At 40.6% G+C, this 60,948-nt stretch overlaps 3 protein-coding genes and 1 non-coding gene across 9 annotated transcripts; 2 read left to right on the plus strand and 2 right to left on the minus strand.

Moving 5' to 3' along the window:
• On the minus strand, positions 3,427–3,500 carry TRNAN-GUU. The gene has a single exon. It is a non-coding gene; the product is annotated as a tRNA-Asn (tRNA).
• On the plus strand, positions 23,157–25,718 carry LOC8082659 (bidirectional sugar transporter SWEET12). Its single transcript, XM_002465235.2, has 5 exons — positions 23,157–23,202; positions 23,521–23,557; positions 23,725–24,094; positions 24,362–24,481; positions 25,112–25,718. The coding sequence occupies exons 1-5, from the start codon at positions 23,157–23,159 to the stop codon at positions 25,478–25,480; spliced, it is 942 nt and encodes a 313-aa protein (XP_002465280.1). The 3' UTR covers positions 25,481–25,718.
• On the plus strand, positions 27,633–38,807 carry LOC8082661. Of its 6 annotated transcripts, none has more exons than XM_021445668.1 (14): positions 27,634–28,126; positions 29,302–29,374; positions 29,456–29,586; positions 29,680–30,030; positions 30,126–30,712; positions 31,156–31,586; positions 31,716–33,307; positions 33,407–33,567; positions 33,947–34,104; positions 35,158–35,318; positions 36,324–36,960; positions 37,053–37,129; positions 37,814–37,925; positions 38,004–38,807. In XM_021445668.1, exons 1-11 carry the CDS (start codon positions 27,947–27,949, stop codon positions 36,516–36,518), a joined length of 4,020 nt encoding a protein of 1,339 aa, XP_021301343.1. In that variant the 5' UTR covers positions 27,634–27,946; the 3' UTR covers positions 36,519–36,960; positions 37,053–37,129; positions 37,814–37,925; positions 38,004–38,807. The 6 variants fall into 6 exon arrangements, with proteins under 6 accessions (XP_021301353.1, XP_021301343.1, XP_021301339.1 ...); XM_021445664.1 differs by having other exon boundaries at positions 36,324–36,778; XM_021445674.1 differs by having other exon boundaries at positions 36,324–36,666; positions 36,774–37,129.
• Positions 39,754–56,585, minus strand: LOC8082662 (nuclear cap-binding protein subunit 1). Its single transcript, XM_002467819.2, is given in 20 exon segments — positions 39,754–40,100; positions 40,102–40,176; positions 40,469–40,580; positions 41,359–41,540; positions 41,699–41,998; positions 42,255–42,755; positions 42,903–43,041; positions 43,314–43,432; positions 44,095–44,163; positions 45,523–45,607; positions 46,698–46,768; positions 47,794–47,990; positions 48,255–48,321; positions 48,529–48,654; positions 49,203–49,379; positions 52,714–52,776; positions 52,859–52,930; positions 54,153–54,209; positions 55,245–55,304; positions 56,386–56,585. Coding segments are annotated over 20 exon segments (2,634 nt in total). The 5' UTR covers positions 56,473–56,585; the 3' UTR covers positions 39,754–40,025.

The raw sequence follows: 60,948 nt of genomic DNA on the forward strand, positions 1-60,948 counted from the left end.
GGAAGTTCCCGACAAAGATCTTGACTAGGTCAGCCCAGTCGTGGATCATGCGTTCAGGGAGGTGCTCGAGCCATGCCCTGGCCGTATCGGCCAGGTGGAGTGGAAGGTTGCGGATGATGAGCAGGTCGTCATCCGCGCCGCCTAGCTGGCATGCCAGGCGGTAGTCCGCCAGCCAGAGCTTAGGGTTAGTTTCCCCTGAGTACTTGGTGAGGTTGGCGGGCTGTCGGAATCGCGCCGGGAACTTGGCCCTGCGTATGGCCTCGCTGAAGACGCGGGGACCCGGAGGCTGTGGTGACGTGCTTCGGTCGTGATCGGGGTCGTACCTCCCGCCTCGGCGCGGTCGGTAACATCGGGACTCGGCCTCGTCCCTGTCACGTCGCCTGGCCTCGAGGGTGGCCCGTACGTCCGCGTCGGCTCCGACGCGCTCGTGAACTGACGGGGCCCTGTTGCCCCCTTGTGGGTTAGGGGGTGGCAGACCCTGTACTGTTGGTGCCTTGTTAGGAGGGGGGCGTTCCCCACGACGTCTCGTGCTATGGGATTGTGAAGCAGAACTTTCCGCGTTCTGCACCACAGCCTGCTCCAGGAGGCCACGTAGCCCCTGGCGCACTCTCCTTCCCTCAGGAGTCGAAGGCTCGGGCATCGCCCTGAGGAGGAGCGCGGCGGCCATCACATTCTGGCTGGCCGTGCTGAAGACTGGGGCGTCTTCCCCTTGGTCCGCAACAATGCGACGGTTGACGTCACGGGCACGACGTCTGGCTTCACCCCCGTTTCCGCGGCCGGACGGATCTCGGACCAGGGCCTCGCGGAGTTGGCGGAGGCGTGTGCGCTCTTCTTCGAGCCTGGCCTCCAGCTCATCGAGCTGTGCGAGGTCAGGGTGGTGTCCCCCAGCGGGGGCAGATGCTACCCCACGGGCTCCGGGATTGGTTTCGGGAGTTGGATTGGGAGGTGGAGTTGCGTCCTCTTGCCTAGAGGGCCCTGCGTCTCCCTGGGCGCTATGCGGCGTGCCTCCGACTTCTATGTTGAAGCATTCTCGTGACGGGTCGTAGTTTCCGTCGTCGGAGTCGGAGTAGCCGAGACAATAGTTGCTGGCCTCCAAGAAACGCATGAAGGTCTCCGGGTCGCCACACCCGGAAAAGTCAGCGCCCGCCCACTCGTCGTCGCCTGAGGTAGGATCCTCAGGGTATGGCGAAACGGGTGGCGTAGAGATGAGGTCCAGAGTAGACCTCAATTGGTGCCCTGGAAGTTCCGCGTACGCACTTAGTGAAGTGCTCACGGAAGAGGCGTAGGTGGCGGCGGCATTCCTGAGCCCAAAAGGTAACTCAGGAGGTGCCGCTGCTGCTCCTTCGTGCGTAGGCGGAGGAGGACGGGACGTTGAGGCTCCTTTGTCCCCCTTGCGGGGGACGGGCGCGGGCCGTGCCTTCCCCTTTGACCGGGGTGGAACGGGAGACCGCGATGATCCTCTGTTGGTCCTGGGACCGGGGTTTGATGCCCCGCGAGCCCTTCCTCTAGCGCCTGTCGGGCCGGACGGGTCCTAGCCTCAGAGGTAGGGTCGGAGATCCTGGATCTGTGACGCCCCCTCCGTGAGCCCCCCGCATGGTGTCCCGAACGTCTCCCACGCACTGACTGTGGTGGGATCGGCTCGGGGCTAGGCTCGGCGTCGTTGCGTGGCGGGAGGAGGACCATGTCGTAACCGGAACCGAGGGACATGAACTCCAAACTCCCAAACATCATGATGGTGCCGCGATGGAGCGGGTGAAATCCGTCTGCCATCCAAACCTCCCCAGTAGGGACTGGCAAGCGTCACGCAGAAGGCCCCTACCTGGCGCGCCAACTGTCGGCGTCTAGATTCGTGGTCTAGGCACTAACAAGTATAAGTCTGCGTGACCGACCGAGCTTGGATGGTGATGCAAGTGAGACACAGGGGGTTTATACTGGTTCAGGCCAAGAATGCCCTACGTCCAGTGCGATCGAGGGTCCTGTATAACCTTGCACCCAAGGGTGCTTGTAGTAGGGGGTACAAGCAGATTGAGAGAGAGGGGTAAGCCCCAGGTCTCGGCTTGGTGATGGACAGAGTGTGGATTGCTGCTCTATGAAAGAGTGTTGTGCGTGTGAGTGTATGTGTGTGTGTGTGTGTTCTGTACCTGTGCGTCTCATCCAGTTGTGAACCCTGGCTCCCCTTTTATAGTCTCAAGGGGAAGACAGGTTTTTATAAGAGTAGATTTCTTCTGGTGAATGGTGAAACCACAGTCCCGACCCTGTTGAGGCTAGTCCATCTCGTCCTTGAGGGATGGTTGACGGCATGGCTATTTCTGTATAGGGTTACCGAGCCCTGTAGGGGTCGCGGGGGTCGGATCGCCAGCACTGCTGCACATCCCGTCAAATAGTGGGAAAAGACCTCAAACAGTGGTGCTGATTTTACCTCTCCCATCCCCTTTTTACTGTGCGACAGTATGCTACAGCGAAAGAGGTATGGATGTACAGTGACAGAGGTAAGGCCACAGTGACCGGGGTGGTTGGAACAGTTATCGCCTTGCACTGCTGCGGTATGGAAGCCGTCGCGTCTGTCATGTCGTGGGTACGGGCGCCGGGCGGTGGAAGTCTTGCTGCCCAGGCAGAGTGGGGTCCGGCGCCCGAGCCTGGACGGGGTCGGGCGAGCCGGAAACTGCGTTCGAGGCCCTGAGGGGTCGGGCGAGTCGGAACTTACGTTCGAGGCCCTGAGGGGTCGGGCGAGTCGGAACTTACGTTCGAGGCCCTGAGGGGTCGGGCGAGCCGGAACTTACGTCCGAGGCCCTGAGGGGTCGGGCGAGTCGGAACTGGCGTCCGAGGCCCTGATGATTGTGGTTAGTACGTTCCTTTGCGTTTTTTATTGCTCTGATTTGGGTATCCCTTATTATGGTACCCAACAATGTGCCTTAAAAAGTTTTTGAATTTTGATGTGAACTAAACAAGACCGTAGTAGGTAACTTGAAAAGTTCTTCTTGAGCCGAAACTGTTCCATAAAGTAGAAACTTCAAAAATTCTTTCCGAGACGAAATTGTTGATCAAAGTAGAAAAAAAAGTTATAGTAGGAAACTTTTTTGAGATGAAATTGTTCAGCAAAGTAGAAAAAATTATTGAAATAGTGAGAAGGAAATACAAATAATAGTAGAAAAAAATAATAGTAGGAAACTTTCTTGAGGCGAAATTGTTCAGCAAAGTAGAAAAAATTATTGAAAAGAAATACGGATAACTTTCTTGAGGCGAAATTGATCAGCAAAGTAAAAAAAGTTATTGCAAAAGTATTGATCAGCAAAGTACAAAAAAATATTAAAAATAAATAGAAAATTATATATTCTTGAGGCGAAATCTATCAGCAAAGTAAAAAAAGTTATTGCAAAAGTACTGATCAGCAAAGTACAAAAAATTATTAATAAATAGAAAAATTATCGCTAGAGGAAGGGCTTGAACCTTCGACCTTGTGGTTAACAGCCACACGCTCTAACCAACTGAGCTACTCCAGCCGTGTTAATTAATTCTTAAATAAAGCTTGTATACTTTCAAGGCATCCTACAAAGCTAAACCCCACTAGATATTTCAGTCAACATACAAGATATTAACATCAACGATCCACTAGAACAGGCAACTATAGCCAACTAACACATGTAATTATACTAGTATCTCTTCATCCACTAACATGCATTTAGCTATCCACATCGATATGTCAAACCATTCATTAAAATTAATTTAAGATAGTGTTATGCATATAACTATAAATATAAATAGTGCAAGTGTCCAGTTGGCATGGGTCTGGTTTCGGTTCATCAACTCGAACAGTCAATGTTGGCCTGATACCAACATCGTTATATGTCACAAGTTAGGGTGGTTGAACATGAAAAACAATAAGACAAGCGGAAAATACTGTTCATTGATTTATTATGAGAGAAAAATATTACTAGCTAGTAGAAAAAGTAGAACTTATAAGGCAAGCGGAATAGCGGATAGAGCCTGCAGGCGATAGGAAAAAACTAATTTCTTTTTAATTATCTAAAATCCCCGTAAGAACGCATAGTGTATTCGGCCTGCTAACGAGGACAAACACAAGTCAATTTGACGCAGGTTTGAATTGCCATCCGGCCCGAGGACAAACACAAGTCAATTTATCAGACGCAGACGCAGGTAGGAATTGCCATCCGGCCCGTAACGAGGTTTATGGCCCCTACAACTACAAGCCAACAAGACCCACCGGACCTTGCAATCCACGAGTTCCGGGATCTTTATTTCCGAGGTAGGCGTACGTCCCACTCCCACTCCTGTCGCGTACAAGTGCAACTGCAAACATACTATCTAAAAAATATAATTTTAATTAAACTTCTAAAAATAGCAAAAATTATGACTCCAAATAGCTATTACAAAAATATAGTTAATAACAAACATAATTACATTAGCATCATAAATATTAATAACTTTTTGTATAACCTTGAATAAACTTTAGATTTTTGAATTCATACTATAGGACCGAGAAACTACTGTTAAAAAAAAGAAACTAGAATAAGCACCAGAAATATGTACATCAAAGCAATCACCAAGAACAACCGGCACCCTTACAACGCTAGATCGTGTCCATGCAGGCTATCCAAAACATTACCGTATCCAAAATGATCTAATGCCGTACGTCTAGGTTCGTCGTGCAGGTGCTCTTCTACGAGAACGCATGTGTGACGAGTGACAACAGTACCTGGCCCACTCACACCTTGCATTTACACTATAGGATTCTGAGACTTTGTCGAATACTCGGACACTCGACAAAGGCCCCTCTCGCACTTGGCAAAGTCTTTGCCGAGCGCCCACTCGACAAAAACCACTCGGCATAGAATTAATCTGCAAAGAGATTCTTTGCCGAGTGTCACGTGTTAGGTAGGTACTCAACAAAGCCTTTGCCGAGTGCCACATCAGCACTTGGCAAAGACAAAAATGAAAAAAATCCCCAAAGAATAGGAAAAAAAAATTAGGGGGAGGGCTGCCATCAGCTAGCACATCCCACTTTAAACCTAGAACCTCTCTCACGAGCACATTACTCCTTATCCACTGCACTACACCATCACTTGTGTCTATATTCCGTTTTGGTTTCTCATATATTATATCAAATCACATGTAAATTGATTATTTGAGCCTCTAAATGATTTCAAATCAAAAAGCCGTCAATTACAAAGTTTGATAACTTTATGAGATCTATAATTTTCATTTAAGGAGTTTCTCCATCTGAGGTCTTTTATAAAATTTGAATTTCAAATTTGAGAAATTTAAACGTAGTTTTTGCATGACAAGATGATTTCAAATCAAAAAGTTATCAACTACAAAGTTTCATAACTTTTCAAGACCTACAAAGTTTATTTAAGCAGTTTTTTTATCTGAGGTAATTTCATAAAATCAAAATTAAAAATTTTCAAATAAAGACGCAGTTTGGAATGACAAGATAAACTCAAATAAAAAAGTTGTCAACTATAAAATTTCATAACTTGACAAGATCTTCAAAGTTTATTTTTGTTATTTGGTCATTTGCTCATCTGACATGGTAATTCTAAAATTTTTCACAAATCTTACTATAAGAGAGATGTAAAAATTGCGAATAAATTTATTTTCATTTTTTAAAATAAAGAAATGACCAAAATAAATATTATAGATCTTGAGAAGTTATACAACTTTGTAGTTCAAAACCTTTTGATTTGAGTTTGTTTAGGGCTTCAAAGTTTGATTTGAATTTTTCTTTGTCGAGTGTTTTTTTTGCACTCGCCAAAGAAAGTCTTTGTCAAGTATAAAAAAACACTCAGCAAAGAAGAACTTAGCAAATAAGATCTTTGCCGAGTGTCTGACGTGGCATATCCCCTGGCACTCGGCAAAGGGCGAGTTTCCTGTAGCATGGAAAGTGGTGTCAAGACGTTGCTCTTGCTAAGCGAAGATGGAAAGCAGACAATAAGGAGGTCAAGACCGAGCAATGACTCCGAAGGCATTTCTTCATCGAGTTGGATGATAATGAATGGAGCATGGAGAGAGGTAGATTCAGACTGGATTCGAGTATCTCAATAGGTTAGGGATCTAGATTTGCGATTTTATACTTTGGGAGATAAATATGAGAATCACATAATATAGGCCTTGTTTGGTTCCCCTTGTTAAATTTTAGTTAGCTAAACGTTAGTTACTTTAGTAGCTAAAGTTCCAAACACATTGACTAAAAGAAGCTAAAATAGTTTAGTTTAATTAGTCATCCAAAAGTAACTAAAATAATTTTAGTTAGCTAAAATTTAGCAAGGGGAACCAAACATACCCATAGTTTAGGACCCGATCAACCATATGTAATTTGTAATTTGTATCCAGTAGCTAGGCGCGTACTCTTTGGGAAACTTGATGGCTCCTCGCTGTTGAGCTTGTGCCATGCTTGTGTTTGTTGTTTAAACTCTCTCTGAATGGCCAGATCGCGAAAAAACATATCGATCAGTTCCACACGTTGAACCGTTACATCAGCTAATTTTTGCTAGGATGTAGCTGCTTTGGACCAAGACTGGGTTTCTAGAATTTTTGTCAAACTTATAGGATGCTTTAACTTTTCAAAATTATTAGAATTAAGATAGAGGGAGTACGTATTCGCGAGTACGCGAATAGGCAGGCAACTAGAAGCCTAGCACGTACGCAGAGCACCTCAAAGTAACCATATGGTGGTAGGGTACGGCTCGGCCGCCGGCCGCCGCAGTCAAACCGTATGATAGAGAGATATATAGGTGGGTGTGCAAAATCTCACTTCACATCGCGGAAAAGCAACCGCGCGCGCAGCAGTTTGACCATATATATGCACCGCGTGAGTATGTTCGCGCATCACATTCACATCATCAACGATATGATTCAGCGCTGTGGCTGGACACACACACACGGACACGGTATAGCCCGCAGCAACACCGCACCAGCCATATATGCACGCACCAGGCAAAAGCAACAAAAAGCACGTAAGTTTGGGGTGAATCAGTCCGGCCGGTCACCGGCCGTCGCGAGCGTCGACAGCTAACACCTCTCTCTCTCGCTCTCTCTTGCGAGGAGCGTCGACAGCTAACAATGGAAAAGACGATCAGCTAGCACTGGTGGTCCGCAAGAAAAGGTATAGCAAAAGATGGACGCACGCAGAACGTTCCAGGCAGAACTAGAGGCGATGAGATGGCCACCTCGACGAGCGATCGATCGCTTATATTCCTACTAGTAACAAATAGGAGTAGAGTATACACAATGAGTAGTAGTAGTTCGGTACACGGAAAGCTGAGCACACAGCACTACACATGCAGCAGGCACCAAACGATGTGTGTAGTAGCTAGCTAAGCTTCCTCTTCCTCCTGGCCACAGAATAATGGGTACAACTCTACTATCTTCGGTATTATCTGCTCCGCGACTCAGCTAGGCTTTTGCAAAAGGTTTGCATCCATCATGCCGTTTCGGTCGCACACGGTGGTGTTCAGATGTTGATTGGAGTACGTAGTCTCAAAGTCTCACAACACGCGTACTACGTGTGAGTGTTTTTTTGGTTTGAGACAGTGGCGGAGCCGGACAAGCAAGACAATAGGTGTTGTATTAATTAGAAATAATTAAAGGGGTGCTGGATTGAATGGGAAATATATAGGTAGGATTTTAAGTTTTGAGGTTTATTTTTCTCTTATGATTAATTTATAGGCTTATATTTCTCTTTGAGATTCTACCAGACCGGTCCGTCCTTCGCCGGTCCTTCCTTCGCCCATGGTTTGAGGGTGAGACACGGATATAGTAGGGTATCCTAGTTTCATACTAGTGTTCATTTGGTTAGAGATATTCTCTAAAGATAGCACCCTTGTTGTCCCTCAAAGTTTGAGTGTACCATGCTGTCCTCTCCCGATGCCGTTGCATCTCCTTGAGATGTTTGCCAAAGACGCCTCCGCGTCAAGCTTCCCTGCAAGCCATCAGTCTGGCCCTAGTTGGTTGTGTCACCGGGGAGCGGTGCCAAGGATATGGACGTGCCCCTAGAAATGCTTGTCGATCATGTCCTTCCTCTTCACCTCATTGATAGTCATTTTTAACTCAATTATTTTCACCACTAAAATGATGACTTCCATAACATGCACAAATAGATCTAATGTCTTCCACTAGTTATGGTGTTTATTTGGATGTAGGAGCATGGTTGGATGATATTGGACCAAAGTGACCTAAGAGAGGTCGGGGTCGGTCGATCCCTCTCTAGGTCAGTGGACCATGTCCTGCTCAATCTCCCAACCCACAACAGTCGTATACAAGATAACACATTTAGAACTATTTGGGACATGATATGAGTGTCGACTAAATCCAAGGTACAAGATGGAGCTCACTTGGATTGGATAGCCCACGCCATGTAACACTCAATGGCCCACCAATTGACCTTGGGAATGCATCTACCATGTACAGAAGCAGTGATAGTTGGATGGATGGTACATGGCTCATGGGAAGGTCGATCGATCCCCCAACCTCTTCACGCTTTCTAGCTAGTGCTCATCTTGGATAGACAGTTACGAACTATTGGTATTTCTTGTGCCCTAGAGAAATAATTCTGCAGGCACACATATATTATTATATTGTAGTATATTACCCAAGAGTATTCTTGAGTACCGTACTTTTATCCTCGTGAAAGCTAATGGTTAACATAATTGATAAATATATTTTTTAAATGCATCTCAACTACTTCCTCTGTCCTAAAATAAGTATCGTTATGTGATACATGCTGGTCAAACTTTTTAACTTTGACCAAGTTAATTAGAAAATATCAACAACGTTTATATCTCTAAATAAACTTTTTATAAAAAATATATTCAGTAACACATCCAATAATACTAATAGGGGTTAGCAATATAAGGGTGACAAGGGGGTTTGGGGTTAGGATAGGGCTGGCCACGGTCTACAGTCCTACAAAATCACCAATCTAAATATGGTGGGATACTGTCACACCCATATTTTAAGAACAAAATAGGATGCATAAAAGACTCATATGTGCCCCAGAAACAGTCGCACACATAAGTAGACAAATCTCAAATGTACCATTGCAGTGTTTATTACATAGCGGAACATAATATATCACATAGTCTCATACAAGAATGATGGCAATAAGTAAACAACGCTCTCGACGGAAGCTCCACACAGGGACACTGTTGACTGGTTGACCCCAAACCTAGTACTCATTACGGTAATCCTCATTCCAGTCATCTTCAATATCATATCCTGAGGTGTTGGGAAATTGCAAGAGTGAGCACATATCGTACTCAACAAGTATAACCAGGGATTCATGAGGTTCAAATAGCTGACACTGGTTTGACTGCATTTAGCTTTTAATGGTGGATAGCATGTTCATAATTAATGAGCAATTGTCAAGGAAGCATAAATAATCCATTAATCCCATGATCATGTGTAAGCATAATTAATCCATTGCATAAACGATAATCAAATGAACATAACAACTTAATAAGCTCATTGTCGGCGCAGCAAGAACCCCCAAGGCCGCTCATAACCGTGAGCACGGCTAGTATACCAGTTTTACACTCTGCAGAGGTTGTACATCTTTACCCATGAGTCATGATTTACCCTTTCGCCCGAGGTAGCTAATCTCTTAACCCCCTTCCTAGGGAGGTCGGCAGGGATCACTATGAAGCCTTTCAAAAGTTCGTCTAACAAGTTAGGGCCGCAAGGTTTCCTTTGCGCGCAGATATAGAGCCCCCCTTCCGATGGCACAATGACTCGCAGCCTATACTCATACAGACAGAGGCCACACTATACCCAAAACGGTTCAGCCCCTCCGCTCTTTCGAGTAACCTCTAACAAGCTAGAAAAGTGCTTCATACTGAGCTAAAGCCAGAGCCATTATAGCCCTCATGGTTGCTCTGTTGTCCCGGTGATCACTTACAGACAAGATCTCATATAGTTATTTGTCATTCTTTTATGTTCATTGCATAGCTATTAATCATCTTACAAGATCATGGATTATATCAAGCACTAGCACATCTATACCAAATGCATATCAAGTAGGTAGCAAGGAATACAGGTAACAATCATCTATGATTTTGCTAAGGTCGACAAGGTGATAGCATGCATATGATATATATATGTAGTTATAAGTGAATAGGTAACAAGGATGGTCCCAAGTTATACTTGCCTTGCTCAAAGCTCTCCTGAGCCTGCTGGTCTTCAAAAGCTTGGTCTTGAGCACCAACGTACAGCTCACCGTCTAATCTCAATCATCAATCAACAACACGCAATCCAATGTAGACAGTCATACACGAGCAAACAAGGTATAATTAGAACAATACACCAAACAGTGGTAAAACAAAGATAATACTTTATCAAAATATTCTACGCAGCGCTACGATCACATAAACGTAAAGTTCGCGAAAATCGGAATTAAAACGCGGGAGATATGAATTTTCTAAGATTTCCTATAGAGAATTAATTAATTAAATGCTACTGCAGAATTAAAAAGTTTCAAAACAGTAAACTAATACTTCTAACATGTAGAGATCGTAAATACGAATCCAACGGAATTTGAATGGACAAAAACGGAATTAAAATGAATATTTTATGATCAATTCAATTCCAATGGCAAAACTGTAAATATCGGATTACGCCTTTTCACTTGAACCGACAAAATACGTTTTCAAATGGGAAAAGCGTAAACTGCCAAAGCGCCTTGGACTGCGGGTTTGATAAGCGAAAACTTCAGGGGCTCTTAAAGAAAACAGCCGGCGAAAGGGTATCTTCTATTATCAGCCGTCGATCTCCGATCGGACGGCTCCCGATTCATCCAACTGCCACACCGGCCGGCCGGCCACCGGAGAGAGGTCCGGCGCGGTGGTGCGCCATGAGCGCCGCCGTGCGCCTCACCGGCGTCCTCCCAACTTGCGATTCTGAGCACCAAACACGAAATCAAGAGCGCCGAAAGGTAGAGGAGCTTCACGCGAACGCACCTAGGGGATCGTTTCGGCCTGTGAGTGGGCAGAGAGCTCGCGCCACGGTGGCGTCTCGACTCGTGGTTCGGCGAGATCCAAACGTGCACCGATTTGAGCGTCTAGGGCTCGGTTCGGCAGCCGCGCAGCAAGGGAAAACCGCGGGGTTGGAAAGGGACTTTATAGCGCTCGGTTGTGCGCGTAGGGCAAGAAAATCCCGAAGAATCCGGGTGGGATTGGCGGCCGGCCGAGTTCTGCTCGGCGACGACGTGGGGAAGATGAACAGGACGCTGCCCCGCGGGTCCCACGCGTCAGTGGAAGGAAGGATGGGGCCCGGCTGCCAGTTAGAGAGAGGGAAGGGGGCGCTGCGGCCTGGCTGATGCGCTCTGCGCGCTGGGCCGGAAAAGAGTGGGCCGGGGAGGGAAAAGGGAAGGGGAAAGGGGTACTGGGCTGCGGGGTGTCGGGCTGGAGCCCTTTTCTTTTTTTTTTTCCTTCCTTTTCCATTTTATTTTATTTTCTGTTTTCTTTTCCTAAAACCTTTTCCAAATAAAATTGTGAATGCAAATAAATTCAAGCCAGAGGCACACAATACAAATAAAATATTCTTCGGCATGAATGCATAAACAAGTTTCTAAGCTTATAAAGAATTTTAATTTCAATAAAATTTATTTCTTTACTAATTTAAATGCTCACAAAATATTCAAATAAATCAAATTAAATCCTATTAATTCCAAATCAATTTTCGGGTGTTACAGATACATTGGCGGGACAATCGCCACCTGCCGGCTACCACAGCTATCCGTGGGGTTGGTTGTAATCCCAAGTAACCAATAGTTAGACACCATGTCTAAATTATCAATTACTACACTAATCCAACACTTACGATCATAGCACTTGATGTGAGTGGAGAACCTATGCTAGAGATATAGATTCAAATAAAAAAGGGCTAAGCCACAACTATACTACTTTGGTATGGACTAAGAATAATGCAACTAGAATAAAGGAGATTGCATAATGTAATTTCTAAAAGTAATTATTGCATATGTAATTTCTCAAAGTAAGTAATTAAATAGAGAATATAATTATTTAATTGATAATTCAAATTCTTACAAAAGGAAAGATATAAAAGTTATACCAGACTCTTGAAGACTTTTTTAACCTTGAGGCTAACTCGATTCAACTCTAACTCCCAATTATACTAACCTAACTACTAACTAAAACTGAGAGCTTCTTCTTGATTCCTTCTTATGTGTTGATCAATGGCGCCACACCCCCTATTTATCGTATAGAGTGAGCTTTGGCTGGGTGTCACGACCCAATGGTCTTTCCAAATTGAACTTTTCAACAACATCCCTTGAACCCTAACCCAAACCCTTGATACACATCACTATATGTTTGGATTACGAGTTCTACCAACCATGGCGCTAAGCCCTAGCTGTAGTTTAGCTCTTCTCTGGCAATGGACGACTTATCAATTCAATGGGAACCTTTGAATCTAGCTCTTAAAGGACAAGGACGACTCCAAATTTGACTCTCGGTTCTCATGATCTTTATTTAATGAACCAAGTCAATCAGGGTCAACCTTGTATCTTGTGTGCTACCCTTCTGATTCCCTGTGCATAATACATTGATCCATATTGCCAAAGCTAATTACTCTGATAGATTTTATTTATTAATCAAAATATTTATTACAAGGTTATAAATATTTATACAAAAAGATAGAATATTATATATACTCACAAGTGATTATATGGTGTAGTGGTAAGAAGGTGTTATGCTAAGTTGTAGGTCTCGTGGGTTCGAGTGTAGTGATTAACAGTAACCTTTGGTTAGAGGCGGACAACCTACCCACCACTGAAAATAAAAAATGCTCATCTAAAAATATTTTTTTTACTAGTGTCTCTTAACTTGGGCCTATTTGGATATGAGAATCTATATTGTAGATAGTGAATGAAAAAATTGGATTCTAGGTCCAAAAATAAGGGGTGCTTAAATTGCATTCTCATATAGTCATAGTGATTATTGTGTTGGCATAGTGAAAACCTCTAAACAGTATATTTGTGGTAGATAGTTGAAAGACTCTACAATCCAATTGTTTGGGTCTCATTTTTGTTTTTTATCTTGTTTTCATTTTTCTTGAGAGATCCAAACATGACCTGAAAAAAGCTAACTATTAGTTAGAGAGGGTTGAAACAGGGACATCTAATAGAAAGTTGTTGCTGGATCAAACACACGCCTTAACAACGAAGGATTCCAATTGCCGGCAGAGGGCATCCACCTTTTAAAATAATGGTGGTATTCGCCTCCCTTTTGTAACAGGATCAAATTATCGGAAGCAATTATATATGCATGCAAAGTTCTCACATAGCTAGCCAGAGCCACCGTTTATAATCATCTCTCTCTATCTTTGGGACACCCAACCCGTTAGTAGCTCGCTAGTGCATGGAGTCATGGACCCGAGCTCCCTCTCCTTGCTAAAAAATGGCTCTCTCTCTCTCTCTCTCTCTCTCTCTCTGTGTGTGTGCATGTGTGTGTGTGTGCGCGCGCGTGTGTGTGGTGTGGTGTGTGTGTCGGCGCATCAACATCCATGCATGTACCGATGTGTATGGTCAACATGATGAGCAAAACTGTAGTCTGCAGCTGGCAGCCGCATGGGTATATATTAAGAGCAAGTTTAATAATACATCTATTTGTTGGTTGTAAGATTTTTTGTAGCCTTCTTTTTGTCCACTTATACAATAGTTAGTAATTCACTATTAATACATAATCCACTTATCTCTTTTACAAAGTTTTTTGGTTCTTGGGCCTAAGCTGGCTGTAAGCTTATAGTCTGCTTCTCTTCTCTCTCCTCCCTTCTCTCATCCACCTCAGCATTTAGCCGGTTTACAGCCTACTATAATACTTACTCTAAAGGGGATTGCTAGCTAGCTTGCATTGATATAGGTCATTATACTATTCAGCCACTCTATAAATTGTCGCGCATTATTGATCGAGTGAGAACATGCATACTTTGATTCTTCGAGTGTATGATATATATACAGTGTGACCTTGCTCGATCGATCTATCGGTTAGGTTACATGCATGTTACCTTACATTTGTTATGCCAAAAGGCAGGAGTCCGTACATTCCCAGTGGGGGAAGCGATAAAAAGCGTTAGGCATGCGCACATAATTACATCAACAATCTTCCCCTGGCGTGCAACATCCTTTCCATTAATTCACAGAATCATAGACCATCGTCAAAACAGTGCACAGCTAGCTGCACACAAAAGAGTGTACGTAATACGGAGTAGTCAACATGCATGGATGTGTATATATAGTCCCTCGTACACACATTATATATGTTTTGAGATGGATGTCTACGTGTAGAAGCACATTCTGTCGCGCCTGTGCACACATACATGCATGTAATCATGTATACGGCTAAAATTTCTCTAGTGACTGATTTTGGAACATTGGGATTTATTTTGGAGGTTCTTCATTTAAAATTCACAAGGTTTGCAAATGGCGCCTGATCTATATCCTTAGACCATTTTATATGTACATACCGTAACCAACAAATAAATCAGGTGCGAAAACATGTCCACCACTGCAAAAAGGTGTAATGCTTATATCATGGCTTCACATATATAAAAGCTCTAGTTAAATTGGCCCACAAAGAACACTTCGGAAGAAGAGAGTTTTTACGGCACAGCTAAAAATGTACCAGAGGTACTAGCATATTTGGTACCTAGGCCTTGTTTAGTTCCCAAAAAAATTTGTAAAATTTTTAACATTCTCCGTCACATCGAATCTTACGGCAAATGCATAAAGCATTAAATATAGATAAAAGAATTAACTAATTGTACAGTTTAACTGTAATTTGTGAGACAAATCTTTTGAACCTAATTAATCTATGATTAGATAATATTTGTCAAATACAAACAAAAGTGCTACAGTACTCATTTTATAAAATTTTTTGGAACTAAACAAGCCCTAATGAACCTCTACTTGAAATCGTGCCTATTGCTACCTACCTTTCCAAGGATAAATACCAAAACTTTTTTTTTGTAAATTTATCATATATATCCCAAGCCTACAGAATGCACAAATATCGGCTAGCTGCCTCTAAACTTTTTTGGGGGCTCATAAAAAATGAAGCTTTTTATTATTCAACGAGCTAGCTAGGTGGCCTTGGTGTATAGCTAATCCATATATAGAAACAAAAAGTACAAAACAATTCCACTGCATTTCCCTCATGAGAAAATTAGTTCCTTAGCCCTAAAAAAAAGTTATGCTTAGTTTCTTGAACCTTTTTCGATTGATGAACTTGCTTATTTGGCCCTGAAGCAAATTTCGTTTTGATTATTGGCCCTTCCATTAGTTTCAAAAGGTACAATATTAAAAATAACACAAGACAACTTTTTTATCCCTAGCGTTGAATGCAATACTACAGTCTACAACAGCCTACACAGTAGAGTCATGCTGGCCTTTCAGGTTGTCTACTATCAATAATTTCACAAAATAAGGTGCCATTTTTTATGCTTTAAAAATATAGATAATAATAATAATTTCATGCTTGAAAAATATTGTACCTTATTTTAGAAATTTATTGATATGCATGACTCTACGGTAGGTTGTTGTAGTCTTGTATTCGGTGCCAAGGGTAAAAGAGTCATTCGTATTGCTTTTAACATTGTTACCTTGTCAAACTAACGGTCGGTTCAAGAACCAAAATAAAATTAGTTTTAGGCCCAAATAAACAAGTTCAATAAAAAAGGACCAAGAAAGTAAGTAAAACTTTTTTAGGCCAAGGAACTAATTTTTCCTTCCCTCATTTTGTACTTTTTTACTCATACGGAAGTTAGGTCATGAGAATCTCGTATATTTACGATGATCACCACACATAGAGTAGAGAGTAATGATATAGCTAGATTTGCTAAGCTAGTTCCACTTCCACACATTCATCAATTCTTTAGCTGAGAGATCGATCGCACCCATGTTATCATGCCACTCGGATTATAATAATATCCTAGGTGTTCAGTTAGGAGGAAAGGTCGGCATTGCCTAATATCACAATAAAGCATCAAAAGACTACACTAGTCTGTTCATTAATTTCTTATATATAAGCACTAGTACATCAGAACGAATTACTACGCTTAATGCCTTGCGAGTTTCACCATGGCAGTAAATACGTTTGTTATTCACCATATAACAATTAACTGCCACTCAATTTGTAATTTAAACTGGAGTTATTTTGACCCCTGAAACAATTGTATCTTAGAAGGCTTTTACAGCTGTAGTTCTCAAATGCTTGGGTTGTTATCGTTGATGGAAATGAATTAGAGATCATGCATTAGCATTAATATGCTTGCGCATCGATTGTGAGAACACCTAGTGATAATTATACATGGCCTAAGAGAAAATATGAAAGGATGTAAATCTCAGCACCACAGGTGTAGAAAATAAAGTCTAGAGAAAAACACTAACCACACGTAGTAAGAGTATATTAATTATGTTTATTATCAAGAGATCAAAAGAGATAGGAGGTAGAGGGAGAGAAATGCAAGGAGCAAACAAAGATGCAAGTTGGATTTGTGATATTTAGCAAATAAACTGTGTATTAATTTGTGTGATGCACAAAAGAAAAAGTTTTTCGTTCTTGTTAAATCAAGTTGTGCTAATGTGATCTTTGTTACACATTTATCAATTGTTTTATTACTTACATTTGGTATCATAACCAGGTTATATCACTTTCGGTTCACCATAATAGTTTTATTGCTTCTAGCATCTTGTACGTGTCATATGTAAGGATTTCAAAACTGTGATTGTACCAGGCCTCTATGTGGCCCCATTTGTACTTTGTTTCAGACTCTACTCCAAGTAGACCTCAACTCTGTATCCATCTTAGCAGCTTCTTGCTGCGGGTAATAAATTTTAATGCAATTGTCAAAAAAAAATGTACTTGTGCTAGCAAAGTTTCTTTAACAAGTTTGGATAGAGTATCTTTTCCAATCATTACACTAATCAAAGGTGGTCTAAATCAGTTCAGATACCCTCTTGTGTATATTAAAGTAATTCGTTGCACTGCTCTTGGAGGTTGATCATTTGTACATATATTTTACCTCTTCATATCACAAAACTTATGTTTCTGTAATGGTTGTAGTTCTTGATATCTTTGCTAAAGTGGAGACTGTGTATACCCATATATGTACATAGAGGTCTCTATTTTATTTTATTTTACCTTGTTCACAAATGACAATGGCAGCATCCCCTGCACCCCCCCCCCCCCCACCCCACACACACACACACAGCGGTACAAGAACGAGCTGGCCTTTTCAAATATATATGATTGATCACACCCTTGTGGTCTTGTCTTGTCTTATCACTTACCTTTTTAGATCTTCTTTATCAGTTTGTACTTCATTTAATTTTCTCCAACAAACGGACTAAGAACGTAACATCCGTATTATATTAGTCCATGCCGGAATGGCCTATATATGCTGTCGGCCACGGAGTGGCGCAGCGCAGCCGAATTCCACAAGGTGGTAACATGGCAAACCAATATCATCCTCCATCATGTTTAACTACACACAGTGCTACAGTGCGAGTCACTTAATTAGCCCTGCGCGTGCAGAGATCCTGCGGTATCTTTGCCTTTCCATCCAAGAAACGAGTTGAGACGCCCTTTTGATGCCACATGTCCCACCCAGAACTGATGATCCACACTCTCTATATACTACTAGTAACAGTGGTGTTCGCACGCACTACTGAGTGAGCCCGGCTAGCTAGTGCACATCGATGATGCAATCAACGGATGCAAGTGCATGCAGACATAGCCAGATGCATATCTAATTATCTATTTATCATTTTCCCGTTACTAATGATGCTCACGATTCACGAATGGTTATTATTGTTAGAATGAAACCAGCTTCGTATATATACTTTCGCCTGTAGAAAGCTACCGTAGTAGTACTCTAATAAGCTGATAGATAGTGCTCTCTAGCCTGACAATTAGCTTTGTACAGTAATTTTTGGAACATCTTAGCTTTGCAGTAGTAGAACTAGGCCTAGGGTTCTCACCCAAGAACTCTTCACCCTGTTCTATTGAATGTTTTGACACTTGCATGGAATATTAATAAATATATAAAAACCGTAAGACGAATCTTTTAAGCCTAATTAGTTTATAATTAGCCATAATTGCTAAAGTAACACATATGTGCTAACAACGACGGATTAATTAGGTTTAATAAGTTTGTCCCGCGGTTTCTAAGCGAGTTATGTAATTAGTATTCGAACACACTTTCGACATCTCATGAAACATCTAATATGACATCTAGAAACTTTTCATCCAAACAAGACCCTAGAGATGGATGCTTATGTTTTGAGCAACCTGCACGGCTGACCGATCGAGCAACCGGATAGGCTGTTCATCTCTTGTACCCTACTAGTGATCTGTTGACATCTGGATATGGGAAAAGATGAGATTCATGCCAAGCTAGAAATAAATAAAGCTACGGCCTTCATCCCATCCCATTCCTCCACAGATGGTGACGCCACTTTAGTTGCTTATGACGATAACACATGTTATTAATTTGACCAGCCAATGCCCGGAGATTCTCATGCATGCTAATAAAGTGTCCGAGGTCACTATACACGGCCCCGCAACCTTATTAGCTATTGATCATGCTCACAAATATCTGATATATACTACTATAAATATATAAGCTACTTTTAGTTTAGTATTCAAAGACGAGGTTTTGATTGTCTCAATAACTAAAATAAATTTCTTTCTTTCACACAAACACGGAGAGCCACTATCTGTTTGGTTGGGAAGCCTGGATGACTTGCTTGGTAAAAAGTGTTGCATGGAAGTTGCCTGAGATTTCAATAAAATTTGCCTCGCCAGGCAAGTAGAGTATGTTTGGTTGGAAATATGTGCCTAAGAAGTTTAATAAAGAGAGAAAATATGTTTCCTTGTGTATACAATCTTACTTAATATCATTTGAGTAACATATACACAATTAAAGTAAAGGCAAAATAAATCAAATGCTTCTATAATTATTTCATTTGATAGCGATTAGGGTCTATATCAAATGCTTCTATAATAGTTTTTGAAAATACTTTGGTTTTTAAAGGTTGTTGGGTGTTTGGATACCATAAACTTTGTAGTTTCTAAAATCAAGGTTTTATTAAAACTATAGTTTTTTTGGAGTTTTATTTAAAAACTCTACTCATGACCACATTTTTCTAAACCATGGTTTTGTATCTCTTTGGCTTACAAAACTATAGTTTTGTGATACCATAGTTTTTGAAAATTATGTTACCCAAACAGGTCAGCCACACCTTAATTGATGTCCTGATGTTGAGACAAACAAAAAAAGAACAAGATTGAATTACCACAGCAAAAATAAATAAATAAACAAAAGAGACAAATACATTACGTATGCACTCCAGGCAAATGCACATCCAGCTGCAGCCAACGGATCATTTTCGCTTGCTTTTGGTGGAGGGTGCCCTTGCCTGGCCTAGGCAGGTATTTAGGGCTCCAACCAAATGCACTCCAGGCAACATCCAGGCAACTATTGGTCTAGGCGAATTTGCTCCAGGATGCCAACCAAAAAAAGTCTATGGTACATATATATACAGTAACATTAGAGCAGCAACCAAAAAAAGTCTATGGTACATATATATACAGTAACATTAGAGCAGCTCCATCAGATTGGCAACACTCAACCCTCTATATTCTAGTTAAAGCGAATTAAGAAAGCCTGACTATAAAGTCTAGCTAGAGAAGTGTATTGCAACAGATTGAGAAAGTCTCATCTCGTTAAAAAAAAATGAACTCTGAGGTATATAACCTAGTACATTGTAGCCTATCTGGTGTAGCCACTACGATTACTGCGATGGAGGGTGTACAAGAAGGAAGGGGATTGGGAAGGTCCCCACCTTTCTTTACGGAAATGGAGTGAAAGAACACATTTTTTGGCTATTTAATCCCCTATGTGCCACTCTTTTAGGGCTACAAAAGGAATTGATTTAGTTAACCTAATAGAGTTGCACGTATTAAAGAAACCTCATGAAACACATGGGAGATAACCAAACACTATGGAGATTCTCAAATTTTTCCTACCTCCCATATGGTGTGATGTGTAGCTCTTAATTTCACCAATTGGAAGTCAATTACCTTATTTTTTATGCCAAACAATACATATACACGTTGTATATTGAAATTGGGGTTGTTGGGGGGGGGGTTTATGAACTTTGTCATTATATAGGCTTCTTCCCCAACTCATGAATACAAAGAGTGTTATGTTCTTCTCTTTGGGAGAGAACTAGGATTAGGGAGTGGAGAGGAGAGGCCTTGATATACCAAATCTACCACTAGAGAGATTTGAGGGGGCTTTAGAGCCTCTCCACGCTTATTGGCTCCCACCTAATGTATTTGCTTCATCTTATAGTGGAATTGCCTTACCATTGCCCGTAAGTTTTTCCTATAAGGGTTTCCAATTTTAGTGTCCTCTCTTGATTCATTTTTTTTGTTATCATATGTGTTGATTGAGTCACCATCTTGCTTGCTATTGGTTCATATGTGAAGTGGTTGATTGCTTGTATGGATGAGTTGGCTTGAAACAGATTTGTGTGTTCTTTGATATATTAAGTATGAGATGTTGGGGTTGATGTACTAGTGAGCTAATTGATGCTAGTATATTGTTTCTAGAAGATGGAACAACTTGTGGTTTGTTGGATTCAAGTTTAGGTGTTGTTTTAAATCATAGTGGTGGATATCTTAACGAAACTGCCCTAGAAATGCTTTTCTAGGAACGGTTAGATGTTTGACGCTACAAACAGTTTATCTTTACAATCGATGGTGTAGTGACGGTTTTTTTGAACAGGCCGTGAAAACCGTTTTCATTTGATCGTTAGTAAAAAAATATTCTTGTACTAGTACATAACAAAATACTTTCTCTATCCCAAAATAAGTCTTGTTCTCGCTTCTGAGAAGTCTAGACATTCTTAACTTTGACCAAATATATAAAAATAATATTAATACTTATATTATATAATTAGTATCACTGGTAGAGCGAATACATTATTTAAAGATATAAGTGTTGTTAATATGTTTTACAAATGTATAGTAGTCAAGTATTAAAAAGTTTGATCTGTACGAATATTATAGCGACACTTATTTTAGTACGGAGAGAGTATATAATAACCCTGTACTCGAATTCAAAAGTAGAGGAGGATATAGATATAGGTGGGCAGCCAGCTCTCCGTGCACGCACGCACGTCTAGGGCGGGGATCATCGCCCCAATCATAGTATAGGCTGCGCAAGTGGACGGTCCTGATCGCGTCGCGGCCTAACGACGTGTGTAGTAACCTCTAACCTGCTGCATATCGGTGGTGTGCTTGTTGTGCTCCCTTGCATGCTTACCGCGCTAGACGTACTTTTTGACGCGCCCGGCCGAGACCGCGTAGCAAATGCAACAGAGCATGGTGATCGTACGTCGCGGTGTGGTCCAAAGTAACCGTTGCCACTAAGGGCGATGGATGGTACGGTCGTTGCTGATAAGGATTTTTCACAGCACCTACCTTTCTCTAGATTTTTCACAGCAGTTACTTTAATTTGGTAAAAAAAGAGAGCATGAGATGTATTAGTATATTAATATTTTTACTTGCATGATTGCAACTTTACCAGGTTATATGCTGCATGCCCGGCCCCCACCCAAGCAACTATTACTTGCCTAGCGCAGAATTTATAGGTCAGTCTCAATACATGTTTCAAAGTATCATGCATATTAAATAAGGTGTCACATAAGTAAAATTGTTGACTTGACAGGGTTGTTAAATGAAGGAGTTTCATTAGATGAGAGTTGAGTTTCATCCCCATGAAACTCATGTGGCTCGGTTACCTAGTTTATAATCTTAGTAACTGTACCATGAAACTATGCATTGAGACTGGCCTTATATGCCTCGCTTTCTAAACCGATTAATCGTCGATCCCGCCAATGAGAAGTCAAAGTTCAGATAATATGGGATCCATGCATATGCCTGATGCTGTGCCTGCCTACCAAGCACTAGATAGACAGCGTTGATGGTTAAAATCAAACAAAAGGCTACGTAATCTGTTGGCAACTTAACCGAGATATGTGTTTGCAGCATCTGCGACAAATAGAATGATGGAGAATTGGAATTCCAGCTCGCTCATAAAAGTATGTGCTCAAGTGTGTGTCTTTTTAATCTAGCTTTTCTATCTATATATAAAAGAAATTTATTTAAACACTTTTGGTGAGCTGGGGTAGCTCCCAATTCGTTGTGTTCTTTGTGTGGTGGAAGCTGCCAACGGCCAACCCGAGTTGATCAAGTTTTAGTAGATTTACTAAGAAAGAAGAAATTGCACTGCAAGTTCAGTTTGCTCATGTGGAGGTTAACTTATTTCTAACAAAAAATCATGGTGATGTTATTATACCTTCTCGTCCATCCATGCATGTATATTGCATATTACCAAGGTCTATATATATGGTTTATATTCCTCAGCGCATGAAAAAGAAAACACTGATCATGTCGTTGATCAACGACAAGAAGCTATTAGTATCTAGCTAGATCCATCCATCAACAGTCAAACACAAACACATGTGCTTGTTATCCTGATGAACAACACGAGGGAGATCGACACATGTAGACAGCATCAAACCAACTAACCAAGTAAATATACATGTGTCATCTGAGACGCCTCCTTAGTGCGACATGTCGCGGTATACTGACACATAAGACAGGGGAGGAATGTGATTAGGATCGGGGTGTCAAGTGCGCCCGCCCACACGTACGTATGCACTGCACCAGCATAGGATATGGAAGGCAAAGCTCTCTGTCAACTGATCCATAATTCAGCAAACCAGCAGAGACCCTCTCCTCATCAGATTACTTAGTTAATTATCGAGTTCTTTTTTTAAGTGACAAGCAGGCCAGCTAGCGGCTCCCCCCTCTCCATCGATCGGGCCCTCTATAAATACCATGGGGAAGCCAGGAAGGGAGGTCGCATTGTGTCAGGCATGCAGTAGAGACCAACAGAAGCAAGACAAGCTATCACCCAAGAGGCAAGACAGCAGGGATCTCCCTGTTGCTAGCTCTCCATCTTATTAGCTAGGCAGCTCTAGAGAGAGCTCAGAGACAGTGAGAGACTACTGCTGAAGTGCTGAGCGTATATATACATACCCTTCATTCAAGATGATTACTGTTGGGCACCCGGTGGTCTTTGCTGTGGGGATCCTAGGTATATGCATGCATGCATGCTCACATATTTCTTTTGTGGAAGATGTGCATTATTATTCTCACAAAGTAACGCACAGAGTAGTTGTCTCTAGCTACTTTTGCTAATCTCCCCCCTTGAAAACAGTTAAACAGTAGTAAACGCTTTGATAGTTTGTCGCTGATTGAAATATATAAAAAGTGTCCTAGCTAGCTTTTTCTAAGGCAAAGTTCTGGCAAGTGTGGTCGACAATATCAGTTCAGAGTTGCTATACATATGTACATAATATGCATGCAAATAAATGAGCTAATATATATTCCCCCCTGGTCTGTTTTTTTGCAGGCAACATCCTATCATTCCTGGTCACCCTTGCACCAGTGTGAGTATCTATCTATCAGAGTCAGTAGTATAACATATTGTTCAGAGAATCAGAACGCTTGTCTCTCGTGGACGCTACACAGCTCTAGCTAACTAGCTAGCTCCTAATATATAATCATCGATCATTCTATGATATATATATGATGTAAACATAAAACATATATACAGGCCGACGTTCTACCGTGTTTACAAGAAGAAATCGACGGAGTCGTTCCAGTCGGTGCCGTACGTGGTGGCGCTGCTGAGCGCAATGCTGTGGCTCTACTACGCGCTGCTCAGCATCGACGTCCTCCTCCTCTCCATCAACACCATCGCCTGCGTCGTCGAGTCCGTCTACCTCGCCATCTACCTCACCTACGCGCCCAAGCCTGCCATGGCTTTCACCCTCAAACTGCTCTTCACCATGAACATGGGGCTCTTCGGCGCCATGGTCGCCTTCCTGCAGTTCTACGTCGATGGGCAGCGCCGCGTCTCCATCGCCGGCGGCGTCGGCGCCGCCTTCGCCCTCGCCGTCTTCGTCGCTCCTCTCACCATCATCGTAAGCTAATAAGCTATAGCTGCTGCGCCTGCTGGCTGTGTCTACCAGAGTGTCCAGTAGTATATAAGTATTACTAATTACTTTGACAACTAATTATAACTAGTGACTTATCTTACAAGTCGTACTTCTTTTGTCAGACAACAATATGTTTTTTCTCACAATAAATCAGTGAATAATATTTCTAGCTATGACTTTTTAAATAAGCGAAAAAACTCTAATAAATGGCCGGGCTGTTAATTAAATAATTTTTTCTCTTGATAACAACAGCGGCAAGTGATCAGGACCAAGAGCGTGGAGTACATGCCCTTCTGGCTCTCCTTCTTCCTCACCATCAGCGCCGTTGTCTGGTTCTTCTACGGCCTCCTCATGAAAGATTTCTTCGTCGCGGTAATCACGCACGCACCGCATTCTCATCTTATTGCATGCCAATCTACTGTATTTCTTTTCCCGCGCTTTTTATCATCTCGTGCTACTAGCTCGCTTTTCTCGCTTTTGAAGCAGCCTTGTTGCAAAGGTAGATATATACGTACAGCCTTAGCTAGCTTAGCTAGTTACGGTGCTGTTAATTGGTTTAATACACGTACTTTATAATGTAATCAGGCATAGTGAAAGTACAGGTGTTTGCGTTTGTGTCACCACCCACGACCCAGCTGTTTCCTGTCTACTACAGAACCTAACAAAAAGATCTCATCATATAGTATCATATATACTCTCTGTAGTGCACATATATGTATATGCATGTTTCCTGGTGGTGACAACAAGTATACCTTTGCAAAAGCATGCAGAATAAATAATGCGTACTTGCAAGCTTAAAAGGCCAGATAATAAAGTGGCGGTGCTGTTAGTTCATCTCCCGTGTTCTTGAAAAGCCTGCAACACACTTATACGGCTAATAATGAGGCAGTTAGTTCATCTCAGGAAAAACATATTTACTTTTAGGGAAAAATATATTTACTTATTAATATTTTTATTAGGAAAAATATATTTGAATTAATTGATCCACCCATGCATGAGCAGATGCCGAACGTGCTGGGCCTGCTGTTCGGCCTGGCCCAGATGGCCCTCTACTTCGTGTACCGGAACCGGAACCCCAAGCAGAACGGCGCCGTGTCGGAGATGCAGCAGCAGGCGGCGGTGGTGCAGGCCGACGCCGACGCCAAGAAGGAGCAGCAGCTGCGTCAGGCCCACGCCGACGCCGGCGCCGACGGGGAGGCCGTGGCCGTGAGAATCGACGACGAGGAGGAGCCCAAGAACGTCGTCGTGGACATCATGCCGCCGCCGCCGCCACTGCTGCCAGCGGAGAGGGCGTCGCCGCCGCTGCCGCTGCCGCCGCCTCCGGCGATGGTGATGATGACCGCGCATCAGACGGCCGTGGAGGTTGTCTGATCCATGGGCAATTAATATCATGTTCCGGAGCTAGCTACATGCATGCACGACTGACCTGATGACTATTGCTGCTCTCGCCTTCGATTATTCATTTTACTTTTGTACTACACTACTAGTATATGCATGCGTGTACACGACGACCTATATATATGTATCGCGCGCGGCACCACGGTACAAGTAGACGCCTAGCTATACATACAAGTACACTGTAGGTACGAATGAATGAATATGTCTCCTGTGGTGCCCATATATATGCGCGTATATATGTGTGTAAGGTCGCGTTAATCCTGTGTCTCTTCTACCAATATATATGTTGTGATCTGTATCGATCGTATGCCTAGCTGTGTTGTATATACGCCTATCTATCACCAGCTACCTAGCTTACTTAGCTTAATTATTATTATTATCATCATATTATCATGATCGATAGATGGAGGTGGGATGTCCGTACGGTACGTAATTGATCTCTCCGTCGGGCCGATCAATAAAGCTAGCTAGCCCATGTAGTATTACTTTACTTATTTCGTCTCTCCACATCATCGTTCATATCTATGTCGATCAGAGAGAGCATGCTTGTTGCATTCTGCTTTTGTTGGAGATGAGATTGCGCACTGATTGCACTAGTATTAATTATATTAGTCCGAGTGATTGGTTGGATGATATATATCGTTGTCGATCGATATATCGTCCATCTTCTCTTCATGCTCTTTCGTGTTTCCTTTTGGTACGGTAGGGGCGTTGCCGCAATGGCTTATTTTGTGTGCGTGCATGATCACCGCGCGCAGCACCCACTACAGAGCAAAGACGACACAGACGCATCCGGAAGCGTTTTTTTTTCTCAATCACGCAAAAGGTTTGCGCGTATTTTCATTAAGAAGGAGAGTTTGAGTACAAGCGAGGCGGTTTACATATGCAGGATCACTCTTCCTCGCAGCTCAGTCTAGTCTAGCCTATTCTCCCAGGTTCTTGGCTCTTGCAGAGATCCACAACTCGGTCTGTCCTCTGATCGTGTCCTTAACCGCGCTGAGCTGTGTTAGCTCTCAGTCCCAGAGAAAGGCGACGTGTATATATACTACACCTTAATTGGTAAGATCCACTACTACTACATATCCTATGAGAAGGTCACACTTAGCACTCCTAATTTGCTTACTTCAAATAGCCCAATTTGCTTAGCTCACTACCAACTCAAGTAGCAAGATCATCACCACGTAGTAATGCTTTCTTGTGTACCTTACGACGAGGTGATCGTAAGGGATTTTTCTAAAGTACAACGCAAACGCCTACAACATACACACACTTACTTTTACGAACATACGTATGTAAACTCTACCTCTATGAGCATCTCAGATGGAGCATATATACGACCACAACACCCACGCACGCTCACCCACACGTATCTCACCCCTATAAACACACGTACGTAAACCCTACCTTTGTGAGCACCTCCGAAGAACTGAGCCGACAGAACACAAGATTTACGAAGTCACCATAGGCAATCCAAGAAAATGTAAGCATCTGTGCCAAGCCGAGGACTTAAACCCGGGTGGACAAGTTCCCACACAAGAAACCTCTAACCAACTAATCTATGATTGACTGCATTTGAATCCACTCTAATCTCTATACATCTTATGATGGATTAGACTGCAGCGAAACAAAGCCTAAGGACATATATGGTTCCAGTGATTATATTTTCATTCGAATATCATGGTTCCTGCTCCTAAGCAAATACTTAGTGGAACTCTGAAGTTAAGTAAAATGAAAAAAAAAACTGCATCTTGGTTCTAGTGAAACATGATATTCTCATAGACAATGGCTTGTGCATGTATAACCCAATGTACAAATTTCTTTACTATAATAACAGAATCAAAACAAAATATTGTTGGTATGATATCTACAATAGCAAATGGTCAGGATTTTTTTCCCATCAAAGCAAAGCTATAAACCACTTCAGGAGCTATATCCGAGGTACTACCAAATTGGCCCTTACTCATGCTCATGGGCCGGTGCGCCCGCGCATTGGGCTCTTTACGGGCCGTTCGACCCCTTGGTCCATTTCACTGGTCCTGTAGGTATCCACGTGACGGCGCCACGCGATCGGCATGATTCGTACCATTCCATCCCATCCGCCGCAGCCCGCAGGCCGCACGGCATCACCCAAAAAGCAAAACAGCAGCGGGATCAGTGGTGGAGCCGTGGAAGAGCGGGAGAAGCCGTCGAGGGAGAAAAAAAAAAAAAAACAGCAGCTGCGGCGAGAAGACGCGACCCGAAACCACCTTCACCATCCGGACACGCCCGGCCGGCCGGCCGCCAGCCAACCTACCAACGCGACACGGCCACCCCTGCAGTGCGCACAAGCAAGCAAGCTGGTTGTCGAAACCTAGGGCGAGGACCTCGATCGAGACGTGGACGGGACGAAACCTCTCCGTGACCCTGAGAGGACCTTCGCCGGGAGCCTGCTGAGTGCTGATGCAGCTTGTGGGCCGCGGGATGCAGTCGCTGCGAGGAGCGCGGCGGGAGGGCGCGGGTTCCTGTTCCTCCCGGGGCGGCAGGGTGGCGGGCGAGACCGAGGAGCTGGAGGAGGGGGAGGCCCGCTCCGACGACGACGGCGAGGCCTTCGTCGACCCCAACGTCGACCTCTCCTACATTGTGAGTACCCCCGCCTCCCAAGCCTGGCGCCCTCCTCCCTCGTTAATTCAGCGGCGGGCTTCCTGTGCTGCTGAATTCGGTGCGGGAGGGGGGGCAATTCACTTCGGTAAGCAGAGCTGCTCCGACAGCCAAATTCTTCGCCAGTGAGGTTTTGGGAGCTTTGTATGGTTAGGCTTGGCGCTTCAATACTTCATCAGCTGTCCTGCTTTGGTTCAGTGAGCGCTCTGAGGTCCGCACATTTCAGCGTCCTAGTACTCGGGGCAGGACTGTGTGTGTTTTTGTCCATGTTAGAAGTGGTGCGAGGGAGTGCATCCCTCTGTTTCACTGTTTGATTCCGGGAAATGAATAGTGGTACATGTCTATGTGGTGGTAGTGGTACCTCAATTGTCAAATTTGGCCGTGCGTTTTCATGGCTTCACCTCTACAAGGAAATTGAATGGCAGATGTGTCATGATCTCGTGATATGCACTAATTGATTTTTGTTCTGTGCTAAAAGACCAGCTAAGCAGGGTGATTAAAAAGTAGTGTTGGCCATTTTTAACTGTGTGTAGCTCACCATACTCGTGAGCCAGTGCCCTTGCAGGCCCAGGTCCACCGAAGCCCATAACCAATGAAACAATCGGGTCTAAATCAACCCAAAAATACTAGCCCGATGGGTGAGAGCTGTGACTGTCGGCTGCCGCCACCTTATAAATTGTGATATCTGATCTCCCAAAAAAAAACTAGTCTGACCATCAATTTCCATATGGGACTAAACATAACAAATTGAAGACGCACAATTTTTTAGCAAGGACTAAAGGGTTTAGGAATGCTTTTATATTAGGGACTGTTAGCTGTATGAACTTTTTCCCATTTCTACATTCTGTGTGTCATCTGGTATTTGGGTTGCAACATGGCTCTTCTTAGCATTGTGCAATAGATTAGTAGTGTAACATTTGTTGTGACTTGTGCGCTCAAAGGTGTTAGTTTGCATGGACAATAAGATTTTCTTTAATTTGGTTAGGATTACACTGTCTTGTTTAGTAAGTGGTTATCTTACTCACCAATCAATGCTTCAGGACCACATACCAGAAACAAATTTGAATAGTGCTGCTTATCTACACCTCTGACTAAATTCTTTTGTTTTCAACTATTTTGCCGCATTCTTGTCTAAGAAGTGCTGCATTTGGTTCCAGGATGAAAAACTTCAACATGTTCTAGGACATTTTCAGAAGGAATTCGAAGGAGAAGTTTCTGTAGAGAACCTTGGTAAAGGGCTAATTGTTGTTGTTGGTTAATTTCATTTGATGCATTTGGCAGGGATGTTAAGCAGGGCACAATCTTTGACAGGGTCGAAATTTGGTGGATATGGTTCATTTTTACCCACATATCAGCGGTCTCCCCTGTTCACTCAATCCGAAAGCCCACACATTGCAGCGAACATTAGCACGTCAGGATCACCTTACCAACCATCTGCTGAGGTTTTTATTGATATTCATTGTGCTGTTAAGAAATATATACTCTGATGAATGTGCACTCATGTGGATTGGTAATGTCATGATTTACTAATGCAGAGAATGGATCAAAACCCGTCTACTGTAGCTGTGGAGCCCATTTCCCGAACTAACGGTTCTGGAGCACCTTCAGCTAGTGATTTACTCAAGAAAAAATGCCCAAGCACAGACATTGAGGAATCGGTTGCAGGTTCTGATTCTTTGTACAGTTCATCTAGTAGTGGTGACTCAAAGTCAGTCAAACTTCAGACCAAAGTTTGTCTCAATAATGATCTGCCGAGAGAAAATGCAGTTATCTATAGTGGCCTGGGCCTTGAGATTTCTTCACCTTCATCCATGGAGGAGAGTCCTGATGGGCTTGGGGGACTATCTCCTGATGTGCCATATGAATCACCTCGGACTATCCTACAGGTGAATTATTGTTTATTGGCCAAGTTATATTTGATTAGCTCATCAAGCAAAGCCGTAACTAGAATTGCTTGTTTTTCTTCTGCATCATATTTCAGGTCATGACATACTTTCCAGTTCCTGGAGGCTTCTTGTTGTCACCTCTACATGGTAATTTGCTTCAATTAAGAAATAATAAAGTTGCTCCAGAGCTAAAGAATTGGGAAACACATTTAGATATGGAAAATGTATCTAGAGCGTTGGAAGGACGTTCACAGTCTTCTCATCCACCTGGACCTATCAGAGGCAATGTGGCTAAGCAGATGAAGCCTTGCAGTAAGAAAAAGGTGTCCATGGATACAAAGACTAGAAAATACAAAGGTGATGCTAGTGCAATCATGAACAAGGAAGTTAACATCCAAGTGCCTGCCAGCCAAAAAGAGAAGATGATGAATACAAATAACGAGAATGGGTTTGAAGTTGGTTCTGCAAGGAAGGAGATCCCAGCCAGTGTAAAGCACGGACAGTTGTATATGCAGCCGACCAGCAGTGTAGCAACTATGAATGCAGATCCTGTTGCTGCACCAGTTGTGATCGAGGAACACTGGGTGCGCTGTGACATATGCCAGAAATTGCGTCTTCTACCCTATGGAACAAACCCTTCTATGCTTCCAAATAAGTGGAAATGTACCATGCTTCACTGGCTGTAAGTTCAAATCTATGTTAGGCTCGACATACTTGATTTTTGTGGTCCATGTATATCCATTTTTCTATCCTTCTTTATAGTGCATCGATGTTTGCACATGATAAATGGGCATCTTACATTTTGTGAGTTGTCAGTTACCCAATTAGCGTACTCAAAGCAATTATCATTTTGAAGAAGAGAAAATCAATGGAACGTATACCTCAATGCCATTTCTTGTAACATAACTAAATATCGTTATACTTACTAGTTTTGGAATTATCTTGCATTCTAATTTTCCACCTATTTTTGCTAAGTGTCCCATGAGCTGTATAAATACAATGAGGTGTGCAAATGCAATTGCTATGTAGTATATTTTCAGAGTGGGGTTCATATGATCCTAGGATCACAAGTATAATAAGAGCACAATTTTTCCATTACTAAAAAATAATTCAAATTATTTGCAGGCCTGGGATGAATAGGTGTGACATCAGTGAGGATGAGACAACAGAGGCTCTGAATGCATTGTTTGCCATTCCAGCGACTGCTGCAACTTTTTCTTCGGGTGGTCCTCATACTGCAGGTGCAGGTACAGGTACAGCAACATCCAGTGCCTATAATATAAGTGGACAGTTTGAGAGGAGTAGGAAAAGGAAAAATGCTCCAAGCAATGGAAAAGATCTGGCTGGGAGTTCTTACCGCACACCATTGTTGACTCCTTCCATGAGCAACCAACAGGACCCTATCAGAGATGAAAGAACTACTGATGACATGCACTACAGTTCCAAGACAGATTCTGTGAGCAAACATGGTCCCAGGCCAGTGAGTAAATCAGCTGATCTTGTTTCTGAAAAGCTGAAGCCTAAGCACAGGAATCACAGTAGCTACTCAGATGAAGGTTCTTCCCTTTTTCATTTTTTATGTATGATCTGTCTGATACGCATTACCTACTAATAAATTTTCATTTTGTGTTGTCTTCCATTATCCAAATTTCTTGCTGACACATAATTTCATTGTTTATGCCCAGGAGGTATTATGGAAAGGAACAAGGCTCATCCAAAGGTAAAGACTAAAATAGGGATTGATCAAGATGAACAGAAAACATATAAGAGAACTAAAATGGAGGATTGGCATCAAATTGACAGAGGCCAGGACCACAAGTGTGATTCAGATGGTATGGAAGTTCCTGATGAACCCAAAGCTTTGCTTGCAAAGGCAAAAACAATGAAGGGTTCAAATGAAACTGGTGACATTTCTTTACGCAAGGAAGATATTGCTTCAGGGTGTGATTCATTGGAAAACATCAAGAATGTTAATTCTTTTGGTATACCCTTTCACAGTGAGAAGAAAGAACATCCTTCTGATGTAGACATATTAGATTTGTCTTGCAAGAAGAATGTAGTGAAGAAATTGGAGGAGATTCAGCTTAACTCTTTACATCGTATAAGCAACAGGTCCAAGAAGAACTTGAAGGAAAAGAAGTCTAATACATTTAAGTCTAAAGAGATGGCATCCAAGGCAGATAGTAGACATGGAAAAGTTCTGCATGCGGATGTTGTGTTGTCTTCTGTGGGGCACCTAAATTATGAACTAGGTGCTGACAAGTTTGTTACTGGGAAAGAAAGTCCTGCCAAGCAAGCTTTGGACTTGACTGAAGCCCCTGGAAGGTATGTATCCTATCTGCAGTCTTCTACAGCTGTGACCTCAAGCTCTTCTAAGATTTCAAGCTCCAGAAGAAACACAAACTCACAAGAAGCAAAGGACTCTCCAGTTAAATCAGCCTCTTCATCGCCACCGAGAAATTTTAACATTAAAATGATTTCCAGTACCAGAAAAGATGGAATAGTGGATGGTTCCTTGGGCAACACACACAACTTAGTAAGGTACCAAAACAGTGAAGTCATTGCATTAAATAATGGTCAGAAAACTGAAAACTTTGAGGGGGTTCAGGTTGCAGGTGAACCCAATTTTCATGGTCCTTTGCAAGGAATCTCCGATAGCAATATCAAGGAAATACCTCAGTCAGCTGGTGCTCAAGTCTCCAATATCACTGGTTCGGAGAGGAGTTTGGATAATAGTCTGCCGAAGGCATCATGGAGAGAGGACCTTACTGTAAATGATACTGGTGTAGGTAGAGGAGACCACCAACTGTGTTCTGGTGATAAGAAGGACTTCGATATGGAGGGCCGTTCACAGCATCCTTTTGACAGAAGGGCTACAACTTTGAACACTGAGTCTTGTCCCATTCAGCATGGAAGTAAGAACATTGAAATTCGCCAAGGTAGTGGAACTGCTCAGCGGATGGGCATGTCATTTGAAAAAGAAAAATCTCACCTTAGAATCGATAATCAAGATATTCAGAACCCTGTTAATGAAGTTGTCAATTTTCCTTTGAAAGAAGGTAAACAAAAGGTCTACCCTACTTCAGTAAAATCTGATTCATTGAAAATGAAAGCAAAGTTAGTGAGGTTCAATGTTGAAACTGGAGTGCAACATGGCACTGTTAAGCAAGCGACTTCAAATACTTTGAAGACAAGTCCAATGAGGAAGGATGGTAGTATGATTACATTTGCTCTCAAGGAAGCTAGAGATCTAAAGCATAAGGCGAATGATTTGAAGGTTGTTCATCCTCACTGCATCAAATTTTATGCCATTAGTCTTAGTGCCATGATATGAACTTTTCCTTACAATTTCTCTGGGAAAAAAATCTCCCTGCAGAATAAAGGACAAGAACTTGAAAGTACAGGTCTGTACTTTGAGGCGGCTTTGAAATTTCTGCATGTCGCTTTTCTTCTAGAAACACCTAGTTTTGACATTTCAAGACCAGGTGATGGAGCTAAGTCAATGAAGATGTACTCTGAAACTGCAAAATTATGCAAGTAAGCTATATACACACTGTCTTTATGATGTTTAGTTCCTATTACCTGGTGGACTCATTTCATTGCGGTTGTGAGATGAAGAACATAGAGTAGAACTATATTAAGGTAAAACTACGAATTTGGATTAGCTTTCTTCTTACATCATCCAACAGTTAATTCGGATATGCTAAAGTATAATTTAATTGTGGCTTTAGTATGAATGTAGGCACATAGTGATTACTCGTCACTCCCATACATGTTTAACTGAATCAAGTTTTTAATGCATAATGAGTAGTTGAGATGTAGATTCAACAGAAATTGTTTGAGTTTGCTGCTATGGATACTTGCATAGTCATGTTGTTCTAAGTGTGTTACATGCTAAGGTTCTTTAATTTGCCAGTTTTTGTGCTCATGAATATGAACGGTGCAAAAAAATGGCTGCTGCTGCTTTAGCGTATAAGTGTGTAGAAGTTGCTTACCTCAAGGCTGCATACTACAAACACCGTAGTGCAAGCAAAGATCAACAGGAACTGCAGGCAGCTGTACAGATAGCCCGAGGTACTTGATGCACAAACAACTTTTGACTCTTATACAATAGAATTTCAAATTTAAATAATTAAATCTTCTGGAAACTTAATTTATTTCTTTGAATGCTTTGTATTCAATGTCCTTTGTACTGGTTGTCATGATGTAACTGAAGAAAATCCTCATATCATTAATCTTCTTGTAAGTCCCCTAAACTTGGGTAGAATCATGAAAGTTCAACACAAAAGCCAGGCACATGCTAGGAATAGTCTATACCCTCTAATCTATCCCAAAAAGAATGCAACTCTAGCTTAGGACTAGCATGTGGGGCCCTCAACTACAGTTATGATATCCTAAAAGTAGTGTCATATAGGAGCATGATGACAATATGGTATAGAGTTTGTGGATACAATCATTCACCTTGGTCTAACCGACACATGGGAGAATAAAAAGCATAGGGGTACATGTGTCATTTTAATTGTTCACTAATTTGTCCTCAAAATGTGAGAATTGCATTCTTTGTGAGACAGGAGTAATTTACAAAAGACCTGGTGTTACACTTCAGGTATTTTGGTTCTACCTGATGCTGACACAGGCCTTCCACTCAGACTAACGATATTTTGAAATCTGGAAGATTTTTTATTTGCACTGCATGTCTGCATGTATTTAGTACTCCCTCCATCCCAAATTATAAGTTATTCCAAGAATCTTGGAAAGTTAAAGCATTTTAAGTTTGACCAAATTTATATGATAACATAATAACATTTATGATACCAACTAAGTATCATTAGGTTTTTCATTAGTTATATTTTCATAGTAATATCTATTTGATGTCATAAATCTTTCTACTTTTTTCTATAACGTTGGTCAAATTGAGATTTTTTTACTCTCCAAGATTCTTAAAATGACTTATATAAAATGACTTATAAATTGGGATGGAGGGAGTATAACACTTTTTTTAATTGCTTCATTGCTCTTTTCCTGTAAGTTCTATGGTACATCTTATCAAACTTTGTTTTCATAATTTCATGATAAGTTTGTGCCTCTGTGAACTATATTTGCATTTAATGTGTTGCTGTTATGTAGGTGAATCACCATCATCTGCTACCCCAGATATTGATAATTTAAATAGCCATGGATTATCAAAGGCCTCTTCATTGAAGGGTGGCAATTCACCCCATGTGCCAGGCAATCATTTGCATCTAGCTGTTCACAACCAAGCTCACTTGTTGAGATTACTTTCCTACGTGAGTACCTTTTTAAATGTCCCAATAGGCTGTTAACAAGAACAAATTGATTTCACTTTCAGCTTGGTAGAATTTTCTGTCCCTGAATGAGAAGCATTTTTTAAATTGGATTTCAATTTATTGTTGCCAGCTTGTTTGTAACTTAAGTGTGAAATGTCAGGGCCTATTTCTAGTAGGCAGAATTGATTGCAATGTCAGCTATGTAATCTGCTTTAGTTTTTTTTTTTTGGTATAGTCGTTCTGTATAACAATACTCATCGGTGGAAATAAATAAGAAGTTCGGTGCTGCAGCATCTATCAGTATTACTAATAACGATAGAAGTTGTTAGAGTTGTTAGTTAAGGTTGGGCCAGTCAGTTCTCCAGCATTTAGGACTCCCTTGCAAGGCTTTATATTGCCAAGCTATGATTACAGTATCAATAGAATTATTTCAAATGGCACTGGCTCTCGTATATATTTTTTCTTCTGAAATGCGCAGGAGAGCTACACATCATTTCAGTAATGGAAGAAAGTTTTGTTAGGTTACAAGAGCAGGCCATAGGTAGCTGCACTGGCTCTTGTTAGCATTTTGGTTGGTAATAAGACCATGCGAATCACAAAGGATCTGATCACTGGTAATACACTTACTGGCACCCATTTTGATTATAATGGCTGTGTTTGAGCATAGCAATAGCAATGACGATCTGAGTTAAAACTTAGAAGCCACCAAATTAAATGAAGTTGAGAATTTTGGAGTACCTGCACATAATTTAAGTTTGACTCAAGAAGAATTAAGCCCCCGCCCCCCTGTGCTCATGTTGTCATATGCCCATACCATTTGAGGTATGTGAGTAACCTGAAATTATGTAGATTACGATTGTGTTTAACCATCAGCAGCAACTGTATATTACTGTAAGGCTGATTTGCATATATCGAACCAAGCTAGCATAATGCCACTTCAGTGCATCGCCATTCGGTAATAGTGTCTGTATATATTGATTTTTTTCTCTCTTTTGATTGTTTTAGACAAATGATGTGAACTTGGCATTCAATGCAACTCAAAAGGCAGAGTTTGTGATTGCATCTGCTGCTGGGAGTAAGGAAAGGGGTGGTGTTGATGATGGCCTTGCTTTGGTAAAAACGGTCTTGGATCTTAACTTCAACAATGTGAATGAACTAGTAAGACTTGTTCGGGTTTCAATGGAATCAATAAGCAGCTGATGATGTGTTCAAAAATCATAATTGCACAGGATGTCACACAGTGAACAGTTGAAATTGGATTAACATTGCCATCTGTGCTCCATGATGCTGGTTGCAGCTATCTCATATATTTTTACAGTGCAAAACAAATGAACTTACACAGACTGATGTACGATGAGATCTGTGCTCCACATTTATCTTTTGGCATTCGCTGTTTGCATACAGTTTGCAGCATCCACTTTTGGTTACTGACATTCAGTTCCTTATTGGAGGCAGCACAGGTAACATGAGTTTTGCTTTCTGCTTGTGTGTGTGTGTCTGTTGTGGGCACGATGTTGTGTTCGGAACATATCTAGCATTCTCTTAAATTGGAAATTAGTGTCCAAGGCTCTGGAATTTGGGAACAGTACTGCTTCCTCTTGCGGTAGTGTAAGCATGCATTCATGTGTGTCTGTTTCAATGGGTATGTTTCATCTTAACAGAAGAAACTCTAAATATTTTTTTATCCATTTTGTTTTCTTTGCCTGATGCTTTGTGTAATCTTGAACATGGCAGAGGAGATTGCTTGCAATTAGCTGTACTACCATCAGTTTCACCTCGTAGTATCAGTATGTGGACCGGAGTTGAAGCAGGTATTTTTCACCAACAATTTTTAGATCGTTATTCCTTTGAGGAAAGTGTGCATATGATGTTATCTCAAGTTCCAGTCCCTCCTTGAGCTGTTTTGTTGTCCCTGTGGCTTAACATGAACCAAAAATAACACCATCTTAGCTATCAAGTCATTGAAGCAATTATTCAACTGGGTTTAAATTTTAAACCTGGAAGCAAAATTCTAATAGGAAGAATTAAAGTTATGAGGTACAAGAACTAGGTAGAAGAATCCACACAAGCTGTCGATACTGTGAAAGAGTACAGCCAAGAAGTGTAAATGTTGGATTAGGTAGTGTGTTGAACTTTGTTATCTGTGCCCAAATTAAGCCGAATGCCTTTATGCTTATGTGTGTTGCATGTACTCACTTCATTGCGTAAAATACACTTGGAATTTATGAGCTAGAGATTATGTAGAATAGTGATGTATATGCATTCTCGTGTAAGAGGATGAAAATGGTTTCTTAAATCCATTCTGCACCCAGTTCGGGAGAGCCTCCAGTTCTGGTTATTGAGAACCCTTGATTTTGTTAAATGTGTTATTAAACATTTAAGCAAACTTATAACAGGTGATGAATTGACACTCTTTGTGGTCTTTTAAAGTTGCTGAACATAGGTGCATCTGTTAGTTGTACTGGAATTCTACTGATTATAGATATTGTACCCAGGTTTTTTGAGAAAGTGTGAGACTGTTATCCATGAGACGCATAACCCTGGAGATATCTTTTGCATTATCACATCACCAGAGCCATCACATATGCAGACAAGGCGGAGACACATGTAATTGTTCTCATACTATCTCAGAGCTAGACTTTTGGATTTCACAGTACAAATTAATTTTTGTTGTGCATACTGTAGCGACCTCATCTACTCGGATCTGATGAAAAGTTGCAAGTACGAAGCTGCATTTACGAAGAACGTGATCGAGATGGGGCGTGTTAGCCTGGCAGTCAATTCTGCTCTGGCATCATGTCGGCCCGATCTGCCCCGCCGAGCCGATCAAAACCATGCCCACGCTCTGGATTCTGGAGACTGGAGCTTGTGCCTTCTGCTGCCCAGCGGTGTCAACGGCGCCGAGGCCAAGGACAAGTGGGGCGGCAGCACCGTCCGCTCCGAGCTAGACCACGTCCACGCATCCTACTGTGCACGGCGTGAGCTTCCCCGCTGTGCGCTTGTGCCTGCAGTTCTACTTCTGCATCGCCGACGCGTATCGTACTTGGGGGCTAATGAAGGTCGGGCCGGATGGTGGTGAGGCCGAGGTGCTGGCGATGCTTGCAGCTGTTCCAAACAGGCTTTAACAGGGAGATATGATCTAGAAGTCAGACGCGACGGGGTGGCTCCAAAGTCAGATGCGAGGAGAAAGCAAGTCACCTGCCGTACCCGAATGGCGTTGCAGTGAGCTCTGCAGACTGAGTGCAACCATATCCGTATGTATAACAAAATAAAGAGTGTTTAGTAAGGGCAAGGTTAGCAAATACACAAAAAAAGAGAGAGGAAGTTTTGGTTACTTGCACGAGCAAATGCAACATGTATGTGACCTGTGAGATTGACGCATGGATGCCCCACTCTATCCCTCCGTATATTGCATGAGTGGAGTTAAGCTTAGGCCTTGTTTAGACTATCTCCAACAATCGTCACCCAAAATACAAGACCCATTTGTCCTTTGGGTAGCGCTACAGGTAAAAGGTTCTATACCTATTTTTATTCTTCTCCAACAACAAGATCTAAAAGACAACACTCTCTGCAAATGGGTCTCGAGGAGAGAAGATACCCAAATTTAGGTTATGCCTCTCCTGATACCCAAAATAGGTCTTCTGTATGGGTACTCTGTTGGAGCCTATAGGTATTGTGTTGGAGACCCATTTTAGGTTTGGGTTCCTAAATGGGTCTCCCTATTGGAGATAGCCTTAGTTTCCAAAAAATTTCAAGATTCCCCGTCACATCGAATCTTATGACACATGCATGAAATATTAAATGTAGACAAAAACAAATACTAATTACACAGTTTACCTGTAATTCGCGAGATGAATCTTTTGAGTCTAGTTAATCCATAATTGGACAATATTTGTCACAAACAAACGAAAGTGCTACAGTAGCCAAAACCAAAATTTTTTCCAAACTGAACAAGGCCTTACATAGCATCACATGCTACCAAACATCCATAAGAGGATGGGTGGAGCGTACCCTTTCAAAGGGTATGTTGAAATGTTAATTTTTCCTCTCAACTAAGATGGAAGCATGTCTTTACCCTTTCCGTCCCTTTTACACAGCTTATATTGAAAGTTTTTTTTTTTCACCAAACTTAGCTGCTCTAATGTGCAAGATAACGCCAATATTTTCCAAACGCGACTCTTTTTTATTAGCGTGGTACTCCAGCTAGCTGCACTAGCCTCTTAAACGTACTTCGCTATCAGTCACCTAAGGAGTATTTAGCCTTGTAAGGTGGTCCTTGCTGATTCACACAGGATTCCACCTGATGCTACTCGGATCAGAGCTTTTATATTCTATACCGGCATTCGAAACTCTTGGAAACTGAGATGAGTGCCCTAATAGGACAAAACTAAAGTGACTTGTAACTTGAAGAGGAAGTATATGTGACCTTTAACAGTTTTTTTTTTGGGATCAAACCTGTAACAGCTTTATCAAATCGTTCACACTACTCGGATCAGACAACCCCAATCCTCAGGTAAAATTAACATCAAACCAAGCATATTTGGATGTAACTTCCGGAAAGCCAAAGTTACCTGACAAATTTTCTTAAGTGTCAAACAAGGTGGGGGAAACCCATAAGAAATCAAGGAGAAATCTCTATGCCTATCTGATTAGTTAAACAAGGTTACAAGTTGTCTTCTGTATCATACAGGTCAAATACACTCTGTTCTAGAAAGGAAGTGTGTAGGGTGTCAAAAAATCAAGGATGAGACCCTTCATTGGTAAATCTGCACAAACCAGAGAAAGCAGCTTTTCGGATAAGTGGGTGAACATCCCCAACGAAGACCTCATCATCCAACATTGCAATGTTTGACCAAATCTGTACCGGACATCATAAATGATAAATTATCAGTGTGAGGTCAGAAGCTTACAAAGCCAATGAAATGATGTGCTCAACTAAAGCTTTGGTAAATGCAAGAGCAATTTTTCAGTATATAATCTTAATATTTGGCTCTAATACACCTTATCATGTCCATTACCATCGCTAGGACATGCAAGAGATCATTTGATATGAGATAAGGAATTGGCCCTTGCCAATAACACTAGGAAGCTTCCAACAAGATTTTCATATAAAAGTATTGAGATCCTCCAATAAGAGATAGCAATCTAACCTCACTTGCATATTGGCGGGAAAATGACTTGAGATAACCCAATGTACAGAGACACCATTGCTCAAGCTCTCCAACATTGTATCCATTTTTTGTGCTTCGCCCATTCGGTTCACTGTAAAGATGGTGCACGAGTTAGCAGTTCAGAATAAGGGCTTGTTTGGATGTGCATGTATTTACCTCAATCCACATATGTTGAAGTGGATTAGAGTGGATTTAAACTAAGTTCCACTCTAATCCACTCCAATACATGTGGTTTGAGGTAGATACACGCGCATCCAAACAAGGCCTAAGAGAATGGCAAATATAGTTACTAAAATGTCCAATCTGTATATAACTGGATGTTAACGCCAATTCCTGGCACACCATTGCTTGTGATCAAAGCGACAGTCATATGACACCGTTTCGACACTCCAGACCTTAGGAATTACTTTATCTAGGAAAATGCACATTTGGACTAGTCTCGAGCAGTTAAGATACTCTACTGAATATACAAAATTTGCCCTAGGCCTTGTTTAGTTCCAAAACTTTTGGCAAAATGGACACTGTAGCACTTTCGTTTGTATTTGACAAATATTGTCTAATCATGGACTAACTAGGCTCAAAAAATTCGTCTCGTAAATTACAGGCAAACTGTGTAATTAGTTATTTTTTTATCTATATTTAATGTTTCATGCACGTGCCACAAGATTCAACGTGACGGGGAATCTAGAAAATTTTGCAAAATTTTTTGGGAACTAAACAAGGCCTGAAAGAACATAACTGTGAAAATGTTGTTTTTGTGGAAGACAGCAAAACCTAACTCGTAACGAAACCCCCATAACATTTCAATCCAAGCTAGAAAATGTAGCTTTATACTTATATGAGAGGTGCAATCTGAATATCAAACTGACCTATCATTATCTGCTCCATTTTCATTGTCAATCTCCATTGTTGCCGCTTCAGGATCTTGAGGTGCAAAATTTACATCTTGATCTCCAGTGCGTAGATTAGGAATTTTTCCATCAACAGAGACAGGCGGCAAACGTTCAGTGAGAACGTCAACAAAGCTCTTAAATAGTAACTTAAGCAAGTCCTGCCAAACCAAATAGCCAGACACCAGTAAGTGGGTAAAAGGATAGAACTTCATGATAGTAAAGTATTCCACAAAATACTGAGATTAAGCAATATTAATATCAATATATCAATTCACATACAAATCAATAAAAAATTTAACAAAAACAAATAATGCACCTTGCTTTCTTCAAGAGCCCGAGCAAGCAGAGCTCCCTTCACTTCTAAAGATTCTTCAATAGTTCTTTCCTTGTCCTCTGCATTTTTGACATGTGATTCGAGTCGCCTTATCCTACCTGGTCTTTCAGCTATTGCAGGTTGCCCCTCTACAATCTCAAGCACCGATTTGGCCTCCTCCAGCTCCTTTATGGCTTTTGCACTTGCCTCTTTAGCAACTAGAAGACCTTTCTTGAGTGATTGAATTTCCTTTCGGAGGTCACTGATCCGATTGTATGTTTTACTAACAGCATTTCTAAGAATCTGAGGGAGAAATTTCAATCAGATATATTCAAACCGAAGATGAGGGGTACAGTGGCAAAAGAAGCATCGAGAGGATGCAAATCACCATAAATATGCATCCAAACAAAACAGAACTCCCATTTATAAAAAAAAAACACTTTCACAATTGTATAATGAAAAATTGTTGACCTCCTTAAATATTGTTTTAATTTGGTAGATATATGTACTACTTTTTTTACCAGAAATGAATGAAAAACTGTAGGGACAAAGGATGCACCTCCCATGGTCGATCAGAAACATGAAATTGCTCAATATTGGCAGGAGAAAAAACCCATTTGACTATAGCCAAATTGGATACCAAGCGATAACCCATCATTCTATCAATAGCTATAGCAGTCATCTGGGTACTGTTCTTCCAATAAGCACTGACTCCATTCATTAACAGTAGCTGCATTTCCTCATTTGGACATAGCTTAGAGATTATCTTATTATATCTCTCCAAAACAGTGATAAGATGGGTGAAACTTTTTGAACCCATGTCAAGTAGCGTCTGGCTAACAACATCAAGTGCAAATTCAGTACCATTTGTGGGAATTATTTGTTCCTCCACCCATAAAATAATATCATGTACAGTCTTCTTTCCTCTAATCAAGCCAACAAGTTCCTTGGATAACTTCTGGCCATCAGTGTTTTCATTGCTTTCATCACTATGGAATTTGAAGTTAGGCCCAGCTTTCGGGGGTAGCAGTTCTTCTAACTCAGCAGCATCCTCAATACTCTGCAAAAAAAAAAGGTGATGTGAGATACCTATTAATTCTGTTTTTAAGAAACCATGCATATCAACATAGTGCAAAAGGAAACCCTCCTTGGTTTTTCGAAATGAAACCCTCCCTTGGTAAGTAATGGCTAATAGCACAAGATTAACCTGCTTGATTTTTTCAAAGTACGACAAGCGTATTTCCCTTTCCAACACTTCCTGGACAAAAACACGTTGTGGAGCCCATTTTGGGAGGTCCTTGACATAAGACCACTCCTGCCAAGGCCAAATGAATTGAAAATTTGACCTGTAGAAGTAAAGGAATATTTAAAATTCATGATCAATCACCAACTATTTCATTGAAACAATATAACTGTTATGTTCTGGATCCATTCGCGAGAGCTGTATTAACGATGCATATGATATTTTATTAATTATTACAAGCTCCTGTGCTGATTATTTGAAGTCATGTTTTGAACATGTAAGAAGAATGTACCAATCAACAGAAAACATGAAGCAAATGCAAATAGTGAAATAATGATTACACAAAGAAGAAATCCTAAACAACGATCAACTTACAAGTGGTGTGAAAACCATAGTATAAGTCTGGTGCGGCACTCCATGTCCATGTTACTAATTCTGTCAAAAAGAGCATGCACTGCTCCTACCACAACTGAAGGGAATGCACCTGGTAATGCCTGAAATAAACCTTAATGTGGTGAGGTTTAAATTGAATATATCCTCGGAAGCTAAAAAAAACTATCACAAGTGATAACAAAACATTGGTGGATAAAATTTTCTACATAAGGGGTATGGCAATTGCCAGGTTCAATTTCATGTTTAGGGACTGGAGCAAAAAATTGCTACAAACATAAGGCATCTGATGAAAATTATCTGTAGATAAATTTAACTGTTCAGACTACCACCTCGTCCCATGTTCACATTAATACTAGAACCATCCAACTGAGACATCTAGAGCACAACAGTTTACACTTTTCACAACAAAAAAGTGAAGTTTATTTACAGAAAAATATAAACATGTCTTTTGAGATGTAAGCAATCATGCAATGGAATCTGATATGTAGATAACTTTAACAGAAGGGCATTGAGTGTTGTTAGCAAAATTTATTGTGGTATTTTCATAATTATGCTTAGTTGTCACAATCGAAGAACGTCTGTAGCATAATGTAGTGAACTAGTGATGCAGCAAAAGAAATAAATAAATAATTGCATGGTCAAACTTTCAAATACTCCACCCAAATTTCAATAAGCATGCAAAATGACCATTGCAAGTTTAGCCATACATTCTACTGTAACAGACAGACAAACAGCATCTGTCAAGAAGATATGAAAGGACTACCTTGCAAAGATCAATGATAACCAATGTATAGTAAATTGGCTTGAATGGTGGATTCGGCAACAATAGTAGCTGCAAGAGAATATACATTAGAAAAGCATTTATCATAAGAACACCACAACTATCCTACGTACAACGGGGTAAAGAGAACTTCAAAATGCAACACAGAATGCACAAATTCTGTAGCGTATCCTAGGCAAATAACTCCCAGGACAGAATGTACCAAATGCTTCTAAATCCATTAACTCTGGCAATTAACGTATCCAGGTTGGAAAGTAGCCTAGGACCACCTATTTTCCACAGTAATGACTACTCTGCACAGAGCCACAGATTATTTCAAGATCAGCTGAAAATGAGTAGGCTTAATTCACTCAGGGGCCTTTTGGTTCCTTTCATTTTAGAGGAATTGGAATCTACTTAATGGATTGGGCTATTTGGCTTGGAATTTGACATTCCACAACTTTCCCAAGTTCACATATAATCTTATCTCAAATCCATAGGGTGGGAGATGGAAATTGATTCTATAGATCACCATGCTATGTTTCTAAACTCCAACTTATAGCACCCTCTTCAACTCGCTTCCCTATAGTAGAAATGCAACATATAAGTATCTCCCTTTTATGGCTAACAATAATATACTCCCTCCATCCCAAATTGTAAGTCATTCCAAGAATCTTGGAGAGTCAAACTTTTCTAAGTTTGACCAAATTTATATGATAAAATAATTATTATTATGATACCAACTAAGTATCGTTAGATTCTTCCTTAATTATATTTTCATAATATACTCGCTTTACGTTACAAATCTTAGTATTTTTCTCTATAAATTTGGTCAAACATGAAAATGCTTTGACTCTCCCAGATTCTTGGAATGACTTACAATTTGGGATGGAGGGAGTACAAATTAATTTAGCTTAATTATTTTGTGCCTAAATTATAATTATTAGAATGAATTCAGTTCCAAGGATCCAAACGGGCCCTCAGGTTTTTTCCCTCTTTTTTGACCAGGAACCTGGGAAGCATCCCTGTTCTTCAGCACTGCCAAACTATCTTACACTGATTGTCTGATAGCAAGAGGACAAGATATTCTTTCTGAACCAACTAGTCGCTCCAGTCTAAAGCAGATGTTTTAGAGAATTGTACTTGCAATTGCAACTATACGTCGACTTGGATTGTCAAGGCAGCGTTTTCTACCAAACACCCTGTTAAATGCTTATTGGAAGTAGCATTATAAAGATAGGCATACAATCATTAAATCAGAACTTATTGGTTAACTCCATTATTGTTCTGTATGCATGTAGATAAAAACAAAATGGGGTTTAGACGAAGGAGTAGAATCAATACAGTTCACATCATATGAAGGCAGGTATAAAGAAACAGGTATTAACTTTGAACCCAAATAAGTCAATATTGAAAATGACAAAACAATACCTGTGAAAATATGGTCTCTGCCATCAGGTATTCATAGCGAAAAGACACAGGAAGGCTGACCAGATAAAATGCACATTCTTTCCGACTAACTTTCAAGAAAAACATAGACAAGATGGAATCAGTAAGCAAGCTACATTTAATTCAATGGATCATAAACATAAAATTCAATGGATGTTCCTGAGATGTTATACTAAATTAAGGATCAGATTCCTTTCACATTAAATACTACAGAAAATTTAACAGCTTTAGCTATAGCCATAAAGAAAATTCAAGCATGAAAAAAGTCACGCAGAAAATGAAAAAAAATAGCATTACCACACTAAAATATTTAAACAAAATCCCCCATTCACGAAAAATAGAATGCCATGGGATCTACCAGGTCAAACATCTAAACAATGAAGTAGCTAGTACATTTGTCTCGGTCTCAGAATATAATTCTTTTACTTATACATGATTAGATAGAAAAGAAAACCAGTTATGGCCATCACTGAGCACAATACATTTGTCTTGGTCTCAGAACATAGGCCTTGTTTAGTTGAGGTGAAAAAATTTTGGGTACTGTAGCACTTTCGTTTTTATTTGGCAATTATTATCCAACCATGGACTAACTAGGCTCAAAAGATTCGTCTCGCAAATTACAGACAAACTGTGCAATTAGTTATTTGTTTTATCTATATTAAATGTTTCATGCATGTATCGCAAGATTCGATGTGACTGGGAATCTTAAAAAGTTTTTGGGTTTTAGGGTGAACTAAACAAGGCCATAATTCTTTTACTTATACATTATTAGGAAAAAAACAGTTATGGCCATCACTGAGCACAAAAGAAACCACAGCCAGCAATGCAAGACGTAAGCGTAAAACAGGGCTTATGACTTAAACTCCAGGATGGCCAACACTAAGCACAAAAATAAACCACATAGCTGCTTAGCTAGCATTGCAGACCCTCTACATGTTAATCACCCAGAATTGAAACCACTAATGCATATTTACACAGACAAGCAAAATCTAACAACTACTCCGTAATTGATATCAGACATATCTTCCATGGATACACTGAAGTAGCAGATATGCAATATCCTCTAAAGCAGGTATATTGGTATCAACATTCAACAAGAGTGTGATAATAAAATAACATTCAATGTTTTTAAAGAAAATCAAAGGGCACAGACTGACCATCCATTGAAGAAAAGTAGCACATCCAAAATGCATTCTTCAACAACAAAACGATCTACAGGCTGCATGTTCTGTGAATCAACAACAGCTGATTAGATGTGCAAAAAACGAACAACAACTTCATATGATAAGGTATAGTTATAGTATCTTATATTCTTATGTGTAGTAGAATATAGCTACAACAAATGATTAGTACAGAAACTAGAAGGTTGGATTTCATTGATGTATAGCTGAAACCAATATGCATAGATTCAGTTTTTGTTAAACACCCCGTCACATAATCCCTCTAAAGTCAAGGTGATAAAACTAGTATACACAAATGAAGAAGCCTATATAATTGCAAAACATATATTTCCACATTATTTGACCGGATTGCCCACAGGATGAAGAAGCAGAGTGAGTTACTTCACACAATATTATGTTTCAACAGAGAACAACTTATCAGGCTAATAGCTAAAGTCCTTATAATATTAACAAATTCACAAGATAGTAGTAGGTTTCAGGTGCCAAAGGAGCAGATTAGGAAATATCCTTACTATCAAATTATTTCAAGTGTCACTTAAATTTCTAGTTGAGCATTGAATGTAGAGCAGCTAGTACCATTATACCAGACTAGCTTGAACCCATAGCAAGAATTTGGCACGAAATGGAAGAAGCATCTGAGCACAAAATATCAAGAAACATATCCTCTTTAGATCATACTCCCTTCGTTCCAAATTATAAGTCAACTTTGACGATGTCCTAAGGAAAACTTCTTTAATTTTAGCCAAGTCTGTAGAAAAATATACCAACATCTACAGCATTAAATTAGTTCCATTCCATCCACCACTGTGTCTTGAGAGTGCACCTATTTGGTACTGTAGGTGCCAATATATATTTCTATAAACTTGGCCACAGTTAGAGAAGTTTGACTTAGGATAAAGGCAAAGTGACTTATAATTTGGAATGGAGTACATAGAACTGAGGATTAAAATAAATAAATAAATAAATAAATAAATAAAAACAGCAGCAATTCAATATCAGGTTAGATTGCTTAAAAAAAATAAACGATCAATGATCGAAGTGTTTCTATCTAAATCATAAATTTGCAAAGTACCTCAGCTTTATTTGTTGGAAAGATATGGAGTCTACGAAGTCTCTGAGGATACTTCATATCGGCTTCGTGTTTCTCCTGACCTTGTAACATTTCAGAAGATGACTGCGAGGAAGTAGGTGGAGGGCAACTTATAGGGGAAAGACGATGTGATTTTCCAGCCACCAGCTGAGCTTCAAATGACAGGTGGGGTTTTGGAACTGCCAGGAAAGTAATTTATTCCAGTCCATAGCCATAATAAGAATGCAAACATACAGTGAAATGTGTTTAAGATTATGCATAAAATGAAACCTAACTTGAGACTCCACAAAAAGATAAATACTTTTAAATTCAAAAAAAAATATGTGCAAGTAAGAGTTCTCCACAATTGAAATATTCTGAAATAATGGCCAAATATCAGTTTGCAGCTTGCATACAAACTGTCATTGAAAAGATGGTTAGGGTAAAAGGTTATCTTTGCATACCACTTTTAACTTTCCATCCATTACGAGAAAGAACTTGAATGCGCTCCCATAGATCTTCCATGAAATCCTGCAAGGACTAGCCTTTTAATACTGAACTAAGGGCGTGTTTAGTTCAAGCCCTTGCCTGGGGAGCTCCGCCAGGAAGCCACATACACCCCAGTCCCAGGCAGGTTCCCCAAGGTGGGAACCAAACGCGCCAATATCCCGTAAGATTTTAAGTGAATCAAGAAATAAACAAGTTTCTGGTCCGTTCAATAAGGAAGATTAGCATTACCTTTTTGTTAGGAGAGTGGCCTTCATCCGTCTCAAAGACTGAGAAAGCAATATCATCAAAATGCCTCCTGATACTTATGTAAGACTGTATACCAACCAAAACTCTCTCGAACTCATCCGGAACTTGCTGCATGGTACAGTACATAAGTACATGTCATCAATGAGTTACCGTCCAATAAATATTCTAGTAAATAACTTCACAAAAATTCCATGATTCTCTTCTCTGCGCCTCCCCTGTGTATATTGCTATGCTGGGACATAGAACTGTTGCTCTACTGGGCCACATGACAGAGAAGCAACTTAAGAAGCTAGCCACAGCAAGTATTGACTACACAAGATTAGTAAACAAGTAGAGTTGGCGTGCTCAAGTGCTCCAGCACAAACCTATCACGAACTCACAACTGGATAGGATAACACTAATAGGCTACTTCATCTATTAGAAGTTTAGAACCCATTCAAAAGTTCCAAAGCTGCATGTCAAACTTAAGATAGATCTCGCCATGCCATCAAAATCTAGCTCATGTGCATACCATTTGTGTGTGTTGGGGGGAGGGCGGGTATGGAACAGTGACACATAAAACACGTATTCTTCTCCTTTTTGCGTGTGAAACACAACACAGGACAAGGGAGATTCATATAAACAGTTATTAATGACAGGAGTAAAATCAAAGTTACCTCAAACAATTCTGGACCACCCCATGGAAGTGAAGCCAAAATACAATAAACATAGAAGTCAGCACGTGGCTGCCACGAAGGATTGCCAGTCTCCTCATCTAATATTGTTGCAGCAGATGACAAGAGAGTCTCAAATGTCTCGATGATTGAACTTGGAACTACAACTTTGCTGCACATCTACATATAAGTATATAACAAAAATAAGATTTCCATTTCGTTAATGGAGTAAATTAGTAAACAAGCAGCAAAAATATTACTTATAACCACAATATATGCAAAAGGGTCTCAATATAATTAAAAAATATCTGACATGCAATAAAAAACCAAAAAGAAATACCTACATTCTTTGTGAGAGAGGTTTTCGAAGCATGTTTCCCATATTTGATTTTTGATTTGAAGTTTTTTAAACTCAAACAAGAGTATCAATAGGACATTACAAATTCAAAACCTAATATGAAGGCAGCATTATCATAAATAACCTGCTCACCCAATGCACAGGTTAGGGCCATGAATCAAACAATGACAAACTATACATAAGGTTATCAACGCAAACAACGTTAATTAAAAGATGCAAATACATCTAATATATCTAATATATAATGAAAATAAGCACATCCTAGGAGCTGGAGCCGAAGGGCTTCCACTTCTAAGACATAAAAGCCAAAAATGAGTGAAATAATGGCCAAGGTATACAAGATGGCCAAGATATATAAAGCCATTTTATCTTTTGGGCCAAAGAATTCCATCTGATAGAAACAGGAGTGAAGCTGGTTCTCAAAAAGAAAAAAAAATCTTAAGTTCAGGGAGCTATATGTAATAATACATAAAATGGGATGGCCAGCAAGTACACATTTAGTGTATTCTATACATGTAACATAACTTTTTACAGAGGGAAGCCAGACAATTGAGTTACTGAAACGACTGCAGGAGGCGCACCCTAAGAGCCCAGTTTCTCAGAGCAGCTTCCTTAATATCAAAATTTCCACAAGGGGGCTGGGCTGCTCGCTTCATAGAAAGGCAACCGGGCCTAGATGTTCGCCTTTTTACAGAATAGCAAGAGAAGGTAAAGGGGGACTTTATTGGTAATGGCTGAGGTCCATGAAAGAATCGCTGGAGCACATCAAGCAGGCAGAAGAATGAGATGGCTGATACACAGATATGGTTTTTATTGGCCAAACAAAAAAATTGCAACAAGCATTTGGTATTCCTGGTTTCTATTACATATTGATACCCAATCTGGTTCAAAAATTGTTTTAGCCCCCTTCACAAATCACAATCTTCAAAAACTAAAGAACCTAGGCAACTTCAGCTTGCTGTTCGCAGCCTTACCCCTCCTTAATTGCAACAATGAGTAACCTCTTTCCGCATTCACACTTCAGAGAATATTAATTAAGAGTGAGATGTCATTTTACCTAACTCTTTAATTCTTGTTCCCAACTCTAAAGAAGTGTTGTGAACCATAGGCAATTATAACTTTGGTGAAAAAAAACTGCAGTAGTATGTCATAACTAAATAAATAAATAAATAAGAAAGTATTTCGATGCAATTCTGCTCTTACTATTATTTATTAATCCAAGTCCAAATATATTGATTGTGCGTATTCTAAAACAAAGTTATCTTCTGACTATTCATCATGGTTATTAAGGCGTCACCTAGGCGTCATGAGCGGTTTTTTCAACTGAGGCACCAGGCTCACCACAGCTTCCTTGTGCCGCATAAAGTCATCGATGCCGAGCAACTCCAAGCGGACACCACATGTGCGAAAGGATGCGGGAGCGCGGGAGGAAAAGCTCCATGTGCAGGAGGTAAAGGCAGCAAGCAGGAAACACAAGGGAGTTGCACTTGCGGCAAACAAGGGAACTGCATGCATGTGGGAAGTCGTGCTGCCCCATGCCTACACCTCCCACGAGGAGGCACCCCTATCCATTCAAGCCAATTGAGAGAGGGCAGAGGGAGAAGGAATGAGAGGAGAGAAGGGAAGAGAAGAAGAATCCTAGAACCAGTAGAGCTGGATCCCTGGTGACACGCGTACCGCCACGTCTCTCCGGCTCTCCGCTGGTGAGCGACCAGCATGGCTTCGCTAGTGAGGGACGGCGCAACCCTGCGCCTCCCCACCAGTCTCCGCTCACCTGTGACCCTACTTGTCCCCTTCTCTCTGCAGTCAGCGCCCAGTGCCCAGGTCTTCCCTTACCTCTGTTCTGTTGCCTGTGTTTCCTCTGCTCTGGTGCTTGTTTGTGTTTGGCTTGGCTTGGCTTGTTAGTCTTACAGCTTGACTGGTTGTGCATGCTAGTTTTTCTTGTGCACTACTTATTGTCTTATTTTGTAATGTGAAGTGTGAAACTATGAACTACTATTAATCACGTCAACTAGACTTAAGATGCACTAGTAATTATTAAGTTGTTATGTCATTAGAGACTAATTTGTTGCTATTGATAAATTTCAGATTTGCTAATTTATGTTTTGCACTAGTATTCTAATAGCATCAACTCCAACAGTTTGCTAAAACTCACTTGGCAAATCTATAGTTTTGCCAAGTCTCAAAACCAAATGCCAAGTGAAAAAAGAAGCCTTCTCCAACAGTTTGCTATTTGGGCTTGGCAAAAGAACTTGGTATCCTACAATTTTTGCCAAAATCACAAAATTGAGCCTCCAACAGGTTGGCAAAACTAGTTGGAAAATTGGGATACACGTGATGCCAAGCGATGGAGGACTTGGCATATTTGCCAAGTGAAGGAAGAATTTTGCCGAGCTCACGAAATTGCCAAGTAGTTTTGCCAACTTGTTGGAGGCTGTTTTTTGTGGTTTTGGCAAAAATCCTAGGATGTCAAGTACTTTTAGCAAACTGTTGGAGTTGCTTATGGTATTACATGCTAAGAATTGGCAGTATTTAAGGTATAATTTGCTTCTAACTTCTAGTGCATTATATATCAAGATGTTTGTATGGCATTGCCTCACTGCGTGCCTTAAACACCTAGGCAGCTGGAAGGTGTGGCTCGCCGTGCTCTCACCTTACCACCTTAAGAAGCATGCTATTCATGAAGTTACACTGCGACTGAACAGAATTTCAGCTCATTCAATCCCCAAGTTAGTTGAGCATCAAGAGGACTAGCAACAACAGCCTTCCATGGCACAGTAGGAGTTTCCCCTCATGAACAGTACTCCTTCAATTCATTTAGGCATAAAAAGTCAAACTTCATAAGACCAACATTCAAATTATATGCATGCTTAGTGTATAAAAGTTGCACAAATAGATTCATATTTCAAATAGACTGATTTTGTAGCAACTGATGGTATATTGTAAAGAGAAATTGGTGGTCACAGTATACCTCTAAAGACCTTTTCAAATTCTAATATGCCTATTATGAACAGACAATTATGCATGCAGATCATTGTCAATTCAAAACAAAACAGCATGCCGCACACTCAAATTACAAGCGATGCAACTAAGGATATATAGGAAATGAGCAATTAAGGATATAAATAGAAAAAGCAAAGCAGTCATTTTACTTACCAGACCACTGAGAAATCGCAGCAATATCCTAATTCTATCACGATTTTCATTGTGCAAGGCATCCTGCAACCAAGACATCAGTCACTCTTAAAGCTACGGTAATCACAAATTTAACAGTGTTTATGTAATGTACAAATAATGGTACCTGTAGGTTAGCCTGTGTGGTATCTACAATAGCCTTGGTGAAGTCTTCATTCTCTAAGTTTATCAAACCAATCTGAGATAAAAATAAAATAAAATAAAAAAGTACAACCAAAAGAGTTAGCTTTATTAAACATGATCCATGAGGTTATAATCCTGTTCTTACAATAAATACCATGGATCCAAAACAGACTCTGAAGTTAATTGTATATATAATACATCAATAATATTAGGACAAAAACTGCTGTTAAAACACATCATCATGAACTATGGACTAGCTTGGTTAGGAAACAAGCTAAAAACTTATAAGCATTTGCTAATTTTCTTGCCCACAAAAAAAGGATAATCAATTATGCCCGTGATTATTTGGTCCAATCCAAATTATCAAGAGAGCTAAATGGTTAGGCTTAGGCCCTCATGGAAAAGAGCAACCAAAACTCAAGAGTTCAGCACCATAACTGTCTCATAATGTCCTCTGGTTGATGATATTAGCTCGTCTCATTACATGAGCATGACAGTGTCTACAGTTTGTTTTAATTTGGAAAAAAAAATGCAAGATGCAACATAGATTAAAACACACTGTAAACACTGTCATGCTCATGTAATGAGACACCAATATTGTCAACCAGAGGACATCATGGGACACATGGTTACTCTCTTTGCATGTAAATATACACAGAATATTTGCTAATTCCAGCATACATATGGAAAAGATGAGAAGAGAACATGGATGCCATTAGTTTCTGCAACAAAATGTATACATTTGGCAGTGGCATTGCAACCTCCAGAGTCTATGTGACAGTTTACGAACAATCATACAGAAGCAGCAAACAATAATGAAAGCATATTCATAAATGAAATGGACAGACTATGATATTTTGTTTACGTGCAAGGTCAGTAAGGCCAATCTCAGAACTCGGAAGGGTATCAAATTATGAACCGAGGCATCAGTGAACATTGCTCTCCTCTCTCAAGATCCATGAAAAAATCATGTAAACCACCATCCTAGAATCTCAATTTGATTCATGCTGTATCACTATCCTAGTGACCAGTGACCTAAACACAAAGTACAATAGCATAACTCCCTAACACTTATATGAAATATAAAGGGGCAAAATGTGCATCTGGAGTTTGCTTTGATAACACTAGTATTTGTTGTCCTATCTTACGGACACAAAAAGGGAATTATGGGTACAGTTACAATTGAACATTATATTCATAATTGCTCCATACATAATTTTAGCAAAGAAAGAGAACATAAAACAGCAATATGCTTTAGAGTAAATATACTTGCATACCAAAACTCCAAAGAAAGGAATCTTGTGAGGCAATTGTTCTGCGCACTGAAGGAGAAACTGCTCGGGCAAAGAAAAAGTTTCAGTTAGCACCTCAACATACTTCAGCTTTATACAAAAGCATGACTAACAGGCACAAAAAGTAAAGCATGCAGCAAATGGAAAATACTTCTTTGCATCATTTTCTTATCTATATTCACTTGCAGAAAAGAATAGTCTGCACTCACAATGTTGTCATGACCAAGATACAGATTGGCATTACAATCCCACAAAGCTGACATCACATGGGGTCGGTTCTAAGACCGGACTGGATCTCATACTGTAGTATTAATTTAGAAGCTCTGTCGAATATGCATTTTTTAGCCTATTTATGAATTATAATTATGAAATATTTTATAACCCAATATCATTTATTATGCTGAATAGTTAAATTGTTTCTTTCGTAAATTTAATTGAGTTTTAATGGAGACAACTTGAAATAAAATAAGCATGTGTGGTTAGTTAATTGAATTTATTTAAAGAATTACTTTCAATTCCAACAGTTAAGAAAGTTGCACAATATACCATGGTTAATGGTATATTTGCACAGAACACTAAGTGTAAGCAATGCGTTGATTGCGTTCATATAACTTTCATTTGCAGTTTAGTTTTATTTCACACCAGTGTTAGGATTTAGGAACCAGTGTCACCATGCCAGCACAACAGACTAACCCACAGGTGGCATGCTGAGTTGCTACTTTGCTAGCCTTCATAGCGATGGCGTGGCTTGCAAATGTGGCAAAAAGGCTTGGTATATAGTTATGGATGTAAAAACAAATTGAAGCTCCCTGATATCATCGACGTGGCAAAAGGGTCTATTGCACATTCTTGATCCTATGATACGATCTGATCGTTCAAGCGAAAAGTTCCAGCTTTGTCGCAATCCGGACAACCCCAATCTTAGTTACTCTATGAAATTCAAAAATTGGCTTAGCTAATGGACTACATCTGGAAGCAGCCCAGTTAGAATTATTCATTATAAACTACTAGCAAAAAAGCCCAGATTAGAAAATAGGAACAATAATATGTTAACAAGCTCGACTGCTGCATACTGACCTCAAATATTGCGTCTCTGGAGTGTTCATATTCTCGGGACAGTACACCATAACAAGTTTCCTGTGAAGCAAATGTTTGATAAGAACATGTTTAATATAAATTACACAAATCATATCATTCATATCCATACATTGAAACAACTATGTGATGGTGAATTGTGTAAATACACAACAACATGGAGCACTGTTCTAACTATATGCTATGCAGAAATTTGCTATGCACCTTTTTGTACCCTAGTTATATCATGTCAATTCTTTGCTGATGAAATCATTTAATCAAACTGCACTCTGTAAACAAAAAACATCAGAAACTCTACTGTTGCCCTCAAAAGGTAAGACCTCATGGGACATTCATTTTACCATAAAGTCATCGCTACAATCACTGATTCACTTACAGAAAAATCAACAGAAGCACAACAATCCATGAAACCATAAAGTTCACAGACACAACCTGTGAGAAATACAAAGTGCAGATTTGTATATCTAGAATTTACAGACTATTCCATTTCCAATTTTTTGATATGCACTGACTGCACTGACAGATGTGCGAAGTTTCAGCTGGATAAGCAAACAACATAATATTTTGCATACAACTTTTATTTCCTGCCCAGATCCGTTTCTCATTCAAATGTGATACTTTGTCTACATGATAAAATCTAGTTAGATCAAACAGCAATATTACATTTACCACATCCAACAAAGGAGCCACAAGACTGAGTTTCTGATACTTAGGAGAAGAAATAAGCATAACCCAAGGTAAGGTCTGGAGGTACCACAAATAATCAGGAAAATGGCTGCATTGCAATTCCAAAGCCCAGTTTCTATCAGAATCAAAAGGTAAAGTGATCTACCAGTATTTTTGTTCTGGCAGCATTTAGTACAAGCATACAAACATTTTTTAACCAGCTCAAACTGCAGCAGTCCAATAATACTAAAACCTAGGTATCAGGCTCTTGTGCGAGTAACTAGGGTTTTTAGCTCCCTACCCACTCTGACCAACAGCAATGGCAGCCAAACACCAAGCGCTCCAAGCTAAACTAGCAAAATCCCAACTATAAATCGGCGCCTAGATAACCTAGGGTTCCCAGAGCAAGGAGAGCGGAAGGGGGGAACAGTGGGTGGGAAGAGGGAGGGGCTCTCACGATGTGCTCCTTGTGGTCGGCGGAGCCCCCATACTCGGGGCACCTGTCGCCGATGCGCAGCAGCAGCGTCCTCCAGCCCGTGCTCATTGCGTCCGCGGCGGCGAACTGGGCGTAGGGAGGGGGGGTGCGTGGGGCGGAGGCGGATCGAGGCTCGGAGAGGGAGGGTTTTGGTTCGGTGTCGCGGGTTTTTCGTTTCTGGGTTGCGGCGCGAGTCGGGGAGGGTATATAATACTCCACCATCGAATGATCACCAAATTCGAAATTATACCATCAAAATTTCGATTTTCTGTGAGGACCATCACGTCGAATCTTACGACATATGCATGAAGTATTAAATATAGATAAAAATAAAAACTAATTGTACAGTTTGACTGTAAATCACGAGATGAATCTTTTGAACTTAGTTAGTCCATAATTAGATAATATTTGTCAAATAAAAACGAGAGTGCTACATTGCCCAAAAACTTAAAATTTTGGCAACTGAACAAGGCCCGAATTCCTTCGGTTTTTCACGTGTCGTATTAGCTTTGTTCTAAAATATATATTTCCATTTTGACCTTCAACTTTTGAAAATTATTATAATTTTAAAACGTATAAATTATATTTAAGTTAAACATAATACAAGTTTTTTATCCTGGCAAATCTAATCTACTATGGTCTTGTTTAGTTCGCGAAAAAAAAATTGGAATTGGCTATTGTAGCACTTTTGTTTGAATTTGTTAATTATTATTTAATTATGGACTAACTAGGCTTAAAAGATTCGTCTCGTAAATTGCAGACAAACTGTGCAATTAGTTATTTTTTATCTAAATTTAATGTTTCATGCATGTGCCGTAAGATTCGATATGACAGAGAATCTTAAAAACATTTGGCAACTAAACAAAACTTATCTAAATAGAATAGCCCAAGAATTCTCTACAATTTCACGAAGCCACGTCATTCTATGGGCCCTACCAAACATGTTGACTCTGATTGTATCTACCCATAGAAAGGTCAACAGACAAGTTACCTCATCGATGGCTCTCACAAATGCCAACTCCCATATTTCGTCCACCAACAAAAAGATCAACAGTCACAAATGTCAATGCCACAATGCCATGCACTCACGAGGTGAAGTTATGAAAGCAGTGAAAACCTCTTTTATCTCATATGCTACTTCTATAAAACTACGAGCAAGTAATGGCAAGAGTGTGACTCAACAATTCACTAGATGGAGTCGAGAGATTAGGCTCTATTCGGATAGCTAAAAAAAGATTGTTGTTGATGTTGATTTATTGTAAGAGAAAACACTGTTTCATAGCTCAAAAGTAATGCTGATAAATTTAAGCGAACAGACCCTTGAAATAGTGCAGCCCTACGGATTGATCCATATTGCTCCCAAGATCATATTGAAGCTACTGGCGAAAGTAATGGCAAAGTGTGAACCCCGTGGACCAATTGGTACATCATAGCCACTGCTACTTCGGGGTCTCAGACAAGGCAAAGTTATGGTTGGATGCACAGACAGAGCTGTGTCGCATCAGCGACAAGGGCAAGATAGAGGAGCAACTGAACACGCTCAACACAATCAATACGGTGACCATAAAACCGAAGGCCACATGCCCACACCACAAACATGTATATGATGGTGAACAAGAAAACCTTTGTGCTATCATTTGCAAGGTTGGTCATTGGTATGGCCTAAGAGGACATAGGAGGGTGTTGAGATCACAATGCCTTCACAGGTCAACCATGATGGCCCTTACTCCCCGTAAGCATACTTCCGGACCTATCACCATAGCTCGACACCACAATCTCTAAAAAAACTTTATATCTTCCTATCTGTATCACATCATTTCCTCACAAAAAGAAGAAGAAAGAAATTTACGTCTCTAGCTAACTGATCATTTTATACACTCGGTCTTAGAGAAAGAATCCAAGGACACATACCCAATTGAGTGACCACCAATTTGCATGATTTTTGCATAACACATCGGTTCATTCTTTTCGAGATGCAAAGAAATATATTTAATTTTTATAATTATAACGATTTAATTTGAAGTCCCAGCAGCAATGCGCAGGATATTCTCGAGCATAAATTAGTGAGTAAACCTAATAGTAGTGTTTAGTGGGGCTAAAGCATCCTTAGCTACAATAACAAAATAACTTGCAATAGCTTAAAGGCATGCCATCAAAAAAACTATAATGGGGCTATATTAGGTTACTTAAAACCATCACGAGCATGTGCAAGTGAACATTATCATATATAAATAACGATACTTGGAATATTTTGGGTAAAATGCTACAATCATAATTAATCTATACGCTTATCATTTCTTTATTATCTTCATATTTTATCTAGTCATATAAAATAATAAGATATTTACTTAGTAGTAATGCTAGGTAGTGCCATTAGACATTTTTAGCTCTATTACTAGGGATGACAACCTTGTACAATGCTTAGAGGTGTAGGCAGCTAAATAGGTGACTAGCTTAAACAAGTGTTATATTAATAAATACCAACAAGCATTTTTTGGGTCATTGCTGGAGATATAACTAAAAGTCTATTCTTAGTACTAGTAGTGATGCTAAGAAATATCAACAGTCATGGGGCCACCCGAGTAGCTAACTAATCGGTGCCTTGAGGTACCTGAGGTTTCATAACCTTGACACATGTGCATATGCATTACACTTAGTGACATAGTTAGATGCAAGAGAAAAGTCTTTGAAAAATGCTAACTCACATGCACAAAGTGGCGGAACACTTGGAAGATTTTAGCTTGTTGAAAAAGGCATTGAAAATGAAGTTATGGGTTGATTTTGTGCTCACCGAATTGGTCCGATGACCACTTGGCATTGGATTATAAGTTATGTGCAAAAGCCTATGAGAAGAGGAAGCAAACCAGGTCTCTAGTGGTTGTCGATGGGGGACCTACCAGGGGCCCAACTAGCTGAACTCCTTTTAGAAAGTACTTTTTTGTAATATAATCAGGACACCTTCTTATAATCTAACTAGGATTGTAACCGCACCATAGCCTTCTCTCCCTATATAAAGGCTATGAGCAACCCATGTAAGAGATCATAACAGAACACATAATACAATTAATCCAACGTAAAGGCTAGCGTCGACTGGACGTAACAGCTATTACTCGATTGCAAGGGTGTGGGCTAGTATAAATTGTCTATCTTCTATGTTAAACATCAAGTTATGCTTATGCTGAAGCACGAATAACTGTCCCGAGTATCCTTGTGGCAGATTATCGGTGGTAAAACATCGATAGTGACCTGATAGTTTGACTGCTAGTCCCATCGGTTGGACTGCCAGGGGAGTGGCGCGCGCACACACACACACACGAGAGGCTTACTAGATTTCAAACTTGTGTGGCGTATAGTTCGATGCCATGATAGGGCACCGGATCATGTGCTAGACCATTTTCCCCGAGGCCACTTGCAAGTCACCTAGTAGTCAGACCGTGGGCGGTTGGACCGCTCGGTTAAGCTAAGCTTCAACAAGGATTTTTAGGGTCGTTGCTAGAGATATAATTAAAATTTTATTCTTAGTAGCGACGCTAAGAACTACCAATAGTCATGGGCCACCCGAGTAGCTAACTAATTGATACCTTGAGGTACCTGAGGTATCATAACCTCGACACATGTGCATATGCATTACGCTTAGTGACATGGTTAGGTGCAAGAGAAAAGTCTTTGAAAAATACTAACTCGCATGCACAAAGTGGTGGAACACTTGGAGAATTTTAGCCCATTGAAAAATGCATTGAAATGAAGTTATGGGTTGATTTTGTGCCCACCGGATTGGTCTGATGACCCCTAGGGTTCGGCGTTGGATTATAAGTTATGTGCAAAAGCCTATGAGAAGAGGAGGCAAACCAGGTCTCTAGTGACTATCGATGTGGGACCTACTAGGTTCCTCATCATAACGATACCTGCAATGGGTCATGGCCTAGCCCAAGAGTAGAGGACAAGAGGTGCGACCAAAGACTACACCAAATCTGAGTAGAATAGGCTCGAGTAGTTGAATTCCTATTTAGAAAGTACCTTTTTGTAATATAATTAGGACACCTTCTCAGAATCTGACTAGGATTGTAACCGCACCATAGCCTTCTCTCCCTATATAATGAGAGGCTATTAACAGAACACACAATACAATTAATCCAACGTAAACGCTAGCGTCGACTAGACGTAACGGCTATTACTCGATTGCAAGGGTGTGGACTAGTATAAATCGACTGTCTTCTACATTAACCATCAAGTTATGCTTATGCTGAAGCCCGAACAACTGTTCTGAGTATCCTTATGGCAGGTTATTAGTGGTAAAACATCGATAGTGACCTGATAGTTTGACTGCTAGTCCCACCGGTTATACTACCAGGGGAGTGGGACACACACACGACAGGCTTACTGGATTTCAAACTTGTGTGCCATATAGTCCAATGCCATGTGGCGATAGGGCACTAGATCATGTGCTAGACCATTTTCACCGAGGCCACTTGTGAGTCACCTAGTAGTCGGACCACCGCTTAGGGCGGTTGGACCACTCGGTTGAGATGAGCTTGGGAACTTAAT

Source organism: Sorghum bicolor, chromosome 1 (genome assembly GCF_000003195.3).
Source record: "Sorghum bicolor cultivar BTx623 chromosome 1, Sorghum_bicolor_NCBIv3, whole genome shotgun sequence".
NCBI classification, from domain to species: domain Eukaryota; kingdom Viridiplantae; phylum Streptophyta; class Magnoliopsida; order Poales; family Poaceae; genus Sorghum; species Sorghum bicolor.

Coding starts and splice junctions, on each gene's coding strand:
- LOC8082659 (XM_002465235.2), top strand. CDS start 23,157: ATGATTACTGTTGGGCACCCGGTGGTCTTTGCTGTGGGGATCCTAG. Junction 23,558..23,724: donor CTGGTCACCCTTGCACCAGT/GTGAGTATCTAT, acceptor ACATATATACAG/GCCGACGTTCTACCGTGTTT. Junction 24,482..25,111: donor TGAAAGATTTCTTCGTCGCG/GTAATCACGCAC, acceptor ATGCATGAGCAG/ATGCCGAACGTGCTGGGCCT.
- LOC8082661 (XM_021445663.1), top strand. CDS start 27,947: ATGCAGCTTGTGGGCCGCGGGATGCAGTCGCTGCGAGGAGCGCGGCGG. Junction 28,127..29,301: donor ACGTCGACCTCTCCTACATT/GTGAGTACCCCC, acceptor ATTTGGTTCCAG/GATGAAAAACTTCAACATGT. Junction 33,568..33,946: donor GAAACTGCAAAATTATGCAA/GTAAGCTATATA, acceptor TTAATTTGCCAG/TTTTTGTGCTCATGAATATG.